This window comes from Cyrtonyx montezumae, unplaced genomic scaffold, assembly GCF_038088225.1.
Source record: "Cyrtonyx montezumae isolate F1298 unplaced genomic scaffold, pur_monq_1.0 scaffold_6, whole genome shotgun sequence".
Taxonomy (NCBI): domain Eukaryota; kingdom Metazoa; phylum Chordata; class Aves; order Galliformes; family Odontophoridae; genus Cyrtonyx; species Cyrtonyx montezumae.
Genome location: NW_027072067.1, coordinates 15,181,409 through 15,253,497, shown reverse-complemented (window position 1 = coordinate 15,253,497; position 72,089 = coordinate 15,181,409). Strand labels below are relative to the sequence as shown.

General features: G+C 40.0%; 1 protein-coding gene across 1 annotated transcript; it reads left to right on the top strand.

Moving 5' to 3' along the window:
* Positions 1-19,742: 19,742 nt before the first annotated feature.
* Positions 19,743-59,238, top strand: MDFIC2 (MyoD family inhibitor domain containing 2). Its single transcript, XM_065749716.1, has 6 exons — positions 19,743-19,821; positions 20,497-20,584; positions 43,309-43,347; positions 50,258-50,326; positions 55,118-55,339; positions 58,979-59,238. Exons 2-6 carry the CDS (start codon positions 20,497-20,499, stop codon positions 59,236-59,238), a joined length of 678 nt encoding a protein of 225 aa, XP_065605788.1. The 5' UTR covers positions 19,743-19,821.
* Positions 59,239-72,089: the final 12,851 nt, after the last annotated feature.

Sequence of the window (72,089 nt, the reverse complement as noted above, 5' to 3'; positions counted from 1 at the left end):
ACCAGAATTTGAGCTTTCACCACGTGCTTGTCACTAACTGACTTTCTGATAGAAGTGGGAAATTTTTATCCTGTTTCTAAGTCCCTATTTGCAAAAATACCTCTTTTCTGCATGCAAACAGCAGAATTTGTTGAGTGAGAAGCCTTATTTCTGCATGTGCTCTCTCTCCCGCCCGCCAAAGTCCCTACATGGCTACTCAGTTTCTTGGCTACAGCAGACACCAGCAAGTTAACAACATGTCCCTCTACATTCTTGGCGAGAATCCACAACATATCTGCTGGCCCATTCTCTTGCTTGAGAAATGCTAAATAGCATCGCTGGCATTTACATGTCTCTCATCACTCGCAATGCCATCGGTCCAAACGTTCCTCTTTCCTTCCCATCGCTTACTGAAGCAGCTGTAGCATCCAAGGATCACTGTGCCCCCTGTCCTCATGGTAGTTCAAGCAGCAGGTTTGAATGGGCACCTCTGTCCACAGCCCTTTTTTAGGGCAGAGAACTGCAGAGTGGCTTTTAGTAAGGGGACCACCAGAGATCCACAGTAAAAAAAAATTGGACACAGCATGATTTGCAGCCTTCCTAATGAGTAATCTACAGCAAGGAGCTGCCTCAGCCTCCAAAACTCAACGCACAATACTAAACATTGTTTGTAGGTACAGTGGAAGCATTAATCCTCTAGCAAGATGCAACACGCTCCAAGACGAGGCAAGAAGCATGGAATCAGATGACCCAGCTGCTCCTATCAGGTGCTGGCTATCACTCTGAGAAGGCCCTTGTAAAGTCTCCAGTTTCTTTCATCTTCCCTCAACCAAAAGGTCTTGCTGAGTTAACCACAACCTATCTTGGATGCACACAACCAAAGCAGTTGGTTATACTTGGCCATAACCAGAGAATAACACAGTCAAAACATCACTACCCACCATCAAGGCTCACGCAATTAGATGACTGCAAGAACATTACAACAGTGGGAAAGAACTGCATAGCTCTTGTACCTGTTCAAACAAATCCTCTGTGGGATTTTTATGAATGGTTTGGCAAAGCAGAGCCCTAAGCATGTACATAGCACCCTTTGGAGTCACTGCTCAACAATGATCTTCATGCTCTGTATTCAGCTGAGGCCGTGAGGTGGCACCAGACATGGGTGGCATTCGGTCCCTCAGAGATGCTAAAAACACTCCAGGGCACCTGACTGGTGCTCCGTGAGCTAAGAGCTTCAAGTGTCACTGGAGGACCAGTGCTTCCTCCTAACAGAGCAAGACCTATGCGATTAACTCTTACAGGAAGGCTGCATTGTGCTGGGAGGTAATTTTGCACTGGCATTGATTTGAGGTGCAATTTGAAATTCATGACAATCTATGTAAATGCGCTTGTGACACTGAAGAGACACACAGTGCGGATTATGCGTGACATCTTAAGAGCACACAGACTTTTTCATAAATACTCATACATCTGCCTTTTAGACATCCTGGACGTACTCCGCTCTCAGGTTACATCCATCACATTCAAAATAACTCCCATGATTATATCAATACAAAAGAATTTAGTTTGGTCTCTAATGCTATCTGCAGATTTAATAAGGTTCTCCATGTAAAAGTAACGGAGGATAAGGAATTTAAGGGTCACAGGTACTGATCATCCATCTTTCATATTAGGAAATATGAGAAGAAACAGCGAGGAGAGGAGAAGAAAGGTTGGAGAAAGAAGGGAGGGAGTGGCAGCCCATCCTCTTTCCAGTACTGCTTTCCTTATTCTTTCTTCTGTATTGTTGATAAGGATGCTTGACCACAAGTGTCATTGATAAGATCGCTCGACCACAGACAAGACAGTGATAATATTCTGGTTTGTTTTGTTTTTTTTTTCCTCAAATTTACATTTATTCCCTAACTCCATAAGGCCGTCTAAGTGCCAAAAAAACATTAAGAGTTATGGATAGATGCTGACATCAGATATCAGACAGTTTGCTGACACCATGGATAACCTTAAAGGGGTTAAATCCTAAGCAAGTTACAGAAAGGCTTTTTAAATATGACTAATGTACTTTTGCTAGAGACTGTTAAAAATAAAACCTTAAAAAGAAGAAAAACACGTATTCATTTTACACGACAGACACTATTATTTCTATATACTTCAGATTCATTTGCAAGTTAAGAAAACTGTGATTGAAAAAAATGTTAGCAATCACATTTACAAGCAGAAATTCTACAGAGTTGAATCATAAACTGCCCTCTTGCCTCAGCTACATTACGCTCCAGAGTTAAATCTATTCTTGAGCTTCTTCTTCACCTCATTTAGCAGTGGGTATATCTTTTGGATTAATTAGAGCAATCCCCTCATTCAATAATAGTCAATTGTTTTCTGTTCAACCATTATGCATAATTGTTTTCTTTGATCCATACAAATGCTGGCTATTTTTCATGCTTAATTAACCGCGCCCCCCCCCTCCCCACCCCCCACGGCCCCCCCGCAGGGTCGGATCCGGATCAGTACCGCTCTGTACCGAGCGGCGGTGCCGGCAGAGGGCAGCCAAGCAAGAGTAATCCCGGCCGGGGAGCGAGATGCTCACCGCAGATATTTGCCTGATCAAACAATTGTCCTCGCAAACTATTTTTTTATTATTCTATATTTCTTCCCTCTTTTCCCTCCTCCCTTCTTCCTGAGGAGCGTCTCCTTGGCAGGCCGGCTCACTACACCTGAACAGGAGGCACTGCGTTTCTGAGATAAGTGATAGGATATTTAAGAGACACGTATGCGAGGAGGAAAAAAAAAGAAGAAAAAAACCCAAAACAAACAGTAAAGACCACAAATCAACGGCAACCCGTGTTTGCACAAGCTTCCAGTCTTACCATGTGATCTAGTTCTAATAAATGGTGGAAATAAGGTCATGCTCTTTATCTCCAAATTATAACTGCAAACAAAGCAAGGGGGAATGTATTTATTGCAGTGGAAGACCTTCTGGTTTAATCCTCATGGGAAGAGGAAGAGCTAAGACCCTTGAAAGCACTCACCCACGAGGACTGATGCTTCTAGGACTAGAACATTATGCATGTTTCCATGTGTATTTATACACACGAACAAATCTGTAAAACTACATACACATGTACAAAGAATCTTTATCCTACTAAACAGAAATTTCCAATTACTTAATCTGTGCATGTTTATATATGCTTGTATTTTTATGTTATTCCAGGGAAATAAACTATCTTAAAATCAGATTTCAGCCATCAGAAGTGAATGCCATATGTACAACAGCAAGACAACACTGAAGTATCATCTTAGAGAATAGAAAACAAAAGAAAAGCAGAAGTTAGAGATCAAACTGCAAAGCTCTCTAAACTGCTGTGGTTGATAAGCAGAGTTCAGGTATGTCTATCATCCAAACTGTTTACTTTGAGGTACTGCCTGCTGTTTAAGTATCTTACTCCTCAATACAGAACTAAGATTATATACACACATACTGGCTTGAGCAACCTTATTCTCTGATTAACACTGCTCAGCTTGACCAAAATGACTGCTTGAGATGTCAGAGCTCACCCCCTCCTCCCACCCCATCACAGTGGGATCTATCTGCTCTACAGGTGTGGGTCCTCCCCTGCTTGAGCACCCAGTGCTGTCCACTCCACTGCTCCCCTCCAGCACCTTCAGAGGCAGAGAAGGATAGCACATTACCACAACCATGGCCTTGCTCTCACAATACCACCAAGTTATTCCGTATTGCATTCAGTTTTGTAGGGGAATTCTGCTGACTCCAAGATTACTTCACAGGTCTGTGCTGCTGACACTAGATCCACCTCTCTATATCAACGCTTAGAGGATGGTTGCTTTCTTTTCTCCTTTCTGCAGAATCCTCTGTGTAGCAGACAAAGCTACTGACTAAAGAATGTTTCTACAGCAGTGGAAATAATCAGTGCAAGGCTAGTTTTTAAAACCTGCTCCTAAAGTGCTTGGAACATTAAACAATTATTTATGAACACTTGAAACATTAGCTGTTCCACTTGAAACCATTGGCAGGGCTTTAATAACAGCTCAAGCAATGCTCTGGAAGCAACACCAAGGTCTCTCACTAGTCACAAACCCTTTATTTCATTTTTAAAGTTGCTGTGCACCAAAATTAAAAGGTTTATCACTGTGATTAAAACAAAATCTCATCACCAATATGAGCATCTATTCCCTTCAATGCTCCACTGAGACATTCCCTCACTCTGACTATTAGGCGTGGCTTTGCTTTCACTCAGCTTCTTTCTAAAATGAGTTATTCCTGCAGAAATCTCAAGTGTGGCGCTGCCTGCCCTCTCTCCCAGGACTTGGGCGGATTTTCACATCAAGGAGGCCAATTGACACCAGGTTAAATAGATTTCCTAATCAGGACTGCAAGTACTTTGATAATGCAAGTACCCTAAACTTGTTTTATTTATTGAAAATAAAAATCTTTTTCATAGGAAAGGGGAATTCAATGACATATTGCTCAATGACAAGGAAGACTGCATTTACTCAAGCTTGTTCTTTTTTTTTCCCAGCAATTCTCCTTTCCCAGGGAGATCCAGAAGGGTTCATTTTTATTGTTACTGACATGAGGACTCCCCCATCCTAAAGAGGAAACCCACCACAAAGGATGCAACAAAAGCATATAGTCCTGTTCCAGGGATGGTATGTTTGAAGAGATGGGAAAGAAAGAGGCTCAACCAATTACAGTGCAGAAAGCATGGTGCAGAGAGGCTGAGAATCAGGTATGAAGATGGGTGTCTGTCTGCTGGAAGGGAAACTGGTTCCTTCCCCAATCTTGCTCTGGTACTTCCATCAAAATGAAATCCTAAATCCAGCCCTTACAATATCCAGCAGCCTAAATTTGCCCTCCACAAAGACCTGAGGAAGGAGAGGTTTCACAGCCCTTGTATCAATCTAACAGGCTTTCAATTACACATCTTTTAACTAGCATATTGAAAAGCTCTCACCCTACTCCTGGTTTAGCAAAGCACACCCAGGCTGCACAGCTACTGAGCAGGGGACATATGCCACTCTTCCCCCTGTGGTTATGTCAGGGTCCATTAGTAGGTTTCCTTTTATACTATTACATTTTTTCTCCTTGAATTAGGACAGAGGAAAGCAGAGCAGAGAAAGATTTCCCACCTTGACTTGCTGGTGGCCCCACAGTGAGAGAGCCAAGCAGTGGTCACTCAGCCACGTGTGCTGCAAACAAGGCTAACAGAAAAGGTCATGTTCAGCTGTGTCTATGGAAAAGCAGGCAGCATGGTGTTCAGAAATAACCGAGGCAGAAAAAGCATAAAGAATCTGAAAGACATGAATGCCTGAGGAAATGCAGATTTTGGGGAATCTGTGAGTAAACAGGCATATGACTGACTGAGCCAAAATATATACAGGATTTCACAATATTGAAATCATGTATCTTTGTGTTCTTAAAAATAAATTAAAACTATACCAAGACTTGCACATGGGGAGCTGACGCACGCTGGGTGCTACTCATCCTGCAGCCCCTTCTCAGGCAGCCCCCAGGAAGCTTACTCACAGCCACCAGCAGGAGCAGAGGTAAGCCAGCTGTGAGCTTCAAGCTCCTGCATGAAGAGCTCTAGGAGCTCTGGGGAAATCACACAACAAAACACGCATTATCTGTCGTGGACCCCATGCCCTCTTTTTAAGATGGCTGTTAACTTGCAAGAGTTACAGTGGCAGAGGAGTGTAAAAATGATTTGATCATACTCGGTGATATTGCTAAGAGCAACAGGGAAAGACACATTTGAAAAAGTGGCTTGCAGTCATTTATATACCTCCTTCCACACGTTAACCATTTTTACTTGCAATAACCACGCATCAGTGCTCTTGCTGCATTATCTTATAACTCCTTTTCTTCTTTATGGTCCTTTGTGGACACATTTTCACCTGCTTAAGTCTCTACATATCTAGTAGAAAAAGAATGTGAGATACATACACTCACTCTGTCCTAAATTATAAATATATTAGGGACATACAAATGTCACCACAACCCTCAAATGTGGCTTCACTGGCTCCTATTACAGAAGGACATAGAGTTTTGATAGAAGCACACCAGACAGAACCTGAGAAGGTTTCTAGGCCTGGTGGTCTTCTTTCAGCCAGGTAATTTGTAATTCCAAATTTGTTGATCTTATTAAAAGAGCAGTTTGTTCATTTATAACTGTTCGTTGCTATGTTAGCTTTCCCTGGAGAGGTATAAAGCCTGCTTTGCTCCCACTGGCAGCTCTGGAGTTGAAACTCTGGACTTACAAGGCTGCCAAAAGCCACGTAAAATGAATCAAACTTCACCAGAATAAAGATTGGTCATGTAGATATACACCCATGTTTTTATGAGCCATGAATCAACAAAGACAAGCAGATGTTTGTGTTTCATCTTCTTTTCTGGTTTAAGTCAATTCACTCTTTTCCTCTGAACTCCTCTATCATCTCTTGAATGTGTTGGTCTCAACTCATTTTGCCCTTGCCTGGCATAATTAAAGAGATAACAGAAGTCATTGCAACACCTCTTAGACTGGAGATGTTGGCCTCAATCCTTGTGAAATTCCTTACTCCAGCTTTTTGGACGGAAAAAGGAAGATTGATAAACCTGAAATAGGCTCAGGCTGAAAAGGCAGCTTACAGCTCTTTTAGGACTCTTCTCAGGTGCCTCTAAGCTACCCAGCACATAGATCTTACACAAGGCACTTCTGAGCTGAAGGATGCTCCTTTCAGGATGGCAAGCAACGTACAGTGACACAGTGGTTTTTCATGAGCTCTCTAGAGTGGTGGTAGTCACATCTACTAACACTGCGTAGAAACACTGATTCAAATTTTAGCAGGATTTTGGGGAAACGTTGCAACAAGAGGCTGAACACTTTTCCTGTATGCTTTCTGATGCAGTTCTTCCAAGTGGATGAAGTAGGGAAATCATTACACCTATCAGCAGTCCACTAAGGACAGAGAGATCTATGCAGATGTGTCAGAAAACGTCACGTAAAGTGCTTGCAGAGCAGTCAGAACTTCCTTCTGCCTATTGTGCATTGCATGTCCATAAGGACTGCCTCCTGCAGGAGGTTTGCCTAAAGGGATGGACTGAAAACGCGTGAGTGGCTGCACAGCAAATTTCATTTGTAGACCAGAAATACCAGAAGGCTTTGCAATTCAAAATGTTAACACAGAAGCACAGAGAACTTATTATCTAGGACTGAAGGTACATAGAAAGTAAGAAGAATAAAACATATTTGGGGTGAGGAAATACAGAACAAATTAAAATTAACCTAACCTAGTTTGGGACACTGAATTCTAGCTATGGTTCTTTCCCAGTGATTGAGTTGTAACTCACAGGTTCATTATGAAGAAGGCAAGATCACCATCTTACTGTGTATGCTGCTGCTATTTTGATTTCTCAAGCATACGAAGTAGCTGGATTTCCAGTTATGAAACACACATTTGACTCTTGAGAATGCTAGAGGCTGAATAAAGGTTAAAAACTCAGGAATAATATTGTTCCTGCAACTTTTGCAGAAATCTTTGAGAGATGAATTTAGCAATATGTGGCTTTTAATGGTGTTACATTAAACAGCAGGATTTCCATATGGCGTGAATCTGCTGAATTGTATTGAAGATGGGGATTTTGTTCCAAATTTCTATGGCATTCTGTGATTGTGTCATTAGATACTTGCAAGCCTTTGCTACAATGAAGAGTACAGAATGTGCCAAGTAAAACAATCTTGAGCATGCCTTCCAAGGGAAAATACTGAGGCTAAGACTTAAAATTTCCTAGCCCCATTTTCTTTGTAAAACAGTGAGTTCAATTTGCTATAAGAGGGTTAAATGGAAATGTGTCATTTTCATAATAATAATGTGTTTTATATTGAAATTTGTTCTTTGCGTCTTCTCTTTTCAGTATAAGTGTTGGTGTGTATGAGTGATATGAGGATAAGTTTGTGAGGGCAATTACCCATTATTGTTGAGTAGCTGAGTAGTCCCCTGAGCAAACTCATGCATAATTTGTTTGTTCATAAGATACTGTAGAGCTGAGGCTGCAGTATCTTCTATGCCCCAGCTTATGGGAAAATGGAAGCTTTTTCCCACTACTCTGCATTTCTTACCCTATTGTTTGAACTCTGATCATCCTTCTTGCCCTTCTATTATGGGCACCTTCACTGAATAGGAATCGCATATCAAGTGGGTGAAGGTCAGAAATACATCATATAAAAGGGGAAACAGTGAATTCATTTTACAAGATTCATTATGATAATAATGTCCAAATACATTATTAGCAGCATTAAAGAAATCCTTTTCTAATTTATTTTTGTGCCTCTTCCTATCTGCATATCCTTGTTATCTAGGAGAAACAGCGTGGTCTGCTAAGTTGGGGTTACATACGTGTGGTGGTCTTGGGAAAGTCAGAACTGTTTTGAGATACAATTTCAGCATTAAATAATTTCCCATTTTTAAAAATCTCTAATCTTTCCCTACATGGTTTCCTCCCCTTACAGCTCTCTTTTCCCTTATCTGTAAGAGGACTTGCCCTTTTCCTCAGGTAGCAGCATCCCTATTACCACTTCCCTCGACCCAACACAAGAGCAATCATTTCTTTCTTTACCAATCAGCTCTTCTGCAGCTTCACCCTGAAGAAGCCCCAAAATTTAAACTGTTGTTGTTTGCAGCCCTTCTCCTCCAAAGACCTGCATGTTTAACACTGTACTAAATGGGCAATGCATTTTGTTATTAAAATTACTGCAATGGGAATGTGAGCAGTTCAACATGATCCAAAAGCACCAAGACAGGTGAATAACTAGATTTTTAACGATTCCCACAGACAACATCTCTTTACTTTCAAGCCAAGATAGGTCTATGTTGTATTGCAAAGAGAGGCAGACTGATACCTGCATCAGGAGATGCTACTGTCTCCATCAAGAAATCACTTTCTTGTATGAATATTACTGTTAGTCAGTAAGCAATTGGTTTTCCCAAAAGTTTCACATATTTTTCATCAACAGTAAGTCAGAAATTAGAGGCACCACCAGAAATAGTAACAGCCACATAATAACATGCCTGCTTGACCTAGCTGCCCAGAGAAGTTGTAGATACTCCATCCCTGGAGCTGTTCAAAGCCAGGCTGGATGTGTCCCTAAGCAGCCTGATTTGGTGGTTATCAACCCTGCCCTTGGAAGAGATGTTAGAACTAGATGATCTTTAAAGTCCCTTCCAAACCAAGACACTCCGCAATTATATGATAAAAGGAGAGAGAGAGAAACCAAAGTGCCTCAACTCTATTATCATCCACTTCCTGTAACTTCTGGAAATACACTAAAAGATCTTCATTCTGGCTCCACAGAAGTTAAATTCTCTAAAAAATTCCAACAAGGCACTTTTGAACTCTCTTTTGTCTGTAAAGTTTCAGAATAAATACATTAGGGTTTCAGGCTGATTCAAATGACAAAGCCAGTTATTAACTTTGGTACAAACTTCAGATGAGCCCTCCAAGATGTTATGACACCTTCCTTCACACGTGGAACTCTGCCACCAGTGCTTTTATCTCCTCTTTCACTCTGGCTGATGTCATTAGTATCAGAAATGCCGTTTGGATAAAAAGAGGAAATGGAGATGTAGCTAATCTCTTAAGAGGTGGGACCATTAATCCTGACAGAGGAATACTTGGATCCGAAGGAAGTAGACACTCTCAAGTGGTAACTGTCTCCAAAACCAACACCATCCCTGCAGTGCACTCAGGTGAGAGGTAAAAGCACCATCTTTGAGGGAAAGAGAAACCCATATCCTGGGAATACATGACACACCTAGTCCTGGTGTAAGAGCAGCCTATGCAGAGGCTTTTGAACACCTTAAACATGGAGGGAACTGGTTAAGAAGAGACTATAAGGTTTAAAAATATGATATATTTTATTTGAAGGGAGAGAAATAATGCAGGCACTGCCCCCTCAGGTGTTGTACTGAGAGACTGATAATGTGTGATTAAGGCAAGGTGGCATGTGTTCCAGAGGGCTCTGGGCAATCCTTATGTTTGGTCCAAAGAGGAACTGAGCTGCTCATGAAGAACTGGCTTCTATTTGAAGTCTGCTTCACCAGCTGAAGACAAGCAGCCAACTTCAAAAGTGAACTTAACCATGGACTGAACAAATATTTGTATGATACGTTTGTTACTCCATTGAGATAACAAGGAAGCAGGAAGGCAGTGGGACAAACAGGTCAAACTGGTAGAAAACAAGCTTTAAATGGATGATAAGGTACTGCAGAGATTGACAGTTTTGCTTAGCATCCCCTTACAGATGAGGACAATAAAGGATTTACCCTGCTCTCTCATTGTGCAAATGGAAGGAGGAGGAGGAAACAACCCTGTATTTTCAGAGGCCCTAGCTGGTCATTGGCACTTGCAGTACCATTTCATAGCACTAAATCACTATTACTTACTATGATATTTTATTGTATTTTCGTGTATTAGTGTATAATTATTACAGCAAATCACAAAGAGTGAAAGGAAGAATGCTCCAAATGGAATGCCAGGAACACTTGCTAATGGGAAAGGGGAAAATAAAAACATTTAAAGAACCATACAATGGTTTTAGTTGGAAAGAACCTTTAAGATTATCTATTTTCAGCCTCACTTCTAAAGGCAATGGAACAAACTGCTCAAAGCTCCATCCAGTCTGAATTACTCCATACCAAGTCATCTGTAAATACCAGAAATTTCTTTGCTACAGATATCTAAGCTAAACAGCAACAGAAACACCTGACATACAGGTACTATATCTGAAAACTTAAAAGTAGTTCTTGATGTTCAAGACAGTTCAGCAAAGAACTCATAAGAGCAGAGACGACACTGGGGAATCACTTGGAAAATATGACTTGCAGTTAAGCCCTTGATCAATCAGTGTAGTGAAAGGAGCGGTATCACTCTTCGGAAGTTAATTAGACACTAAGAGTAATACTCTAGAAAGCTTTGAGAGCAGATTGTGTAAAGACAGCTCCCCATATAAATCATTACTATACCTCAACTCTGAATATCCATTAATTATTAAAGCTTTCTAGGCAAGCTAAGCAGATATTCTAAGATGCATATTTCAGAAATTTCCACATGTTAAAAATTAAGTACTGTCAAACAAGCTGGGCTAGGCAGTGAGAGGGATCCTTCAGAGGCCTCAGTGCAATGTTCTCCTGTCACTCACCACTGCCAGCAGATGCGTCAGGCCCAGGCCCCAACCACGTCACTGTGCGCATCACTGCCCTATCCCACAGGGTGTTTTGGCTTCTTTTCCACGTTTTTAGGGCAGACCTGGAGACACAAACTCTCCTGGCATTCTCTCAAGTCAAGAGAAGTCAGACTTCACTGACCCTTTGCTTTGTTTTGCAGTTTAATTAGAAGCAGAAGTCAACTAAAATGGTCTCGTTTGGGATGACTGCACTAAGCCCCCTCTACGTCCAACTTCCCAATAAACTATTGGGAGCAGAAGTCTTCTTGCTGTCTTTAATTAGATTAATTATTTTCAGTATTTTCAGCTAATACTAAGAAAAAAGTGCAGTTTCAAAGACTGAGAGAGATAGGCATCAAGTGCCAAAGGTAGATATTTCTCATATTCCTGCAGCAGAGCAAAACTAAGAGGAAATCAAGGGACCTCATTTAGACATAGCAAAAAAACACAAGATCATGGTCCTTCTGTTCTGCAGGTCATTTTTTTTAATATTAAATACAGGAGTTATCTTTATTTTTGAATAATACATAGGCATGTTATTTTGCTGGAACAGACAACAGAAAAAAATGTCAGCTATGAAAACGTTCAAAAGAATGGAAGAGAATAGCAGGCTTTAGATTTGCATGCAAAGTTTTTCATGTGTGAAATGTACCCAAATAAAGTGTTTCAATTTTCAATTATTCAAATCAAGATACTGCAATGTTTTTGGACACTCAAGACTTTGAGCTGTTTATTTATTCATTTTCTTTCTTTGCTGCTTTTGTCCCCTGAGAAACCTAACAACTGAAATATAGTAACAGTGAGGAATATTTACTAGAGAAAACAAGCACTTTACAGGATTACAAAATTCCAGGTTCTCAAGAAGAAAAAACAACAGGTATTTAAACAAAAGCTGGTGTACAACTTTCTGGTGCTCCAAATAAAAGAAATTTCTGGTATTAAGAAGAAGACTAAGCATACTCAAGTAAGACTGTGCTTTTCATCTAAACTACACTGCAAAGAGGCCTTTCCAGATGCACACAATGAGGAGGAATAGTACCTCACAATTAAACAAAGGTAAAGATCGAGAGATGACCACTCTCCCAAAAGGGTTGGAGGTGATAAGATAGTTCAAAAAACCCAGGTAGATTAAAAGACTGATGCTTCCAAGTGTGAAACATGCAGAACAAGATGGACACTGCTTGTTAATCAAGGGGAAGGACCAGGATAACATCGTAGAGAAGTCAGAGTTGAGAATTTAAGTAGGACTGGTGCAAAAAATGAGAAGTCTATAGCAGTAGATAGATAGTTATGTGGTCAGAGAAATACTACTCAAGGTGAAAACCACATCAAAATACACCAAAAGGAACACGTATGTGGGGCCATGAGTAAAGGCTGGGCTCCTTAGGCTGCTCTTGCAAGGCAGAGACAGCAGAGGGTGTTGTCCTAACAGGGCAGAGGTTCTCCCTTCCGGGGGGGGGGGTCCCACAGCTAAGCAATTGTCCTCAGTTGAAATTTCATTCTAATTTGGCAGATTTTTCACACTGGCCGGCCACCTTTCCTCCCTCCCCCCCATCCTTCACATTTTCATCAAATATGCACAGTGCCTGGGAAGTTCTGCAAAAACCTTTCCCTATGCTTTCTGTGATAAGAGAAACCATCTTGCACAAATCCTTGCCTAAACCCAAGATACTAAACTGAACTAAAAATTAGTAGCTTCAATTATATGATCACCTAGTATGTTAATGAATGAGGGAGCAGAAATAAGGTTGCCTGAGCAACCTAGTTCTGGCATTACTTAACATGAGAGAACTTGAGTAAGCAATGGGTACAATTTTCTTTTAATATCAAATGGGTTTCTTAACCAGATCTAGAGAGCCCCCTGCCATCACATGCGTTTAGGATACAAGCATATGTATCTCCTCTCCATTACATCAATAGATTTTGAAAGAATCTGATGTTGCCCATGGTGCAAAGCAGCACATCCAAAGCGCTGCTTGATCTTGCACCAGGGCAAGTCATCCCCCAGAGTAATCCTATTGCACAGTTCTCCTCTGGTCTAGCTCTTCTCTGGTTTTTCTCACCAACAAACCTCAATGAGCACTGAAGCAGTCTTGGCCTATGGCATATGAGCTGAAACTCCACAACAAATTTTAGTCACTTTTGTCTCACAGTCTCGTGCTATTAGAATTGATGGCAATTTATTATTTAATGTTCAGGTCTAGGCTGATTGCAGATATAATTTTCCTCTATTCTCAGCTGCATGCTTTCTATATATAGCACTACTAGTTTTTTTTTATTTCCCTTATAGCATCTTTGACAAATGCTTTTCTAGTTCAGGAAAGAGAGAAGTACACTTTTGAAAACAAAACAGGAACACCTGTGACACACCTTCCCCACTCTCCTCAGCTTGTTACTATTGGAAAGAATTTGATGCTTAAATATCAGTGAATACATACAAATATCTTTAATCCTTACAATTGTTTTTGAAGTATCATGCTACATCAAATCAGACAATTCTCCTCTTTCATCTACACTCCAGAGAACTGCACTTTGGTTTCCTGAAATTCTATGGCATTTGAAAAGAAACGTTCCTAGTTTAGAATGATAGCGCTCCAAACTGTTCTTGTTTTTTCCATTACTATTTGGTTGTATTGGTATTCTGTTCCAATTAGCCTCTGTTAATGCTTCAAAGCCCTCTCTTATCTGTAGATAACATCAAAGATGAGAGCATCCAGTTTTAAATTTGGTTTGTAGTTATTTTAAAGATACAAAGGCATCATTTGTGAATAGCTGATCAAATACAAAAAAATACTTTTTTGTTTTGGTTCCAAAAGGGTTAGAAAACTACTTTTCATTTTGAAGCTCGATTTCATTTAGACATCAGGCCTCATTTTCAGGGTGCTGCACTCCCAGAGTGCGTGTTGACTTCACTTATGGTTGTATGTGCTCAGACAGAGAGCAGATTTCCTCTTCCACAAGGCTTTGAGCCTCCTCAGTTTTTCTCATTCCACTTGTTTAAATCACAGGCAATACAAAGCATCTTACAGACATGATAGCAAAAAAGATTCCAAATAACTCCCATAACCACCGAGCTACCACTTCCATTAGACAGTGAGTTTTCCTTTAGACAGCGAAACATCTCTCCTTCTGGGACTGTTTACCCTAGATAGAAATGAATATAATCATTCGAAAGGAGCTTGAACTGAGGTTTCTTCTACCCCAGAAAGACCCTTACTATTCACAACATTGTTGTTTTCTCTCTACTGCTGTCTTCTCTCTGGCCTAACGAAGATTTAAACAAACAAACAGAACAGAAAAAACTAATTGCATCAGCTGAAGAAGTTCCCCTGATGTCTTTCAGAAGTAAGCTAGCTGTTTAATTTAGCCTTTCTGATAAGAGTAATTTTAACAAAAAAAAAAGTCCTTCCCATCTGTACTCGGTAGCTCCGAGAAGCTGACCACATTTCGATACTGTTGGGAAGAGGCTTACATAAAGCCTGAAAGGAAAACACTCAAGTCAGTTTTCTGTCTGAGAAGCACAGTGCTTTCACTGACATCTCATCTGGGATAGTACTGTTTAGGGAGGCGCTCTCAAGCTTTGCTTGTCAGCTGTAAGTGCTTGGATTCCTCCTCATTACAAATATTTGCCACTGACTTTTTGCATATGATGGTTCACTCACCAAATCGCTGTGGTGCCTAACTGGCTTATGATAAGGTTGGTGTGAGCTCACTGTCAGCAATCCCATTAAGCACTGCAATTGCCACCAAAAAGTATAACCCAAGGTGGTCACATTCTAGTCTCCCTTACACCAGTGTACACTAAGACAAGGCAGTAATTACAATATTCCATTTATTTTCTATGTTATCTGATCCAGTCTTTCCTAATTTTTGCTGTAGTGCTCAAAACGTAAGGCCCAGAAAGGCCTGCTGCAACATACCTCCCTTCTCCCGTAGGAGCTAAGGGACCAGTATTACCACCTTTCTTACAAAAAATATTAAAACCAAGCCACTGTCCACTCAGACACGGCCATTTAAGTGCACACCAGTGCAGAGCCATCTGTAAAGCCAGCATGCACACAGGTAATAGGGAATCAAAAAATCAAACAGCACAGGAGAATTTTGTGCTTGCAGACAGGGTTCACACAGGTTCACAAAGGTTCACATACCTCACATTAGAATTAACAGCATAAAACCTAGGCCTTCAGTTTAACTGCAGAGTTTACATCTGTTAGGAGGTAAAGCACCCAAAGCACATTGGAGCATCCATAGCTCCTTTTCAGCTTGGATGGGATTTCTTGGCTCTGAGGTTATAATCTGGACCTTCTCTACGCCTCTTCTACCCTAGCACCCCAAAGTTCTCTCCACTTAATTTCACACCTGACCTCCGTCTGCTTCATCACATCTTAAAGCTCAGTCCCTCCTGACCTCTAGAAAGAAAAAAACTATAAGCAGGCTGCCTTCACACTTTGCATGCCCACTTCAGGGCATGAAGTGATTTTGTTGATATGCAGTACCTCCTTTTCTTTCCTGCTCAGTCCGAAGTGTTTCTAATCCTACTGGCTTATGCTTCCTCTACATTACTAACTATACTAACCTGTTCACTAACTTGTCTTTGCCATCCTTTTCACAGTTTTATTTCTTCCTTCCATCTAAACACACTTCCATTCACCAGTTTAGAAAGGTATAGAGCGGCAAAGTGAAATAATGCCCCATGTCTCCCTCTTGCAGGGCACTGAGTTATTGAAAAATTATCCAGTGTCTATTAGACAGAGAGATAGGGACTAAAGTCTGTCTTTGTACTGCTCGGCGCCTCTGCAGCATGTAGATCATTTGTCAGGGCCAGTATGAGGTAATCTATATAAACAGGCTGCTTTGCATTTGAAGTACTCACAGGACGTGATGGTTCGGCTAAAAAACCATGCATTTTACATGTAACCACCAGGATAATTTGGCTGTAAACCATGTTCCCACAACTTAATATTCTACCTACAGATGCATGATCAAGAAGAGATTCCTTAACTTTGACAGGGCACATCACATTATACTTACTTTATTATTGGAAATGATCACCCCAGGGTGTAGAAGGGAGCAAAGGCTGTTTCATCACACGTTTTTTTCCCCCACATTTACTACGGGATAGGGTATTCCAAAGCTACAGAGCGCCACTTGCCAGTGGACAAGTGCTTACATATTACCTGGGCTACACAAAAGAGAAGTAACTGCTTAATTTTCTATTAGGAGGTAAAAATTTCATGTGATTCTATCTCCTGGAAACAAAACTTCAAGGCACACAGTTAAAGTTCCCACCTAAAAAGCCCCATTTGTTAGTGAAAGATAACTTTGGTCTCATGGATATAACCAAAGTCTCTCCCAGCTATAGGTACACATACTCCTTTAGACTCAAACAGTATCTTATTCTGGACTCCTGCCTAACACTGTGCACACAAGAAAACCTTGTAGGTTCTGATCACATCTAGGATCAACAGTGACATTTATCCCTCTGTTTTGATGGTTATTACAAGCTATTAAAGTTTCCTGTTTTCCATCTCTACAAAGACTTGAATGCACACCTAGTTGAGCAGACCAGAAAAATATTCAGTCCAGTCTCAATGAGCACTTGATACAGTACATTTATCTAGCAATTGATTGATATTTTATCTATTTTTGCATTATGCTTCAACAAAAAATAGAAAACAAAACCTCCATGTAAATGCCTTATTTCAAAATATAAAAGGAAAAGGTTCTAGTGATGGCCCATAGCTATTTAATGGCTATAAAGTAAAACCTATAAAATAAAAGTGAAATGAATAATCAAACCATAAACTCCATAAACTAAAGTTTGGCACTAGAATGGGTTGTGGTTTTAAAAGTTCAATTATGGCTTTAATAGAAACAAGTTTACTGAATATTTTAATGACCTGCTTGCATAACATTTATTTCATTCCTCCTTTTCAAAGTCCAGCACTACTCAGAACGCAAACATAATGGTATAATGGCAACGGGACCAGCACGATGAGAAGATGTTAAAGAAAGAAAAAAATTGAAGGCTCACCTGTCTCTGAAGATCAAAGCTCACAAGAAGAAACTCCACAAAAGAGGGACCTCTAACGAAAGACCCTTCCTCAGTGGCAGTCAGCCCTTAAATGAGGTCTAAGGGGGGGCTCCAACCCTTCCAGTCACACAGGTGAATTGCCTTCACCTGTGCTCCCAGGGCTGACTTCATCTTTTCTCCAAGTGCTTAATCAGTGGTTCAGGCTCTGACTCAGCAATTGCCACACAGCAAGGCAAGCCCTCCTTTCTTCTAAATGCTTTAAGATTGATTAGGAAATAGAAATATTGATATGTTTATCTGAAATAATTAAATGAGTCCAAAAAATAAATAAATAGTACACAGGAACATGCCTCAGTAGAAAAATAGAGTTGATTGAGATTAAGAAATAATGCATTACATCTTTCTGGAGTAGAAACTCTAAGACCCGTAGTTGAATGTCAGTGGTGGATAATACTCCAAGGTTCAGGTCAGGTAACTTCTGAAGGTTTTCATGTTACCAGCAGATAAAGGGATCCTACAGGCACCACGTTTGGGAATGGCAGATGGATAGGTCATTTTAGAACAGGGACCTGCGTTATCCTTGCCGAAGAGCAAATTTAAAGCCAGGTTTGCATTTGGTAGATTTTGTCATATCAGTATTGTTGTGTTTTCTGAAAGATGTTTAGCAGTTGACCATCAGCAGCTTCCAGCAGTGCTGGTTTATTGGACTCCTGGAGGCTGGCTGGACTCAGTTCTAGTTCCTGCTGGTTTCAAGGAGACCTCAAATCAGCAAAAAGCCTCAAAGCTGAGACTCTAGGAGTTGTGATTTCAAAGAACAGCGGCCCTCATGGCTGTGGTTTTGGAGGTGATTTTCTTGTCTCTTTCACTTTGTTTGGGAGACATCAGGATACTGACAAACCTCTAGAAAAACACGATGATGTTGAGAGAATGCACAAAGTGAATTTTCTCTCGTTTGCTTTCAAAACTATCTACATCTTCATTTTAAACGATGTTTCTTAAGTGGCTGTTAACATCAGGTCCGAGTTGCAATCAGATAGGTCTTGGCTGTACCACATGGAGACCAGTTGATTTTATTAGGGCTGAACAAGAGCTCTGTAGCCTGTCCTACCAAATCCAGCTGAAGAATCAGCACCACTGATTAATTTGAAGTATTACAGGTGCAACAACTTTGAAAAAATAAGTAAGTGTTTCTGTGAGAAACAGAGGAACAGCAATTGAAAGTAGATGACTCTCAAAGCTGCATCCAAAGGGAATGGAACAAAGATCTTAAAATATTACCCCTAGATGCTTTCCCCCTGTGCTTGCAATTATTCCCAAAGTATCCTGCTTAAAATAGGTTTTCAAACCATGCAAGACTAATCATTGCAATTTGGAGATGTAAGTAGGCACTTACCATGCAATTCACAATTAGCTAAAGATGGTAGAAGAATCTCAGGCACATTGGCACAGGAGATTTAAAGAAAAAGAAAAAAAAAACCACCATTTTTTCTTGCAAGAATGACATGTGATGGGAGAGTAGAGGAAAATAATTGTCATAACAAAGGAAATATGTTATTATTTATTGGCCACACTTAAGCACTGAGATCTTGGATTACAGTATCTGGTGACAAACACTACTTGAAATTTTATAAATATTGCCTAAAAGGTAAAATAACTGGGTAATTCTGCATGTACTCTGCAACTAACACTAAAAAAAATCAGTTTGGGGAAGCAGAGTGCCATTTGCTTTTTGTCCTATACAAAAAGTAGGGAGAGACCTCTGAGCACCCTGAAGTCTTCTTCTCTTTGCTCTCACCAACATCTGAGAAGTATTGCTGGCAAAGATGGCCAGGGCATTTTAGAAGCCAACAAACAACCTTCAAGTTTTAGTGCCTCAAAGGTAGAGGGCAGCCCCATCTACCATGTTGACACCCTACCTTTTGTTGCCCATCAGCACAAAGACTGCCCCCACTTGAGCTCTCTCATTCCTGCCCAATGCTCGCCATGCCCACTGCTCTTTGGGGTCCCACAGCACCCAGCTCCCCACAGGATTATACCTTCTCATTGCCAAATGACAGCTGTAAATAAACACTTGGGGACTAATTCCTACAGCTTTCATTGTTGCAACTTACATTTAGACAAAACATTGACTCATTTGTCTGATTTGTCTCTATTAATCTCCTGGTTGTCTTTTTCTTCCTCCTCTTGCAGATCCACTGGGTTACAAACTGCAGTAATAACCTTTACAAACCAATTTTTCTTTCACAAAGCTGTTGATTTTCCACCACTCCAATAGTGCTGGGATGCTGATCATCCCCTGCTTCCATACCCTGACTGGCTCTAGAAGTGCATACAAACAAAAAGGGAAAAAAAAAAAAAAGAGAAAAAAAAGAAAAGGGAAAAAAAACCCTCAGCAATAAGTTGGCTGATTCTGGCAGCAAGACAAATCTAGCACCACACAGCAGGCAGGAAGAGAGTGCACTGCTCATCCTTTCAGTTTTGTCAGTGTATGGGAATGCTGGACATCAACACACAGCGAGGGATTCGGCCGAAAGCACACCTCCTCGGCTTCTGAGCCCTGCTGCCTTCACCCCCGTTTGGAAGACACAGGTAAAAATAGAGTAATGCTTTTGCTAAATGGATTCAGTGAAAATAGAAAGCAGAAGAAGCCCGGACAGACTAATCTTATTGCTAGCAGGCGATGGAAGTAAACCACAGTGCACGGGCTGATAGCTCCTGTATATGTAATACCCCCAGGTACTGTAACTTGCATGTGATTCTTCTCGTTACAGTAAATAAATAGTCGCAAGTGGCACTAAAGGATTTTTTAGATACAATTTGTTTGAGTTGCCTTTATAAATATTTATCATTATTTACATAATTATACCTCTCTGACAGCAGGCTTTACAGCTACTTTGAACCATGATAAGCAGGCTGGATGCTCCTCTGCAGCCAGACCATTCCTGTTCCGTGTGTTGTATGTACCTCTTTTAGCAGCCTGCTATGAGCGTCTCACTCATTCATTTCATCATGTAATTTATAGTAACATTACAAAAGAAACCATCTATATTCAGCAACTACCTAATATTGATAAAGCATTAAGGAACAGAACATAAATTTAATGACAGATATAATATAGTAACAATAATCTGCAGAGAGAAAGTATGTCTGTGTAAGTGAACAATTCCTTAGAACAGAAACCTAAACAGAGAACATATTTATCTGACAGAAATATTAAGAGAATTCCTGATGTCCCAAAATTCCTTTTTGTTTTTTTTCCTCTAGATGTCAGAAGCCAAGACAGACAAGGCAAAAGTCAAACCAGCAGAAAGTTTTGAAAATGACAAGCAAAATGTTTCTTGGCTGAAAAAAGGTAAGCTGCATTGCTGAGTTATTAGTTACCTGGTTATGTTCAGAAAAGAAAACACATGAGAAATCTTACAGCTCTGAATAGGGCCAAGAATTTCCACCACAACATCCATAAATTGACACCTATGGAATATACACGTTCATTTTATTTTGGTGCACAAATGGCCCAAATTGACAAAATTCTGAGTAACCTGAAAGTTTGTTTCCCAGCATGCTTGCATTCCCTTGGGAAGCTTTGATTAACTTCAACTACAACACAAAGAAGGATGGAACATCCTCTTAATTCCCAAGGAAAAGATTTTATTAACTCAAACTTTTACTGAAATGGATTTACGTGTGTTGGGTTTCCTCAAACGTGTGAAAAAAACAACCCAAATCTTCAGACTTGTCAGTGTGTTATCTCAGAATAAAGTAGTACCTGTTGTCAGCAGTTCATGAAGTATAGACTCCCAGAATTGACAGCTATCTGGTAGATCTTTTGCTGCAAACAATTGACAAATGTGGGTATTTCAAGTAATATGCTAAACTATTTTAGAAAACAAATACACGATTATAAAAGTTTTCTTATCCCTATACCCATAAAAAGGATGGCCTTGCTGGAAAAAAAATATTTTTAAGTTAACACAGCTTATTCTAAGGCCTTCTTTGTGTAGGTTAGTTCATCATATCAGAGTAACTTCACTGTATTTCACAGACACGCATGTAAAAGAAGTATATGAGTTAAAGTGAGTCTTAGGGCAAAGGCTTCCAAGATAAGCCTTGATGCAAACTACATTAGGTGCAAATTAGGGCTTTTAAATGAGAACGGATATATTCTAATCCTGACAAATATCTTGGGAAGACTCAACAAGTGACTTCATATTTTGAGAACATTAGCTAGGCGGGTCCTGAGGAAAAGGTAGTTCATGGCAATTATTATTATGTCATCTGTAAAATGCGTCTCGCTATTTTAAGCTCATCTAGATAATCCTGTTAGATTTTTAAGTTGCCATAGAGGTTGCACTAAAGTAAACCTAAATTAAAGTCTCTGCCCTCTGTTTTTGGTTGTTTCACTGGCTAAGATGCAGGACTTGTTTGTCTGGACAGCAAAAATCCTCTGCTTCCAAAGGTACCAGCTACATCAATGGGAACTCTGCAGATTTGCAAGTCAAGCATCACAAAGAACAGTATAGATGAGTGAGATCTGGGCCCGGTTCTACACGATAGCATTGCACTTTAGCTCATAAACAGCAAGCACACTGGTGAAATATATATTTATCCCATCAGAATACAGTATAGCACAAGAGATTGCAACTTTACAAAAAGGAGTACAGGGGACTTTAACTGGTCCTTGGTAAGAAAGAGACTCTGAGCAGGGTTAGACCACTGGCACGAGTCCTCAGAGCCCCACATAGTTATCTGTCCTCTGGCCTACGCGTACTCCAGGAGCCAAATCTTATTGCTCCCACCAGTATATTACTGAGCCTCAATATTTTAGTAGTTGTCACTCTCCTAAGGAGACCCACAGTCCTGAGTTTCCAGGTCATTAGCAATGTTTTAATTGTTTTGTTCTCGGAGGCAGCGATCTCCTTCAGAAAGAGAGATAAATGCTGTTTGTTTGCACCTCTTCTATAAAATGCAGTGCAGGAGAAGTGGGCCTTGAAGACCTTGTGCTGCAGCTGAGTCAATAAATAGATGAAGTGTCTCAGAAGAGACGGACATTTTCCTTGAGATATTGATATGGACATTATTTAATATTACACTGAAATTTGCTTATTAAGAAACAGTTACCGTTTCTTTGCTTAAAGCAAACATCGCATTTTTAGAGTATGCTAAAACAAACTGTCTGGAGCAGAAGCTCAACTTCTATGTTTAAATGCTTTAAAAATACATTACATATAGATTTCAGGCATTCTAATAAGCAATGAATTGTGGAAAACAGACTTGTACTGCTTCCGTCAAGCACAGTAATAAGACTATATGTTCTTCTAACATCACGCTTTAAAGAAAAGTTATTTTTATTCATGGTTTTGTATTGATTATTTGTTCCTTCTAAAAGAAACAATCATGAACCACATAGTATCAGAAATAAACATAAAATACAGACTAGGCTGTGGCTTTAGTATCTCCTGTAGACGTTTGTTTCTTCATAATGCTTTGCGAACTAACAGCCCACAGACTAGTAGTGCAGCAGGTCAACACTGAAATAAAGTATTTATTATTTGTTTGTTGGCTGTCAGCATTAGGAGCTGCTTAATCTGGGCTGGAAGACAACGTTTTAATATGGCAACTACTTATTTTGCTTCTATTTTTTTTTTTTTTTTGGAACAAGATATTTTGTTTCTCTCTCTCAGCCTCTAAAAGCTGAAATCAACGCCTCATTTTCAAGAAAATTTTCCACAACAAAAACCAGAAACCAAATAAGTCAAATAAAAAGTATTATAGAAAAACATTAAGTTTTGCTTATTGACATGTATCTTTAGGCAGGAAGACCCAAAAGATTCCTACTTACCCTTCTACCTTGAGACCATTCGTACCCACTGCTACATTCATTTATCCCTGCCACAAGCACACCAGAAGTTTGTTGGAAGTTAAAGATGATACAGGAAAAAAATAATATGTTGCACTAGCCAGCACAGCATTGGAGAGGAATGTCTATAAAACTGCTGCCCTAGAATGTGTTTTTAAGAGGAACAGCAATATATTTGCTCCCTCCTTTAGTTTCTTCCTTATCCATAAAAGTCATTATTTGATGAAGGGCCTGAGGTCCTCCACGTGGAACTGTAGAGAAATAATAAAAATGTGTCCACTGAATCAGACTGGCAGATGTGCTGTCTGGTTTTGCTAGACTATCCAGAAGTCTTCAGCTCTGTACCTCCTGAGTCATCCAGCCCCAAAGCCTGGCTCTGAACATCAGCAGGAAAAGGGTTCTGGTTTGAGGGACACAGTGAAGATGGAGAAGTGGTCCAATCCCAAGAAGTCTTGAGATCAAGCATTTGTATCAGTTACCTTTTTACAAAAAATATCTAATGTTCCTTAGGGCAATTATTTCTGAGGATCACGCAAAAATTGAGAAAATTAATATGGAGAGTACGAAGTGGGCTATCAACGCAGTTCTTAGAGAGTCTTCTGCAATCTGGAAGCCACACAAGACACTGCTTCAGAAACGCAGCACTTGCGGAGTAACATTTGCAGGGTCTGTGAGAGGGATGCTCCCACCTTGAGCAACGCCCTTGTGGCCAGAGGTGCCTCCTCCATGTGGACCAGGGCTCTTTTCACCACGGCAGTGATACAGGGTCTGAATAGCAAGCATCTGGAAAGGGAGGTCAAAGCAGAGCTAAATTCACACCCAACTTCAGCATGTGGATTTACAAACATGTAATCTCTTGGTATCACCTGATGATTACAGCCATATGGATACATGGGAGCAAGCAGGAGCTTATCTGACTGACACCGGGCTTTAAAAGGTGACACTGATCTTGCACAGAGGGAGAAGGGGTTTCTTCACTCTTTCTGCATCCATTGCAAAAGACAGAATAGGAGCGAAAACGTGTGAGGGCTTAACACTGCCCTCCTATGGTTTCATCCCAAACTGGCCCTGGCAGCCCAGGAATGCAAATCCAAGTTGCACAGAAACAAAATTTCGTTTCAGGATATTCTCACACAAAGCCCTCCTGTTTTATGCTGCCCAGCTGTGTACACAAATGCCCTCCATATATAACTTCCAGGGAAAAGTTAATGAAATGGCTTCCTTGCCATTCTCCTGCCAAAAATATAGCTGAAAGGCTAATTCCAAGACTTTCTCCAGAAGAGCCCCTTTCTGCACTAAAATTTCCATAGGTCAGAAACATTTTGTCAAAAATAAGCCTGGTTTCATTGTCTTGCAGAGAGTAAGAAGTTGAGCCCTGATTTCTTTAATCGGCTGCTCTAGCCACCAGATTTTCACTGTAGGCTAAAATTCAGCCTTGTACTGAGGGTCAGTGCAAGGTCAGCACTTAAACCATAAAACAGGGCTTAAGTGGTAAAAGGACCCTCTGTTCAGGATTGTATTTCACCCCTCCAAGGACCACGGTTCATATGAAAAGGGGGATTTACTCATATCATAGACCCGGCTGTAGCGACATTATTCATGTTATTGAAATAATACCTCAGTTCAGGAGTTATCCCATTGGGTGAGATTGTGCCACACTTCTTAGTGGTACACTGCAGAACTCTGATGTGCGAGCTAGGCTACTCCCAATGGCACCTCCCCATAATATCCCACAGCCCAAGCTGGGAAATGCCCCTGCAGGAATAGCAAAAACCTAATTTTTGCAGCACTTAAACACCTTTTCCCCAGCATACCTCTCTCCCTGAATACTCAAAGTTTTTAGGAGATTTTTTTTTATTTTGGAAAAGTATTGAAGCAGGAAGGATGTACTGCCCTGAGATTTTCTTCTTATGCTCAGAAGTCAGTAAATATAAGAGTAAATAAGTACAAACAATTGCATGCACAGTTGCACACTTGTTTCCTACAGTTTGCTGACTTGGGCCCAGCAGCTTTTTCCCTTCTCTTCTTCCAGCCTGAATTAAATCATCGGATTGAAAAGCTTTATAGAATACTGATAGCAAAGAAAAACCTCTCAGTTTCATGTAACAGAAAATGCCAAATGCTTCTAAGATGAATGCTGTAATCTAAGCAGACTGCTTCCAGATAAGAACCACACATGCAAAAAAAGCACATTTAAAAACTGATGACAAGGATCCCAGAGGGCTCAAATTCCTGGAAGATGCCTTGTCAGCTTCAGGACTATGACCACATGAATTAATTGAGACAACCCTTCCTTTAAAGTTGTAAAACAGTAGATTTAAGGACTCTCTTCCAATGGGGAGGGAGTATATGAAACCTGCAATGGTCCCAGCTCACCACTCCTAATTATAGTTTTATAAACTGAGTGGTCCTTGATCTTTGAACCAGAGGATCCTTGGAGATGTAAGGCTTCAAGTACTGACACAAAGGTGGAATGAATGTACAGTGGCGTTTCTCTGGATGAGAGGGTTATCTTAAAGTCACGCTCCAGTGCTGAACAGGGTTTATTTAGGTTTGTCTGAAATCTTAAGTGAATGTTCCTCAGATGAAATAAATACACTGTGTTCAACTGCCAACCCTAGGCAAGACCTGAAGATGTTGTTTTGTATCATTAACCCCTGGAAATTTTCCAGAGCAATTCTGTTCATTGTACTGGTGGAAAATTTTCCCTTTAGTTGCACGAGTGGAGACAAAAAATAAAAAGTAAAGTTAAAATCTAACTTCATGTAATAACACAAGCAGCCATTAGCTGTTGATTATTATTATTATTTTACAGTACACATGGTAGAGCAGAATCCTCGTTACCAAGGACCTCCATAACACTTCCTACCTAAGATAGGCTGTGTCAACATGATCAGCAATGCCACTAAAGTAGTGGAGTTACACTGATTTGCAAAAATTTAATTGAACCAGCATGTTTAAAGCATACCTGTAATCATCTTAGGGCATAAATGAGGGAGGAGGGATTAAACAACATTCATATATGTCTTGTTTTTACCATTTCAATTAGTAGAAGGAAGGGTCAAATACAAAACTGGTTTCCCAGTTCTAAGGCAGTACAAACAAGAAAGATGCCTGTAGTAAGCAGAATAAGTAGCTTGGCTGATAAAAGAAAATTCTGTGTTGATAGGAACAGTATATATTTTAGAAACTTCCTAATTCTTAATGCTTTTGACTGAATACCTACTCCAAATTAGGGATGCTGCTAGTGTTAGTCTCCAATACATACATCACTGTATTGTAAAATGGTTTGTTTCTTCTCAGCAATAGTCCAATCTGTTTCTTTAATCAACTTCAGCAATCCCCCAAAATATATTATTTTTATTTCTCCTTGTCTGAAATATTGGAAATGTCATTGGTGTTATTCTCAGTTTCTTCTGAAGGGTGATTGAAGGATCTTGGAATCTAAATGTGCATGAAATGTCTGAAAACTCAGAAAATATTATTATTAGTGGGATTCTAGATTATTGCACAGAAGCGAAATCTTAATTACCCTAAGCTTAAAGGCAGGTAACTGTGGATGTAAAACAACTCAGTGCCAGTTGTCAGAAGGCGCTTCGTAGGCCTAAAAGTTTATACACAGATACGTAGAGCCAGACTGTCACACAGAGATACAGCAAAATCCTTACTACTGGGGGAAGGGGAGGGAAACAATCTGATGTTTAAGGTAAAGATAATTACATCATTAAAAAAAAAAAATGAGCTTTTCCTCCTTGCAGATTTGCAATACTTTACCAAAATACAGCTGCTTCTAAATACTCAAACCCAATTGCAATAAGTGGGCTAAATCCTGGGCATGCTGTTTTTCTATTTGCCTCTGGTGTTATATCTATTGCTTCTGAAATACGTTGCATGAGAACTTTAAAAAAATATATTTTTCCATCCATTTAAAATAATTATTTAGAACTAAATCCAAATGGAAAGACACTTAAGACAGTAAGTGTCTGCTCTAAATGTCTAATAATAAAATATTGGACATAATAAAACCATATAAAACCATATAACCAAATAAATAATAAACGTTATCAGAAGAGCTTAGTGATAAGTGACTTCTTCTGGGACACTTCAGATCTGAGCTGAGAGTACGTGATTGTGTGAAAGGACTTAGATTCATATCTTCCAGAGGAAGAAAACAGCTAACAGATGCTCTAATAGCATGGTGAAAAAGTTCCCAAGTACGTATGTTTGGGTGGGCTGCTTAAAGCTCATTGCTCCAGAGAGCGCAGGAAAGACAATAAAGCCCACCAGACAGGACACCTCCATGGAGGGCAATAGATGGGCTCTAGTCTCACTGAGAGTGTATTTACCTATCCATCTAGAAGTGGAAAGCTATTAACAAGTTGTCTCAACACATCACTAAGATGTACATGTGCTTTAAGGAGGGATGAATCTAGGAAAAGCGTACGCAAAGAGCTGAAGCCCCCAGTTCAGACGAGTTTCCTTATGGCATGTATCATAACTCAGATTTGTCTCTTAGAAGTGAATTGCACAAAGCTTCTTTATCTCCTAAGGTATACTTAAGTGGCAGAGATCTTTGCCTTTCCCCTAAACTAGATTAATTTTTATTTTATAGGATTGAAACAGTCTCTTAGGGTCTCCTGATTATATATAGTCTCATTTTAATTTCAGTCTTCAATCTGAATAAACACGTTAGTAAAACACAGACACAATTAACTTAATCATAAATTCAGATGGATTGTTTATTATCTGTCTTCTTAATGTGCTTATGATTGCAGCAGTTAAAGACGATAATGTTTTCTCTCACACATAAATGAATATACACAGAGTAGAAATATGTGCAGGAATAAAAAACTTATCCCTGAATATGTCAGTAGGCTTCAGAGATAAAGTAGATGCACTGCTCACTGTTGTGCTCTGCAGAAAAACACAAACATTGCCTTGATAGTGTTGAGACATCTGAGAACTGATTACTGACAAATTACATTCTTGCATATCTCTGCTTAAATATGCCTCTGTGTAGTCTCAAAAGAAAGTGTTACTGCAGTATTGAAGATGCAGATAGCAACACTTTTCTACAATGCTACTGCACCTGTGTTTAAAAAGCAGAGACGTAGATTTGGGTAAGTAAAGTCATGTGAGTTCTTCAGAGAAGAGCATAAGTTAAAGCAATATCTTCCTAGCAAAGCAAGCATCAGACATCAGATTGAAAGACGATGGTTATCTTATATGATCACCTCCTCAATTACTCAGATGCCAAAATTATAGTTGGAATTTGATTCACCTCCCTGTTCCCACAGAATATTGAAAGTAAACAGTTATTGCAAGTATGACTTCAGTTAAATTAGTGATTATTACCTAGGCTATTCTGTCATTAGGATAATTTTTTTAAACAGACTTACAGTATAACAAGATGAAATTAAATTTGGCTTTGAAACAGTCACTTCAATTCTTTTGCCCAAGAATAATTCATCTTCATTGTCTCTTGATTTTCAGATAGAACTGCACTAACTTATATTATATACATATATATACACGCACACGTATTTCAATCACCAAAGCCAAATTCAGACTGGTATGTCCTGAGCCTAACAACCCTAGGGTTTCTGACCTTCATTCTGTACTGGCAGTTGGGAAAAATTCATTCATAGAATCATTAAGGTTGGAAAAGACCACTAAAATCATCTAGCCCAAATGTCAGTCCAGCACCACCATGCTCACTAAGCCATGTCCTATATTCAGGTTAACTCTCACCCATGTTTTGCACTGGCTATTTGCACAATGTTCACTTAAATCACACAAAACTTAAAATTAAGTTCAGAGGAATCTTGGAAAAAATAGAGCACATCCTCGGGTATTTGCAATTTTGTAGTACTGCTTTGTGTAACATACTTTTATCAAGTGCACTTCTTTTAGCTATAAGCTTCACAGAGATAGTCACTTTTGGGGTAAAAAGTTTAAATATCTAATTTCCAGCAGAACAACCTGAGCTGTAATGACTTTGGGTTTTACTTACTGCCACTCTACCTAGAAACATAATCTCTCAGGCTCCCTATGAGAGTCAGGGACTTTGCAAAGAACCCAGAAACTCTGCAGAAACCCTACAAACTGTAGGAAGCCAGGCAGCTTTGGATCAGTGTTTAGCTGTACCAAAAATAGTCAGTCCAGCATAGCATGTAGAACAAAGGCTAAGGAAGCAGCAAGGCAGGTGCTGTGAATAATATTCCAATTTTGAAGATATACTGTTATTTTAAAGAATGTTCTAACCTTGCATAAATACTCTGATTCTGTCTTCACCCAAGGTTCTCTGGAAGCTCCTTTGACAAATGACATCCTGAATTCAGGATGATTTTCCTCGACTCGCCCTCTGTCCCTAACTTTAGGATCAGCACTGTCCCAGAAGAGATGGTAAACTCTATGTAGAGAAAATCTAAACTGCAGTGGAAGCTCCCCCAGCCCTCTCTTGGAGGGAATCACCAACAGTCATAGAAGGGTAGTATAGTCTCCATGTCTTAAAGAAAAATCATGAAAAATAAATAAAATATAAAACTAAGCAGTGGTTTTTACAGTATGACACAGCAGTATTACTTGCATTAGGCCAATTTACCACTTATGATAGCAGTAATAGCACTAAAAGCCAATAAAAGCGGTCTGTTCGTTCAGAGATTGGCTTTTATGGCTTATTCTAAATATTATCAAGTGAATCAAAAGCTGTCATTATAGTGTCTAAAAAGCCTTCGTACCTTGTAAGCAAACAGTGTGACTTTGACAAATAATCATTTGTATGCCTGTGTGAGACCAGGGCTAAAAGAGAAAGAAAAAGGAAAACCCAATATTTCACTTTACAGAAGTCATTAAGATCATTTCAGTTAAATTTCATACAAAACAGAACAGTTTTATATGTAAAACACCATTGTTTCTTTAATAAAGCAAACTTGTCAGATAACTGAGCAAAGAGCAGTTGAAATGCAATATATCACAATCAACTTTGGGAAAACAGATGATGTGCATGTCTAGATAACAACTTTGGGCCACCAGACAGGTGTATAACCCCTCTAAACCTGCCTGCCAAAAGCCCTGATGAGCACAGCACTCTTCTTCTTGCCACAAAAGAAAAGAGATATTCCCATCCCTCTGGCAGCATATAAGTCATGTCTTGTCTCATACCTGGCCAGGTACTCTCTTGAATCTCTTGAAGACCATCCATGGCAAGGGACGAACTGATTGCCTTGGGCATGACCCATCAAGGCTCATGCATCAAGCGCAAGTCTTGGGGAGCTAGCTCAAAAATTCAAGTTCAAATGTTGTATTTCAGGGAGTTTTCTTGCCCATTGCTATTTACAGTTTTAGAGGCCCTTCTAGAATGGCAAGACAGCATTCTTGCTGTTGATGCATATGCACTGCAGCTGCACTGAGCTACCAGAAACACAGGCTACCAGAAACACACGGTGCTGCCCTGCCCGGGGAATTGTTCCTCCTAACACAGTCTTTAAGGGCCACACACGTTTTGCAGAGAATTTACATGAGCAGAAAACCAACGGACCTCCCTTTCCAAGCGTCCAATTTTGTTAATTTATTTCTCCTGCAGATTAGGGATCTCTCCAGAAACACCACATTAACAGTATGGTGCAGAGATTCCTGGTGGAATCTGATGCATCAGATTTTGCCTACAGTGTACTAAGAACAGTAGGAAACCATAAAGATCCTCAACGTAATTGCATTTATTCAAAGCAAAATAAATGCAACTCCATAGATCTATGACAAATAGCATTTCTTCCCTTAAAATAAACATGACTAGTTACATATTTTATAATTTCGGCCAAAAGAACAGGTAAAAGCAGTTTATTAATAACTTAAGAATTAGGCTTTGGTCCTTTTGGACCACTTTCTAGCAGCATCCCGTCACTCTCAAGCTCCCTTTCAGACCCATTGCACAAACTGGGCATCTCACCCATAAACCAGTACAACAGACCTACAGAGCAGAAGCTGTTCATAGAAATAATACTAAAGTCACTCTCCTGCCACCAAGAGCATTTGGCAATAACGATATCAGTTTCAAGCATTTATATAAAATGGTAAGAAAAGATTTTATACACACTAAATTAGCATGAGTGGTTTGGCCTGTGTGTTTTTCAAGTTGTGGTTCTGGAACGTAGGTATTCATCACGTACAATTCTCCTGCGTTACTTTCCCCCAGGGTTCAATCCCCCCCCATATTTGAACCCCACTTTCAGCTCTGTCACATACAAGTTCTGCATTACTAATAAAGAAAATCAGGGCAGAGGACTCCACATGTTGCTGTGCAACCTGAAACAACCTGTGCAGTACTGCCACAGGGTAAAACAAACACTGGATACAATTCTTTTATCCAGGATATTAGGAGCAAAGTCACCAAAATTACTTCTATGATAGGAGTTAGGTTTGTGCTCTGGCATTATGCTTAACCTACGTCTTATAGCAGAGGAAGATGAGCATGCCTTGTCTAGGTAAGAGGTCACTTCTTGGGTATGCATTGGCCTGTTTCTAACTGCTAGCCTAGCCAAGAAACTCTATCCCTCCTTCCACTCCAGAGACCACCTGCAGAAATATCCCCTCAGACTCTGCTCAAGAGCCCCAAACTTGGCTTTAATGCAATACATATTTTCCATTTTTTTCTCCCTCTAATGAGACACATTGATATTTTTATCTGCCTGTACTGTGTTTTGTTAATGGGAAATTTTTCAAGCACTATGTGGTAATGGACTGTGGGATATGGGATTATGCATTTATTATTCTCAGGAGCACTATGTACACTATACCAGTAAGTTACAGGCAGGCTGGCAGAATGGGGTTTGAATTCTGGCAGAAGACCTCTTCCAAGTTTGCTGCAATTTGCCTGTTAGGCTGCATTTGGCTCTGCTTTAAAACCATACATTGATAGAGCTACGGTTACTTTGGCCAAACAGGCTGCACTGAGCTCTTGGTTCTGGATTGCTCATGTTCAAACTAGGTGGCCAAGGACAGCAAAAGAATGAATGTTGCAAGTAACTGTCAGTTCTGGGTTGCTGCATAATAGAGCACAAGATGTCAAGTCCAGAGATAAGAATTGTGATAATGTCTAAATGCATCTGGGTTTACATAAGCATTTGTCAGTGACATACACCCTCACTTTCTCACTGCCACAATAGGGCAGCCAAGGTTTTTTACAGAAGTGAAATGTATTTTCATGAAACAGATAAAAAGCCTGCTTCCCCCCCCCCCCCCCCCCCCCCGAGGAAATTTTGAGAAAATTTTTCATGGATTTGCCCTTTATAATATTCCAGTTTGTCTGGAGAAAGAAGAGGAAATAAAAACTAATAGAAAGAGACATTTCTTCTTGGATCTAAACTGAATACTTGGAAGAACACATTCTCAGACTGCTCATAAATGTTTAGAAGGAAAATAAGCCTTTTAGGTCAAATGATTCATAAGGTCCAGCTTTACTAAGACACTTTATATTTACACTTCCTAGTGAGGCAAAGGTGAAAAAAACTACTGCAGATTTTTCCTTTTGGTTTGAGAAAGTTAAATCCTTTTTGCATCGGTGTCCTACGGAAACACATTTGCATGAAAACCAAGAAGTAAACATTAGAAATAGATTCTGTGAGTACCTTAAAATTCCTTCAAATTCATGCTGCTAAGAAATCAGCAGCAGTTGCCATGAGCCAGGTACAGCATTGCAGATGAACCATAACTTGCCTTGTAATACACATATACGTACCCTACTGAAGTTACTTAGCCAGATTTCAAGTACTGTATGTATACTGTCCATAATGTACACCATAAAAATCATTATTTGCTGTATGGTGAAGACTACCTAAACTTCAGCTAGATAAGAAGCCTATTTTCTTTGTCTAAACAGAGCAAGCTCTTCCATATCCCATGTCTACCGGTAACATTAGTGTGATCTTTTAGCTTCTAATACATATTAATTTGTAATATACAAAACCATTCAAATAAATAATTGTGCAGACTGAATAAAAAAGCAATTTAAACTTTTTTTTCCCTAGCTGGAGACACTTTTTACAAATAGTTCTTTTAAGTAGTCTTAATAGTATCTCTTTAATACTGCCATTAAAATTCACCAGAGTTCAAGAGCAGAGCAAATTTACATCTGTTAAAATAATGGAATTGACACTGATATTACATCATTGCTATTTTAAATAATCATTCTTCATAATTCTAACGTACTTGCTTTAAGTTGCAAATAAAGAGCTTGTTCCCCTCCTTTCAAAGTCAATGGCAAACCTCCCTTTGGCTTTCAGGGAGCAGCACCTAGCTTTGAAGAAAGGGGCCTTTCGTTACACGGGGTGGGAATCTCACTGTGTTCATTTACATGCAGAAGAATAATTCACTCTAAAGTAAAAATTACTGGGAAAAGTTCTACAAGCTCTATTCAGCCTCGGTGAGATGAGATATTGTGTAGCCTGTTCCCAAAAACTCGTGAAACTATAGAACACTCTGAGTTTCAAGGGAGGTACAGTTCTGTTTAGTTTCACAAGAAAGTAATGTTTTATACAGGTGGGGTTTTCTTGTTTGTTTTTTGTTATTTTAGTGCAACTTTGTGGTTTTCCATCCTTAATACTGTAGGAGAGCTTGTTTTAAGAGAAGCATAACGGGAACCCTCACAAAATCAGCCTCTCCTGGGAGAACATTAGTAGTTTCACTAAAATTACATAAACGTTCTTCCACAAATGTTTCAAACCGAACCTAAAGGAATTAAAACAATGTACCATACAGACATGGAAAGCTACCTAGAAAACGAATCCATGTAGTCCTTTCCCTGATTACAGAACAAAGCTATGTAAGTCCTTTAAATAGGGTAAAGTTTATGACCGATTTGAAGAGTATTTAAAACTGGAGAAAAAAAATAATGCTTTCTTGCTACCCACCTAACACTCAAAAGAAAGCTTTGTGCCTGGATATTCCTAGGCTACCTGTGTGATCTTCAGGGAAAAATAGCCCATCCTACATCCTATTATCTGTAAAATCATCACAGCTCACTTGCCCAATGTGGATCTCAAGTTTTCAGGAACAGGAGCTTCCAACTGCACCTGATCCAAGCCCCTGGTTTGACAGAATTTGGCCATGGCAGAAATCATCAGTTACTACAGTTAGCTTTTGAGTGCCATGCTGCTGAAATGCCTTTGATGTTGACTGGAAAATCACCACATGCTGAGCCTTAGCCTTAACGTTGTACTGCAGTATACAGCCTGTTGGCTGTTTTCTGGGAGCCAGAGAACTGTATTAGCACCATCATAAAAACTGAAATGGGATCAATTGCTTGTTTTATTTATAATAGGCAGTGCCAGTGACAATAAAATATCTCTCCAACATCAGTAAATTTAGGGTTGAAATAACAATTGTCTTCATGTCCTTAAGAGCTATGTGTTTTAAAAAGTGACATACGACCAAAAAAAAAAGTGTGACCCTTTAAAGTGAAAAGCATGAACAAGCAGCACCACCAGAAACAGGGAAGAAACAAGAAATTATTGAAAACAGAAAAAAAAAAATCAAGTTGAAGAACCTGCAATGCTAAGGTTCTTATTCCAAGTTATTTACCATGTTAGATTTTCTTTCCATTTCCACAGCAGGATACATTTAGGAACAGAGAAAATAGTTGGGATGGTTGGAAAATGTCTGACAAATAGGGAAGATTTTGCAAAGTTCTGCCTCAGGAGGTGTTTCAGGCATTGTCACTTCACAGTGTCTGAGAAGAAAAGGGGAAGAAAACACCTCAGGGGTTATTCTACAGAGATTTTCATGCCATGCGGGCCAGGGCTAGCCAAGCCAGGAAGACCTTCTCAGGTCCATCACCTGTGATACTTTTTGGCATCATTCCTTGCCTTTAAACTACAGCTTCTTCCCCTTTGCCTTTGGCAGTAATACAACAGTGTCCAGCACAACCCAGCCTTAAAGAATAACCCTGAATTCTACAGTAAACGAGGGCTGTTGCCAAAAAAACAATGGCCATTTACTTCTCTGTAGCTTCCCAGCTACAGTGCTGAATGCTGAAAGAGGAAGAGATGTACACCTGATGTGGGTAGGTTGTCAGCAGAACCCTCATCACTGGGGAAAGGAGGAATGTACAGACAAAACATTCTATCCTTATGTACTCAAATGTATGCAGAATACACAGACTATTTTTGTATTACTCTCTAGGTTCCTCATTCTAAAACTATATTTTTTTTAATCACCAAAACCTGCTAATCTGAAGATTTCACATAACTTCATGGCAAGAAAGATGTTCATGTCATCTATTTTTGGCTTCCCATGCCATGACAGTGAAGGCTGGCCTGGGGTTGCTATATATGCACGCTGCTCAGGTAGCAGAACAGCTACAGCAGATTGCCTGGCACCTGCTCGAGGATGAGGTGAACAGAAAGTATTTTTGTTCCATTGAGAACATCCTGGCCAAACCAAATTTGTAGCACAGAAACTGGAAAAGTATAAACTGATGGGGAATGGAATCTTTTAATATTTTGGGATCATGAAAGGGTGAGATCAGAGATCTGAACCTGAACAAGTTTAAAATGGAGGAATGGAATTAAAATGGAAGGTGTTGGGGGAGATATATCCTTCTTGGAAGAAGTATTCGCAAAACCTGGTAGTCACATTTTGTTAGTTCTAATCTGCTTTTAATGAAACAACTTCTGAAAAGAAGATAAAAAAAACTTGGAGCCTGAATGCCAATAAAAACATATTGTAAGTATGATATGTTATCAACAGTTCTACTGCTGCTGGGTTAAGAAAAAAAAGCTAATGCACTTAAAATCATCCTCTTTTGCTTTCTAATATATTTTTAGAAATATCTGATTTTTTTATAATTTATTTTTAAGTAGAGCAGCTATTAAGAGAGAAATTAATTACAGTTTGATTTTTAAGGGTCTGGATTTCCTCCTGCATGTATCAGTCCAACTCAGGAATAAGCCCATTCAAGCAAATAAGATGAGGTTGGTGTGAACGAATTTAAATGTGATCTGAAGCAGGCCCTAAGATATTTATGGACAGAGTGAGTCATTCTTCTTCTGGTTGGATGATTACATCAGTGGAGAATTAGTCTATCATCATGCGAGGTCTGAGTCGCCTTTCTCTTATATCACCATACTTCAGAAACATTGTGTGAACTTCAACGATATTTCACTCCTAAAACCAACAAGATGAAAGAGCTGAGCCACAGCTCCAGTCTCCTATGCTAGATGTACACTGACTGCAAAGAAGCTGCCCCCAGTTAAATCAGTGGATCATCTGATCCTTCTTCTCTGGTCTCTTTACCTACTAAAACTTCTATATAAATCATTTTAAGACCTTTTTCTCATTTAAAATATCAAGTATTTTGGTTATAAAACAGTATATATCCTTTGCTCAGTATCACACTCAGTAAGTAACTTTGCTTCCAGCTGTATTCCGTGACATGGCTACGCAGATATCAGGGAGAAACTGAAACAGCACTATGAACTTGAATACTCCAACTTCCTCCTCACCAAGCCCAGATCTGTGATGAATCTTCAGCAGTTCAAACCCCTGAGTGTTTTATGACAATTTGAGTCAAGATAAAAACAACTCCATGCCAGACCTGACAGTCTCATTCCCTTCTTCTAGACATATACCAGGTTTGGTGGTGCTAGCACCACGTGTGATCCTCCCACGTTGCCTCTGAGAATAGGCAATAGCAGCTATTCAAGAAGCCACCTTAGGAAATGTTTTGATGCACTGCTGTTAGTATCTGAACTAGATTATGGGGGAAGAAAACAGCTAGAAAATCTCCAGTCATCACTGGAGTCCCTGAAAAGTTTCTCCCTCATGGCAATGACTTCATAGCTAACTAGAGGCAGAAAACGTGGCAGCGCACAAACTCCCCAGATACCAAGTGTTTACCAAGGAATCTGTTCCCCAGCCTCATCCCATCCCTACCTCTCTACAATTTTCGTGGTCCTATCCCCCCACCAGGAGCCAGACAGGCTGCCTTCCAGACATCTGTGCTCTTCTCACTTTTGGAAAATGGGGAGGACTAAAACCACCTTCCAAGTGAAGAAGGCTGAGAACAGTTAATTCTTGGATGCACCTCAGCAACTCCAGAAATAGTCTTAGAAGCACGACAGTGTTTTATATCAGCTTTTTCATAGAGAAACTCCAGGAGCATCCTATCTCTCTGCCATCCCTTCACTGGCCATTCAGTGGTCCAGCAGGTATACAGTGCTAGAGAACAACTGATTTAAGATGCTTCCACTGAACAGATTTTACCTGCTACCATTACACCTTCTCAAGATACTCGAGCACCAAACATTGTGGGAATGGAACTTGATGATCCTTGGGATCTCTGCCAACCCAAACCATTCTATGATTGTAGGCCTCAAGTTTTCATATTCATGTTACACTTTGTTAATACTTCCTAGAATTTCTCTGCATTAAGTGGTATATTTTATCTTCTCCAGCAATGAAGATTTCTGTACCATTATGTATCCTATAGTCAACTCTTTTAATATCTAAACCCAAGGATGTTTTGGGAAAAAAAAGATTATATTTAGTCAGAAATTGAATGAGATTAATACTTTTAAAAGTAATGTACAAATAGCAATCAGCCTCTGCTATGAAGGTCAAAAGAAAAAGGACACATTAGCAATTGAATATCTTCTGTCTCTTTAAAGTTTTAATACCTTGTACCTGTTAATAATAGGAAATATCCTTCTTCAAGAGTAGCATTTTCAAAAATTGGTAGAATCCTTTTGCTAATTCTAATCTTCTTTTAATAAAATAATTTACTAAAAAGGATTATAAAAAAGCATGAAAATGGAAGGCCAATAGAAATGTACGGCCTATACAATAAATAGTTAATGTATTTTCTAAATGAATGATTTAAAATAGCTATTAAAGTAAAGAGAATGAGCTTATGTTTCTAGTAATGACTTCTCTGCCTCAGAATGAAATCTGTAAATCCCCGATTGCAATTTCACATTCCAAAAGAACAAGCAGTCCTGGGACTGATGCTTATTGCCTTCATCATTAATACTAGCATAGTACACGGGACTTCTGTATCACCAGTTTGAATATTCAGACTTATGTATGCTTTTTATTTTAAATCTCATACAGTTATTTTCTGTCACAAAAATAAAGCCCTCCTTCAACCAGGCTTTTCTGTATGTACATGCATACATGTATACACAGACATTCAGTATAAGTACAATTTTATTCATAAGAGTGCATAATGATTCAGGCTGTGATTGTTAATAAAAATGCATTTCTAACCATCAAATTTGAGTCTATTATTCTAAGTTAATTGCATTTGCCCTAAAGAGACTTGCGACTGGCTGTCAGCCTATTTGTGTCAGTTCCATTTTATTCATCAGTCAATCTTGTCTCCTCTTTTTTCACATCCCATATATTGATCAAATAGATTTGTTAGCATGCCTCTGCAGCTTTAAAAAAGTTTTTGTTATTCGTCAGGTTTATTTGATTACTATATTAGTTTGTCTGTTATCTTAATTGTTATTTCAATGGAAAATAAATGCCCTTTGATAGTCCCACAAGATTCCCATTAAATATAATCCATATAACAAGTTAGTGGATGGAGTGAGTGTGGTACGAAAATAAACACATTAAACCCATTTTAGAAGGTGGCATTTATCTGCAGCTATGCCACACTTGATCCAAAAGACAGGAATAGAAATAACTACAGTGTGAAACAATTTTGATAAACATCAGTGCCGTATCATTGCATATTATGCTATGTATAAAATACTTAAAGAAAAAGACGTGATATAAAATAAACTGAGGTCATATCTGGAAGAGTGGCTTTTGTGGTTAAGTGTGAAATGGAACAATGTTATATATGGCTTTAGGTACTAGAAATTGGGCTGGAAAGGCTGTAAGCAAATGCAGGTGGAAATACTGTGCTACATGGTAAATATTTTTGACTGGGAGAAATAGCAGCTTTATAGGAAAAAGTTTAATAGAGTAGAAGAAGGAAAAAGCTTTATACATTGTGTAAAGAAATGAGTTTAGCTATATTAAAAATAAATAAATCAGCAAAACAGCCCTTAGCACACCCAGTCAGCGATGGCTTTCATAGTGACATCCCAAACACTTCTTGTGGCCTTTTCCAAGAAGATGGAGATGCAACTGTTTCTCAGAAACCTGCATCTCGTACCCTCACTATCAGCAGAGCATAACACAGCCCTGGCTCCCTGCTTAGCACTGAGTCCCCACCTGGTACGTGAGCTTACACAGTGTCCGAAATAAGCACCGTGTTAAGATCAGCAATAACAAGCACATACTGTTTCATTTAAGAAAGGTTCAAGAGTCCACGTGTGTTAAGACAGTTGTGCAACATGTAGAAATGCTGTTTTCATAAAAAAAAAAAATCAGGAAGCAGTCTTTTGCTTTACCTACAAACTTAAAGAACGCTGACAAAGCCTACAGCTTTCTGAAAGTGAAATAAACCAAATTTTCCAATCTTCTCACTGAAAGCTGAAGAAATTCCTTTTTTTTTTTTTTGAACAAGATTAGTCTTTTCATTATATAACTTCAGTCATATAAATTTGGTTTCTAGTCTAAGTTATTATTTTTACTGTTATTTATAGCCAAACACTATGGGGCAGAAGGGTGAGGAATGTGGACAAAATATTTCTTCCTAAGAGTAACTCATTCCTGGCTTAAACTCTCCTACCAAGAGGGGCTGCCATGCCAGCAGGACACTCATCTCTCCCTTTGATTATCACAGGAGTTTAGGCCAGACAGCTGTTGCTATGAACACCACCCTGAGGGGGCCAACCCTATTATAGCAGGAGAGGTTTTAATGCCTGTACCTACCTGAGGATGCTCAAAATGCCCAGCTCTGAGATTATTTTTCATCTGGAACGTTTTTTAAACAGTATTTCATAGCAAACAACTATGCTAAAGCTTCAGATGACTGAAAATAACACATTTGCAACTGTCACAGACCAGTTAGCAATACCGTGTGATTCAGAAGCACACAGCATGATGATAGTTTCAAGCCAAACTGTTGTGACCAGATAGTATGGCATATAAACAGGAACAGAGAAGAATACAGCCTCAACATTTGAGACAACAAAGAGAGAGTGAAATGATTGCTACATAAAAGACATTTCAAAGACCTCCCAGAAAAGCAGGCATAAAAATCCCCAATAAAAAGGCTCAGCAAGAAAACTGTCACACCCCCTAATCCTCAGCAGACTTTAACAAGATGTTTGTATGAGCCAGAGATTGTCTCCTTCCCCAGAAGACAAAAGACACAGAAAACAATACCGTCTAGCATAGGATTAGGAGGCAAGAGATAGATAAAAAGGATTCCTTAACCTTACAATTAGAAACCTCAACTCTACAGCCAAAGGATAATCAGAAACAGACTGCAAACCTGTGTTACAATGATTGCTGCAACTATTTTTACCCTTTGAAAGTTGATATATTTTCTGATTTTTATTGTTATTTTATTTATTGCCACCTCAAGAAGGGTTTTGATGGCCACTTAACTACAAGACAACTGCTGCTAACAAACCACAATTCAGCACACATGGCAATAACATTTTATTTCCCATTCCTTGAATTCCCACCACCACCAACCAGGCAAAAATTAGATTACCAGTGCTCACAGAAGCTTTCCAATAAATGTGTAAGTAAAATCAAAACTACATGCACTGCACTGGTCTTCTAACAAATGGTTGGCTGGCTTACTGTGCCCTAAACCAGAAGCACGCACAGGTTCCTCATGGCATAAGCATTTACTCTGGTGGAAAAAGAAACAACTTGGTTGTTATAATGAGCATCTTCAGCTTTATTTGGTATTAGGAATGCCTTTCAACAGAATGCGGAGTACTGGCAAGTGTAGAAAACAGACTTGGAGGAGGAGGAATTCTGTAGTCTGGAAAGAAACTAGAGTCTGCAAAATTCAACTCTCCTGCAGTAGTTAACTGGTGACCATAAATTGTAACAGCCACAGAAGTTAACTGCGTAAAAGTTTAAGACTCTCTCTGAAGCTGAACAAGGCAACCACAAGACATTGACAACCAAGTTTATGGGGCGTATATTAACTTACAGCCATGAATTAAGTGCCAAAACAATCATGTATGATCAGGAAGTGTACATGTTCCCTCTTTATAGGGGATGATTTGAGGCACACAGGAATTAAGTGCTTTGTTCAAGCACTTGGTGAGGGACACTCAGGATTTAAGCAGTCACCAACTCCAGTGGGCAGCTCATATTGCTGAAATTTTCCAGTCTTCCTGGTGCCCTCAGGAAAGGACAGGTACAGCACACCTGTAGACTCCCACTGTGCTCTTTCGATTCTGTCTGTCTGCCTATGGGACCTGAAATTTCTTGTCTTTAGTTCAGTGAACCTGTTTCATGCAAGCTAGACATCAACATATTCTAAAGAAGATGAAAGCAAGATACTTGAAAGCATGTAGAGCTTGGCAGGGATGCCACCTTAAACACTGTCATTTGCTACACAAACATGTAAACAGATCATACTTCCTAGAAGAGTCATGAAATGAATGCATGGAATGCATATGTTTCCAGTTTATTTATTTTTTAAGAATTTTAGAGCAAGTAATGCTTGGCTTGCATGTAATTCTTAGAAGAAAAACAAGTAACATCACCTATAGTCTTCTAAGTAAGATTTATGGACCACAAACTAAACAAAAGCAATTAACCATATACATCCCCAAGACAGCTAGTACCAGCATACGAGGCAAAGCAACAGAGAATGTCAATCAGCCTAGGGAGCAGCAGAGGGTAGTAGCATGGTTTGTGTGGTGGCTGGAGTAAATTAACTTCCTCAGCAGCAGAGCATCCCAGGGATTCCAGGTCTTGTCTGTGGGACGGTGCAAGTGGCCCACAAAACTTGACCCACAGTGCACATTCCCACACCATCAGGACCTTCACTGCTGTCCTGCAGAGAGGCCAGCTATGCTCTCATTAGGAGTCTGGGAACAGGGCTATGGCACCCTGTCTATTGTCACAAAATCATTTCTAGCTCAAGTTTTCCTCAGTTTACAAGCAAGCTTCTGGTTGCCCCTATTACAAGCCCTACCTTGGATTTTACAAGTTAGGTTTTTCCTAGTTCACACATGCAGCTCCAGGTCTACCAAATAAAGATCTGAAATTTTTATGAGTGACACCTGCACAGCACAAAATCCCATATACTACACTGCAGCAATGCCACCCAAGTATACAGTCCTTCACTCAGGCAGGGCCTACATTTTCCCCTCCAAGAGAAGATATATATATTGCTCCAGACACCATTACATTTCTGCTTTGTCATCATTACTGATTTTATGGTACTCAGATACTTTGGTGATGAAGACAGTGCAAAGCTCTAATATAGCTAAAAACCTGAAGAACTTCATCATATTGAAGCAGAAAAATAAAGATGTGTTCTTAATTTGAACTCCCCACTGTATCACAAAACCTCAGTTCAGAAAACGGAAGGGTATGAATTGAAATGTTTAAATAATGACTTACTCTGCTTACTTCAATAACTGAAAGCCCAGCATCTACATATTTACCACTGATAAAGGATTGTGATGATGCACACAGTGATGAGGTCTATATTCAGGTTCATTACTACCATTTTCTTCAGTAGAAATTATTTTAATGAAGATTTTGCCTAATTAAGATTTTCATGATTTGGCGTAGGAAACAGATACAACACCTGATACAGTACGCCCTGAAGCTAAACACTTCCCATCAGCTTTGATGGGCATTTGCCTTCACACAGCCTACACTTTACACGTCCTTCACACAGCAAGGCAGAGCCTGATCAAATGAAAACAACTCAGACATCAGCCAACAAAAAGACATAGCAAAGACGGTAAGGTTTACTCACTCATTTTCAGGGATGAGCACTGCACCAATGAGCTAGGGTCCTCAGGGAGTTGCTGCTCCTCTGACTGAGTTGTCCGTGTGGAAACTGACTGTGTCCCCTGGGGAAAACACTAAATTTCAGTCTGAGAGGCCAGAGGACACTGGGTCCTTGAGGGACTGAGTTATCTCCCAGTTTCTATCTAGAGAGCTTTTTATCCTTTATTGTGAAGTCAATCAGGGAACTAAGCCTCCAGCCCCACCAGCTTGACTTCTCACTTTCCTCTGATAACAATACAGCTTCATTTACACGAGACAGCAACCCCACCTCACGAGCTGAATTTTCCCGCTTAGTAAAATCTTCCTTTCCCATTCTTGTTTTCCAGAACTGGACAAGCCCATCCTCCAGCCCCATGGAGATTCAGGTAAAACCCCCACCTCCTCATCTCCATTTTGTCACAGTACCACGTAATTATAACTACCAAAACAGCCTCTTTCCTGTAAGAAAAGAGGATGAGCAATTCTAACTCCATGCAAATAGAAGCAAATTATTGTTTCCTTATTATTGACTCATTGTATTTTAGCTTATCTTTAATGGAAAGAATATTTTTATTTAATGAAATATTTCAAGGGTCACTCTAAAATAGCAAAACAAAGAAAGAGATGATGTGCAGTTAACTTAGCCTATATGCTCTGGAATAGAAGGCGTTTTCTTCTGAAAACTGAGAAAGAACCTCAAAGGGCCAGCCTATATGCCACATCTGCTTGCTCCAATTTGCTAAATCTCAGACAAAACATACACTGACGCTGAGTTCCTGAAAGCTGCTGACCATGCACCTTACCTGGAGAATAGCCACAACCTTACTATGCCTTCATCCTACCTTTATTTATCTGCTGAAGAAACAACAGCCACAGCCTCCTTCCTTCCCAGCTGATAACATTTTCCTTACTGATAGGGGTGTAACCCATCACAACCACCTCAAAACCTTCAGAGCAAGGGAATATTGATCATTTTAACCCCTTCCACCACAGCAGAGTTCATATGTCTGCCTGTTCTCTTCTACTGATGACCTTAACAAGTCCCAGTCAGAGCCAGCCTGAGCTTCTCAGATTTTGGAAGTGGCTCTCAACAGTCCTTTACTCCAATTGTTAATTGGGCTGTTGCTAATCAGAGCATAAACATACCAGGCCGGGCCCTACGAGTAACAGTGAATTGGCTGTATTAAAGTCCACATCATCCAAAAATGTTCAAAAAGCACCTTGCCTCCATAAGGGTAATTCTGAATGCAGTGTCATTCAATGATGCAAGCAAGCAGCCCATGCCCAGCAGCTCTATGACTATTTGTACTGCACACACACAGGATGCAAAGTTTCTCTGGTAGTTAGAGGACACTTCTGGGGTTTGGTGGGCAAGGTCAAGACAATGTTAGTCTGCTCTGATAAAGCATGAGGAGGTATATCATTCTGTGCAACTCAGAAGTCACTCAGATGGTACTTTTGGCATTTCCCCCCCACCCCCCCCCGCTTTTGTTCTGTCAGTCTGAAGAGAACAGCTCGTGTGATGTAATTTAGAATGGAGCTTTTTTAAAGCTTTCACTCAGGAAAAGCTTCAGGAGCTCTGGGGGTATAGCTTAGCTCTGAGAAACAGAAAGAAAGCAAGTTTGCATTGACAGCTTGATCCCAGAGAGAGGTGGCTGCCTGCTTGTCTAACAGGTCCTCTGGGTCTGGATGAGGCAGAGACAGAGGAGCAGTCATATTAAGTGAACGTGCGCTGCCAATGTTAAAGGAACAATTACCATTATTCTGCATAGTTCACTGTTTGCTACTGCGATTTCCTTCAATAAAACCTCTTTTCACTTGCCAATTGGAGCTTGTCATGTAACAATATTTCTTATGCACAATACACATACCAAAATGCCCCTGTGTTTTTAATACATTTATAGTTGTTAACAATAGCGGTATAGTGACAGAAAAAATGTACTTGCTTTGAATACGGAATAGACTGAAAAAAAGAACAAACCAGAGACCCTGTTCTCAAGGATTAATGGGGTTACGTTTTGCCTAAACTGAGTGTTAGAGCAGTTCCTCTTCCATTTCATTCACATGCAGCACCTGGGCTGTGACCTCCTTGCTTAAAAGGGGGTGTCCACCTGTGCCTTCCTGAAACTTTTGACTTGAGGAAGCACTGAGTATGGGGATGAGCACCTCCAATGGTTGTTCTCACCTGTCCTCACATCCATGCAACCCCCCAAGGGTGCTGCTCCTAGGGTTTTGGCAAGCTTGCTGTTCAGTCCCCAACCAGTCCCCTATCCCTGTGCATGGCCCTCACCAGGCACCAGCAAATCTCCTCGGGAGTACAGTTACACAGGACAAACAGCTGGTGTTAGGGAGAGTGGTGTTTCACTGAGATCTCAGGACATCTGCAGCTCTGCTCTGAAAGCCTGTATGCACAATGAAGATGTGCTTGTACTACACATGCTGATGCTACAAACCAAGGCAGAAACAACCACAGTGAAGGTGCCACTGTGAGAAGAAATCAAGTATCTGCGGGTGGACAGGGTAAACCTAATATTTTATGTCCTCAAATGATCAAGCAGCTGTTTGGAAACATTTGGAACGTAGTCATGAAGGCAGCTTTGTTCTGCCATAAGCTTCATGGTTTCATGGAATATAGTTGTTCCAAACAATGTACACAGGGAGGGACATCTTGAGTTTCACTGGTCTCTGCTACACCATCCAGGAATAGCGAGCAGTAGGCTGCATTTTTCAGTATACTTTAAGAAATCATGCTGGTTTAATGGTGTTTTCCCCCACCAAATTCAGTGCTGACAGCCTCAGAGCTCCTCTGGCATTAATACTGTGTGAGGATATCTCTGTGATCGTAACTGCCAGAGACCATGAGATGCAAAAAGAAAACACTGTACTATCTTCTCAAGCTCACAAATTCTGACTGAAGCTGCTTTAAAATTTTCACTTCTCAAGAGATAGAGATTACCAAATACAAAACCTTTCAAAAGTTAATGACTTGAGTTTTCGGTGGAAAAAAACCATACACCTTTGTAATAAATTCAGTAGTGGTTCATCTATATATTTACCAAACTAAAGAGTAAACAACTATACAGGCATGTCCATCAGTGAGACTTACCTTTAATTACTGTTCCAACACATTAAAGAAACCCCTGTCAACTTCTTGGATCTCTATTCTGGTTGGGTTTGGTTTTTGAAACTTGATCACATTGACAGATAGTCTTAACCTCACTAATGGGGTGAGCTATTAACCCTGAGAAGGAAGAGAGACTGAATTAATGCAAAGCAAGGATACGACAGTAATAAGGTTTGGGTTTTCTTTCACATATCTTCATATCACTTCATGTTAAAGTGAGGAATAAAGAGATTTTAGGAGTTTAGAGATATCTCTGAAAGAGAAAGAAAATAAAAGAGCCTATGGAAAGACTTCATTTCTCTTTACCGCAGCTTTCTAGTGCTGCTTTAGGTGATATAGTTGTCACATGATCTATGTGACCCAAAAGTCCAAATTAGCATCAGAAACTGCTGCTCATTCAGTGCATGAGGGAGTATATGAAGCATCATGAGGCCTGCTGCTCTGTCCACCAGCCTCTGTTACTATCATGGATGCATTCCATACCGTCACAACAGCCAGGACACAAATAGAGACACGAAAGAGAACTTGGCAGGAAAGGAAACAGGGCCTGAGGCAGAATGTGGAAGACTAAATCTGGAAACAAACCCTGGGGGCTCTGGCACATCTCTCCCAAAGGACACACAACTGTGTCCTGCACCCAAACCCACAGGTTTCTTTGACCTGCTGACCAGCTGAGGTTACTTCTCTGCCACAGTTTCTTACTTAATACCAAAGCTGTGAAGTTGCTGTGAAAACCCAGTGATTTATCCGGGGTGCATCAGCTGGGGGCCCCGGGGACCTGGTGCCAAGCTGTGGCACGGAGCAGCAGCAGTGCACGGCCCTGGGCACACCTGCAAACCATCCTGGGAATGTGCCACAAAAGCAGTTGTGAATTTTGCTATTGTGTTCCTTGAGAGTATGAATTATGTCTGGTGTCTAATGCAGATGATGATGTCTGATGCAATAGGCACTTTTGAATTAGCACATAAAAACCTTTACATAAAGTGTTTGGTCTCCTTTTTTTCAAAGTCCTTTGCGACTGTAAAGTATAAGCAAACAACATAAAGTTCATACTGATCCTTTCAATTCTTTTTTAAGCATCCTTAAATCCAGCCTTTTTTTTTCCTTTTTTTTTTTTTTTCCTGGCTGTACGTCCTTATTTTTTATAGTTAAAAGTAATTTTAAAGCAAAAAAAGAACATAAACAGTATACACTGACTCTTGACACTCCATTGCTTTTTTAAACTAGAATAATAAAAATTTGCAAATGAACAAAAGAGTGGGAGGAAGATATCTGATTTACAATGTTTTTGAGATAAAGAACACTATAAAAAAAGATCAATGTGAATAATAAAGCATTGTTAACTGAGTCATGACATTTCTATTCTCAGTGAAGATTTGAACAGTAGAGCTCTGCAAATGAGCACCTTGTGCCATTTTCAAAGTGGGAGGAAGATATATAATTATAATTTTTAAAGTGAAGAGAATTTTTTTTAAATCTGTTAAAAAGTTTATTGAAAAACATATCGACATATCAATATGACATAAATTACTTTAATTTTATTAAACTAGGAGAGGGGAAAACCTCTTTTTGAAGACTGGCTGCAGAAAGCAATCCTTGAAAAGAATTTTCTTTATTAAAAACTCTTTTCCTAAGATGAAACAGCACTGAATGTCAGCACTACCGTATATTTATTCTGTAACTCTTCCAGCAGCTGAGATCTATAAAAGAAACATATTTTCAAAACAGTTTTAACCTCCATTGTCTTGATCGTTCGTATTAACGTTTTTCATGTCACCTATTGAAATCCCTTAAAGGAACATTTTATTCAGTCAAAATTAATGAAGCTGTTTTCTTAAACAGCCCCCAGAAAGTAAAAAGGATGTAACGTTATGCCTTTTATTTGACACACATTCTCTGCCATTTCACTTATGTGTGTGACGAGAGCAAAGCATCATATATGTGTTATCAATTCTGCAGAGAAAAGTGATTTTGAAAGAGAAGAAAACTAACTCTGCTCTTGCTGTGCGTGCAATTTAAATTCAGAGCAAAAATACAGCATTGATCAGATTACCCCAATTGAGTCATTTAGTGTTTTAGCATTCCTCAAGTTAAGGCCCAGCTGTGAAATCATAGTTGGAGCCAAACTTTGCTGCTAGGTGTGTGCACATGGCTCCCATTTTCTTCAAAGGGAATGGCACACATGGCCAATATTTAACTTTCACCTCTTCCATTTTTCAGCTAGAAGAGCCAGAACCAATGCAGGCAATTTAATAGAATTAAGAATATAGTCAAGATTTCCAGGACTTACAAGTGATTTGGGCTATATAATTCAATACACCTCAAAGCACAGATGCTGAGCATATTCTAAAAATCAGGCCATCTCAAATGTCCAATTTTAAGCAAGTAAAATCGTAAATCACTCAGAGTATTTTGGCCATCAGCAGCCAACAGGGTGCTGGATACATCTTCAAAATTGTGAGTTCCAATTTCTGGGTTGGCTGGGATGCCTGGGTGACTTACCACTTCCTATCCCATTTTGGGCACTGTGCTTGCTCTTATTTCACCCCTCTGCCATTACCAACAGGGCTTGAACACAGCACAGATGCCCATCTGCAGCATCTGCCTCCTCAAGAAAATGTAGGGTACAGTGCAGTGAATCCTTTGGGATGAACCACACGACTTCAAGGTGCAAGTGCCTCAAAAGTACAAAACTACACATTCCAAAGCAACGTCTAGACTCCCCAAAGTATACGCAGATCTTCATTTCAGCTCAAGATCAGGTGAAAAACTTTCCTACCATCCTTCCTGACTCTTCCCTTCATTTTCCCCCAACTCCATCTGTTCCTCACCCATCTCCTTCCCTCCACACTCGCCTCCCTCTTCTTCCTGTGTCCATCTGTTCCCTCCTTCCTCAATGCGGGCTGGGGAAGGGAAGTGAATTCAGTCATTCACTGAACAGATTTCAAGACGAACACCCTCCCTTTCCCGTTCTAACTTCATTCATCATGGTAAAAATTATAATGAACAGAAATGCTGAAGGTGAAAATTTATTAGGGATTGTGTTGCCTTCTTATATCAAAAGCAGTTAAAGCTACACATAAACATTGGCTTCATTCATTTCTTTAATATATGGTATAATTAGTGAGAAATATTAGTGGAAGTGCTTGGTATGCAGTCCATCAACACATGCCTGTCAGAGTTTAGGATCTGGGCCAAAATTTTTTGCTAGTCCTCTGATAGATTTATAATAAGCCTATAGAAGGTTTTACAGTCAGCTGGGTCACTAATTCATAAAGTTAAAATGTATGCAATGAGGTCAAAAATTCACTATTGATAAAATACCCCCTCCAGGGATTGCACCATTAACTTTGTTACTGCAACAGCAAAAAAAAAGTAAACCCAAAGCTTCTGTGAATTACCAGTCCATCATCATAAATCAGATGAGAAGCACTTGCACAAGTTCATGATGTCATACAAATATTTATAGCCTTGTGTACTATTTCCTGTTGCCCTGTTACAAAAATAAACAATCTCTAGATCCCTTGTATCTTCATGCCTGAGCTAAGCAAAATGCAATGGGCATGAGACCATGAGAGCGTCCACTATATACTACTCTGGATCTGCCTGGGTTTGTTGTAAGGGACAGGCCCCCATCCTGCTTCGCCCCTCTGACTCTGGATGAAGAAGGGAGACTGAATACGCCAAGCACTGAATGGGGAAGCAGCAGACGGATGGGCAAATGCAAGAGAGGTGGAGGAACTCATTACTCACATGAGGACCTTGGGCCTCTTGCTCACCAGGAGGACTAAGCTATAGAGGCTGGGTCTTGGAGTCTTCCTCTTTCCTCCTTTACTGATCTTTTGGGCACCTCATCTATGGTCTCTTGGGTGTCTGGGAATGAATGATAACCCACAATTCATTACAAATATCCCACTCTCAGAACTTTCTGTAACAAATCAAAATAAGAACTATTGTGCCAGTGTTGATGCCTTTGTACTGGCACCTCAGACAAAACTTCCTCCCAAGGAACAAGATGACCTTTAAGGTCTCTTCTAACCCAAGTCATTCTGTGTCTCTACGGAGGAAGAATGCTTGACTACCCTAAATGACTGGTGGTTGGAGCAATTTCTGTGCTGAGCCACAGCTATTTACAGTGTTTCTCTGTAACTTTGTGTTGTTTTTCCACCAAGACAGCTGCACCAGCTCCCTGCCTCTCCCAGTTCTCCAGGGGGTGACGCTGAGCAGTGAGGACCACCCAGGTAAGCTGCTGGCCCTATGCACGTGTCTCAGAACACCATGCACCTGCACATCCAGCCACCCCTCACAATGCTGCCAATAATTATTTTAAGAACAAATTATTGTGTTCTTTAAGCTATTGACTAAAGGTCTTCTTCTTACTTCCTTTTCTATCTCTTATTTATTTATTTATTTATTTTAAATACAGACACCCAAACCTGGGGTTTGGGCTTCATTTTTCTGTGAGTTTTTTCAAACCAACTGAGTTCAAGTCTTTAAACTTACAAGTTATCCTCCATCAGGTCTGATGTCGCTCTGCTGGCTCCAGCTCAGGACTGAATGGACATGGCACTCAGTTCCTCGAGTGATGAGCACGTGCTACATTAAATAGACAGGCCGTGACAGCAGTACATTGGATAGGGAATGGCAGGGAGATCAGCGAGGCATTCCTTCTGTGTTTTTTCTGCGCTGATATACAAAGATGCCTCACGGTGAAATTAAGAAGTTACACATCCTACTGCCAGAGTTTTCCACAGAATTCACTGTTAACCCTTGGGACTCCTTGCCCCAGGAACGTGAGGCCAGGGGCTGCAGCCAGAGTGGGTTGGGAACAAGTATTGTTGGTGAGCAGAGCCACACACCCACTTGTCCCTTGTTGTAAGATGTGCATGAGCCCTGCATGGTGCTGCAGCATTGCCCGTATTGCTTCATCTCTGTCCAGCACAGCACAGCCATCTTATTCCCACAGTCCCTTGCGAAAAGAAAAAAAGAAAGAGAAAAAAAGAAAAGAAAAGAAAAGAAAAGAAAAGAAAAGAAAAGAAAAGAAAAGAAAAGAAAAGAAAAGAAAAGAAAAGAAAAGAAAAGAAAAGAAAAGAAAAGAAAAGAAAAAGAAAAAAGAAACAACCAGACTTAAAAGCCCTCATATGCCATTGTATAAAAACTAATTTCCAGAGTGTGCTAAGAAATTCTACCTCCTGTTCTCCAGGGCTGCAAGACCCTGGTTTGTGCTTGAGCCAATGAAGAGAAATAGGGGTCAGGTGACCTGCTGTAAATACCAGTCTCAAACAGCACCACAGCTCCTTGCTATTAACAAGAGGGATCTGTTGCTGGCACTGGTAGGAAGCAGGTGATTTAGTTCGTGCCTTCATGAATTCAGACGCTGTAGTCAGCAGCCTGAATCACCCAGCTTAATAAACTTCTCAATGCTCACATTAAATTTCTACTATTTTTCTTTAGTACAAACATGGGTAAGCAATCCCAGTCCCCTGCTAGAACAGTGCAAGCAAGCCCCAGCTTCCCTGGTTAAGGAATAAATTGGCTACTCCAGGATACTCTTTAAAAACAGTACATTAAGGGAATTTGCTCCTGACTATCTCTAACAGTCAAACCAAAACAAAATAGCCTGAGATTTTTTTATCACAATGAGCCTATTTTTCCCCTCTAATCCAGTTCCATGGATGATTTCTATCTGTTAAAGATGTGCTTTTGTGGACTCATGGAACTGAGGACACAGGCTCTGAGAAGACTAACAAAGTTTCACTTCCTGCCCACCTCCAATTGCAATTTTTTTTACATTTTCATTTAAAAATAATCATAAATACTATCAGTTGTACATAATATATATTTAAAATCTTGTTTAGCTCCACTTTTTTTTTTCTCATCTCTCAGCCTGTTACTGTTTCATGCGGAAACAAACTATAAAAGAAAAGAAAAAAAAAGCTAACTACTTTTTTATGCTGGTCTAGCAAAATCTTTATTTCTTTAAACACTTTGTGCAAACATTAAATTGATAAAAGACATAATGTAGAAGGACCCACAGCTGAAATGAAGGTAATTGCATAAAAATGAAATGGAGACCTATAATTGTACACTGCTTTAGCCTCTACCACACTGTTTTCTGGAAGCACGGATCTTGCTTGTCATAGCAAGTTGCTTGTTACAGTGATTGCATGAAGACTTGATCTAGCTGTACAAGACAAGTATAACATTACTTAAAGGGAGCTTTTCAAACTAAGAGTCTGACACTAAAATGTACTGTATTTTCAAAGATGTAGTATGCTTTAACAAACAGAAGAGTCCTTGAATGACAGCTTTTGTTACCCTTTTGTTTGATGGTACTGTATTGAAAAATTCAGGTTATGTCTACGCCTTTCTATTTCTGGTTTTGATTTCTCTTCAACAGCACTTCAAGAATAAAAATTAACTTGAAGCATGAATAGTAGAAGTCGGTGGATACAGTAAATGTTAGTCTGGCATTTACTGATTACTTCCGTCTGATTTTTTTCAGTCTCATTTGTTGAATGCTTAAATGCATTCTGTGAGCCATTGTGTTGTGGCAAAAATGGGGAGCTGAACAGGTACATTGCAATTTAAAATATACCCAACTTAGACATAATTTTGAAAGGGGGAAATGATACAAAATGGTATTCTTGCATAGACCTTTCGATCTGGCCCACATGTATACATCTGCTCAGCCCACATCCAGCTCTCAGCCTGGACAAACAAGATCCATTTGAAAGACTGGCACCTGAGTATCAGGTGGGGCTTGCGACTCTTAGACCCACAAATCAGTTATTACCTAATAATATCAATGCATGACCAGGAGGACATTGCTTCCTCCAGATCTCTGCTACTTCCATTAACATTGCCTTACTAGGAAATAGAATATTATTGGAAGAAAGCACAGGGGAAATTGTGATATGTCATTGATTTATAAACACTGGAAAATGGTGGTTACTGTACATATAAGTACTCCCAAATTGCACGAGTTTTCACATTTTAGATTCAAGAGGTTAATCAAAAAGTTGGAGAGGAAAAAACTATACTTATTGCTCTGGAAAAAAAAAGGCTATCAACAAATTATTAAAGCCAAAAAAGCACAGACATTTGTCCAGGACTCTCATTTCCTGCAATCAATTGTGCAGCCTACAGGCTTTGCTCTGCTGCATTGTGCCCAGAGGAGATGCTGCCTCTTCTGCCCTTCTCAAGTCTCACCTGTGGCTTTCTGTCACCGTAACACTCACAAAACCTGACAGCTATAGGTTTCCAGCCCCCCTTTCTGTGCCACTGCTGCCTTACTGCCTCCTTTCTTCCACTTCTCTCTATCCTACCAGTCACTCCTTGCCTAAGGCCAACCTATAGTCTCTCTGGGACAGGGGAAACCCACAGTTCCTTTTACAGCAGACCTTGTCATTACTACAAGTTCACAATCAAGAGTAAAATTACCTGCCAACAGACATTTTATAAGCATGATTTAAAATGAAAACATTAGCTTAGCATTTCCTCTTATCCTCTTCCATGCTATTATTCTGATAACCTGTGCCCAGCTTTCTCACTCTTAGAAACATCACTGCATGAAGGTGACAGTGGGATGAAATCTGACCATGGGTAAAATCTTACATGAACTTTTCACTCATTCCATAAGTGGACAAAACAGAATGGACCTGGGGTTTTTCTTCTCCATCTCCCTGTAGTAGAAAACAGCTTCTAAAAAGGTCTTTGCCTTTTCTTCTCCAGGACAAACAAATCCAGCTCCTTCCACCTCTCTTACATCAGGCTCCATTTGCTGGCTTCCATGAGACCTTCCAGAGACAGTTAAACCTTAAACCTTTGCTTTCTCCCACTTCAAGCCCAATGGTTCCAATGTTTTTATCTACTCATCCTACCCAAATTTCCTCTTTTCTGCTACAAGGATACTTGTAGGAGCACAACTGCAAGGTTTCAGTCTATTAATTTTTCCTTGTCTTTTCTTTAATAAACAGCAGGCATCAAAGGTACCTGAAAAAATAGAGATAAGCAAGATCTCTCCTCTGTCTCCTTGCAGCAGAAAGCAGACTAACTGCCTTAGAGTATTTACAGATCCTCTTTGAAAACAATGTTTGAAAAACTGTGGTATTTGTAAAGATTGATTCTCTGTATATAGCATAAGAGGAAGCATACCACAAGATCCAAGCAAGATAAGAAGTGAGGCTGTGCTTGATATGAGGTGCAGGAGTTAATCAGTGGAGATAAGAACTGATAAGGTTTTATCAACACACCAGTAGAGAAAATGATTGTGTTTCTTGGACTCTTGATCACTCTGGAAAACAAGTAGAACAGTATATCAGCCCATGTTTATCTGTTCCTAAGAAGTTCTTCAGGAATATATTGTGCGCAGAACTCTTCTCCCCTAATTGGGACTTAGAAGTAAGCTCTGACTCTGGTTTTTGAGATGATCTCTGGCACAATGACAGCATACAAAGTATCCCATCTTCTAGTTGAGTTTCATGTCAACAATACAAGTGTGTATTAAGTTATGAAATAACAAAACTCGGTATTACACAGAGATAATATGATGTTCTTTGCAACTAGACTATGTTCCATGGTGAGTTGGCACAACTCCATCTAGGTACCACCTACACACACTGTTGGCTGTAAATATAGGGAAACAAGAGCTGCTTGTTGAAAAAATAATTATTGTTTTGCATTCTTGCAAATCACAAATTGAAGTTAGGAGAACATACTCCAAATAGATTTCAGCTGTGGCAATAGTTTTGTTCTCTCTTCTCACCTGATCCCACCCATTGGAAGGGATTTATCAGATAATAAATCCTCTGGGTTTAAGAGAAAACTTTCAAGTGCAAGTTTACAATTGCTTGTTCAGTGAATAAACTTTGCATGCAATAAAGAAATTGAAATTGTCAAGTAAGGTTAGTGCTTGAAAGTAAATATCTATAGGCTTGGAAATTCTGTATATGTTATTCCTTCAGATCTATACTTCAGTATCACAAACAAGTCTTTTTTCCTTTTCTTTTATTTTTTCCTAATCCCACCAGATAACCAGCTTACAAGTGAAAAACATACAGATGAAAAGACTGTGAAAGGTATTGTTATGAGTTCTGTCACAGAATTTAGCATGGCAGACACTTCATCAAAAGAAACCAAAAATGTGAAGAAATTGTCAGAAGCAAGCAGATCATCCATTGCTTCCCTGGAGAAATGCAGAGAATTCACCTACATCGAAGATGATGCATCTGTTCATCAGAGAGACAGTGATGGTATGTTTGGTAAAACAAATTGCATTAAAGCACATTTCTAAATAACAACCACTTCAGAACACGATGCATATCTAACTTGAAATAAATGCTTACATGCTTAATGGGAAGTTCGAGAACATAGCCAGAAGCAGTAAGGAGTTGCTCTATAGACATTTTATCATTTGAGTGATGAGAATCTGTAGAAGAGAATCTTAAATTTTCAATGACGTTGAAGTCATAGAAGAGAAGCTTAGAGCCTACAGAGCTGCTGTACTCCCCTACATGTGAATATTACATGTTGCTAAAGCATAACTTGCTCTTGGACTATCGACCAGAGCTGTGTCACCTTGTCAAAAAAAAAAAAAAAAGGAGCTGATCTTTTTAATAAAAGCCTGAGTTAAGGAGGAAAATATATATAATGTTGTTTGTTATTTTTAAAGAAGGGTTGTTAGAGAAGGAACTAAGAAAGAAGGGAGAGAAATGGCTGTGCCCATTACAGGTCATGGGCTATGACTCCTAGTAATGTAAATACTACAACCTTGATTTTAGTGAATAACCAGCACCTGAGGAGGTATTTCTGGTTATTAGCATAGATGTGAAAAAGTACTTATGTGAATCATTTTTTAAAGTTTCTAATATGTGCCTTATGCAATAATGGATAAGTGTTTCATATCTAGCAGTGTTGAGATCTATCATGAATATGATGAAAATGATCCCTGAATTAAGGACTTCTGAATACAGGTCGACACAATAAATCACAATGCTCTCGTGGAAAAACTATCATCTCTATTGCAACAGTGATCCTGTAACAAAAGTGGTTTTTCTGTCACTTCTGTTAGAATGTATTTAATTTCAATGAAGGACAGTTAGTGTTTATTTAATTTAAGGGACTCATCCTCCAGCCCAGACACCTACTGTTTTCTGAGTTTATTGACTATCAGATCATGCCCCTCCGTCATTACTGGCACACAGATGTGTACATGTGATGCAAATAACAGAGTTCATAATCCTTAAAAAGAAAAGGAAATAAAAAAAATAATAATAATTGAAGGGGAAAAAAAGCCATGATCAATTAATAATGTTACATACTGGATGGAGGCCAAGAGAACCAAAGGAAGACAGATTTGTGCCTGTCATTGCGTACTCTCTACTCACCCCTACTCTGACAAGTTACTGCTTACTTCACATACATACAAGGCTAAATCCTACTAACTGTTGCATGGAGGATCTCTGAAAGCAGAGCAATCGGAGATTTGCTGCGAGAAGAGCAAATCCAAACCTCAGAGGCCTCACCATGCTAGTCCTGGTGGCATGTGTAGGCTTTAGTCCAGGTTTGTGATGAACAGAAGACAAACTGGCAGCCACCAGATAGGAACAGGAAAAATTAGAGATGAGGCAGGCTGGCAAAATTATTATAAGTTCTTTTTTTGTGGTAATTAATCTACTAATGTAGAGAAAGAGAGCTGAGGTCATTGTTCTCACTGAGATAAATGCAATAATGTCTTCTTGCAAACAGCAGGGAAAACAGAAGAGAAAACAGGAGATTGCATCTCCTTTTATGCAGTTTGTGGCTAATTTATTTTCAAATATATAAATGAATGCATAGGAATGGATGCTTAATTGCTAATATCTATTATTTATATACATTACCCCACTTAAAACAGAACAAAAAAAGCCTCACACATGCAGATTTTTTGAAATGTGTTACATCCATTATCACAGTTCATGGTGTGTGCTCTGATGGGAATTTAAAAGCATCTTTACTGCACATCACAGACTCTGCGCTGAGACATTACTAAAATCTTGTGCTTTTTGTGTGCTCCTTTTCCTGGATGGAGCCCTAAGGATGGTACCTTTTCTCTGAAGATTACAGAAGCACCAATATTGTGAGCACATTAGGAAAAAAAATTGTTATTAGAAAACAGCTCTTTGGAGAGGAAAAAAACTAAAAGAAAATATATTTAAAATCATGTATCAATTTATGATGATCTCTTGTATCTAGGTATAGGAAGGAAATTTCATAAACACATTAAGAAAAATAGTCTTAATTGCACCGTAAGCTACTGGATAAAATGATTACATTTTCTACACTGTAAATTTCATACAATTAAATGCAGCAGTGTCACCTTATAAAATGTTTCAATTTTATAATTATTTCAGTTCATTTCCTTAGAAAAAAAAATTAAGCATGAATTTACTCAGTATCACCAAAATCTAGTCATTCTTATTCAACAGAACTGACTTAGAAGTTAGTTGTGCTTGTCTGAACCTAAATAGATCTTGACATATTTAAATAAGTATTAAAATTGATAGCATTGATGATGATATGCTAGTTAGAAAAGAGTTCAATCACACACTATTTATTCTTGCTACCTGCTATAACTGCCTTTTTTTTATATATACATAAAGACATTGGAACGATTTTTAATTTTGTTTTTCATCAAGAAATCTTTCATAAAAAAGAAAAAATAAAAGAAGCATAATTCTGGAAACAACTTCCTGGCAGTGAACTTTGTGTTACGTGAGATAAAAAATGCCACAACAGAACCAGTGCAGTTGAATGAGTTCACAGTTAGTCATCCCAGGGCAAGAAACGTGGATGTAACCATATGCTTTCCTGAAAGAACCAATGAAAAGACATTCATGTTGTTGAAAGCATTTTTCTTTTCCAAAAACAAGGAGGGGAAAAAAATGGAAACGTTTGGTTTGTTGCAATCCAAGAGGATTCACACCATCAGAATCTTGCACCTGCTCAGAGCCTTGCTGCACTCTGGCAGCTTCCCCAGATGCCGTAGTTTGAACTTGGGGTGCTAATTGTTGTTTTTTTTATTTTTTTTATTTTTTATTTTTGAGGGGAGTGAATAGAACAGGAAATCTTTTGTCACAGACAGACGGTTTTTTGAGAATGCCCATCCTTCTTGATATTGTTTTCTGAGTTTTTGTCTCATTTTGGAAGCTGACAAGGCTGTAAATAAAAAGACAGTAAAATTTGGGAGTGAAAATAGAAGGACTTTGAGCTGAGAATCCATCACGCTGCCCTCTGTAAATGTGGTTCTCTGTACTTGCTATTATCCCTTCTCTTTGGTTAGGGCACCTAGCTGTCATTAAGCAGTTCAGTGGAATCAGATCTGTAATACAAGCCAGACTATAAGTAGATGAGAATCTGTAATCTTTTCTGATTTTGGCACTGTGTTTGCAGCTCTCATAAGATCATCTCGATCCCTATCCAGGTACCACATTTAATTCACGGGGTATGACCAGGTACAACAGTAAGAACCAGACCCAGAGAGTCTGTGGACCTGCTTCACCCTTCACAAAAGCTTTTAGTGTTTGCACATTGACTCCCAGCAAGGGCTGAATCAGAGCACAGCAGCGAGCAGCCCAGAAAGGATTTTCCCCCCAGAAAAAATTCAGTACTAAGTTATTTTTTTGCAAAAAATTACACTTTGAAAGATTTTATTTTTTTTTCAGGGAATACTTTTGTTGATATTTTTAACCTTCAAAGAAATAGCAGGAGCAGTCTGATTGTTTTTATCTTTCCATATTTCCATAGTGTCAAATTAAAGGAATTATCTCAATTTTGCATAATCACAGCAGTACAATCTTGGGTATTCAAGCATGCCCTTCTTCTCATGTCTCCCTGCTTTTCCTTTTTCTTAGATGAATGTGCAACACTTATCCTGGCCTGCTTGTTCTGCCAATTTTGGGACTTTCTTATAATGCTGCCTGATACCTGTGAACATTGGCTGACAGATACCTGTTGTCCATCCAATAGATACTACCAGACATCCGATGAAGACCACTCCAACAATGACTGCAACTGTGACTGTGACATTGATTGCAGCCTCTTTGAGTCCTGCCATGAGACTGGTGAATGCCTGGAACTTGCCATGGAGATTTCTGAAGTCTGCTATCGCTAATAGGAAAACAGTTGATAAAAATCCTGAAAACTGCCTGAAAGGGATTGGACAGAGTACAAGGAGATTATTATTATTTATTTTTTTTTAAAGAAAAGATAATCGGAATGTTTTCCAGCCAGGACTGTGTCATCATGCTGCTCCCACCCTGGAGGTCTGTATATCTGTAATATACTCGCTCTATGATAATAAAGGGCAAAAAAAAAATCTCCTCCTTTGCCATAGACAACAACAGAATTCCTAAGTGCCAAGTGTGCTCAATGCGTTACCCGCTGCCAATGCAATGCTTTTATAAACCCCTAATTGCTTTAAACATGGATTTCCCCCATTCACAAACACAGGACAAATTAGGACGTTCTTTTAGGACTGATATATATTAGTTCATCTTCCTAATGGATTCATACATAAACATGTATTACACATTGTTGGTTATTATTAATAATGTATGATACAGCATCATTTTATAATTAAAAATTTATTTATTCAATCTCTTAAAACACACTTATATGCTCAGTTTAGGTAGAAAAGAAAATTAAATGAATTAGAAACCATGCTAGCTGTAATTACAGCAAATGCCTCTAAAAATCTCCAGTGAATTTCATGGAGGAAGCACTTTAACAGGGTAGCGCAACTCGACAGTGTATTAATGTGCGTGCCTATGGTTATGTAATAACAGGTTATGCCTATTGTTCATTAGTTGTAGAAAAGGGCTCCTTAAGTGTAATTAGCCTAAATGGGAATTGACTGCACACTTCCAGAGGAGAATTACCCCGTGGATAGCCAGTAACTGCTTTGCCTGATTTTCATTTGTAAGATTCCTGCAAGCAGCAGAATATTGCCATCTATTCTAGTGGAAACAGGCATCTCCACCTGTGCACAAAAGATTACAAAATGACAGTATCTATCCTGGTTGTGCTTTCAGACTCCCTCTATCTCTTTCTGATGGCAGGTCTGATTAATAAAAAGGAAATACATATTGTGCATTACACATATGACAACAAAAGCATGTAAATTCAGCCGCCTCAGGGTGCAGAACGACCGTATTAAGCACAGAGGAAAACACAGAGTTGCTTGCTCACATTAGATATTTATAGACTAACACCAAAGACCATATTTGCTTTGTATAGTCAAAAAACTTCTCCCACAACCCCACTGATCTCAGCATAGAAGTGCCTGGGGAATCCCTAACAAGAGTTCTGGACAAGATTACAGGACACTCAGCTTTGAAATCATTGAAGCCACTTGTTTAATAATGTGAGTCTCAAATCTCCAGTCTTGACACACAAATATTTAATGTATGGAAACATAGACAAGTGTGAATTTCCATTGTTTTCCACTTCTGCATATTCATGCTTTCGATAAATCAGAAAGTAAGGAATAGGTAAAATGCTAACAATCTTTGTCAAATATCTTTCAAAGCTTCGTGACCTCATAGCAAATGAAACTCTTTTACCATAACAAATAAAAAAATGATATGGCTCTGAGGACAATGAACTTAGAAATGCAGCCTGTAGCAATACCTTGCTCCCATGCTCTTTCCAGGACATCAGTGGGGAAACAATAGAGTTTCTTCTAATTACAATGGCCTTTTGTGAGCTGTAGCCACCTGAAGGAAGAAAGTCATTAGTTCTTAATTGTCACACCTGTGCCAGCCTGCCAGATGCAATGGGACCCAAACATGGGAAGCACTAAGCACTGCCATCTGCAAGGCACTGTATTTGCACAACTAGGGCTGAGAAATGCTGAATTTTAATGCTCCAGTTTGCACTCTTCTGCAGGTTTTTGATCTTAGCCCTGACCATACTGACCACCGAGACTATACTGTCAGGGCAACATTTTAGGTGTTGGTAAAAGAGGCCTATATCATTCCACAACTGCCATAGGTCATCTTCAACAAATTGACAAGTAGGCGCAGTGAATAAAGAGATAGATCCACCCCATTTAAAAGTTGTAAGAGAAGAAATCTTCCCACACATGATTTCTGAGAGGAATACCAATAGCGATGCAGATTGGCAATACTTGCTCTTGATATTGCCGTACAAAAAAGGGCGTTTCACTTTTGCAGTGCCTGGAAGGAGACCAAGAGGAATCCAAAGGGTGATGTACACCGAAGCACAGCCAATGAGGAGTATAGAGGTGGGGTGTTTGCTTGTCTTTCTCCAGCTCTGAGCTCACGATACTTTACAGTTTTGCCAAACTGGGATAACCTGTGATAGATGTCTTCATGTATCAGTTATGAAACCAAACTGAATTAAGGATTACTGGTATAAAATATTTTAAACAATTTTACTATTCAAAAAAACCAAACACATAAAACCCCCTTTCTTCCTGTTGTAGTGTGTAGGCTGACATATTGAAGTCATGTCTACTATAGGGCATGGGTGAGGTCAAAGACAGACTTTAAATGGACATGGCCACAGCCATGGCTAGACAGGATGCCTCAACAATATGAACTGAATCATACTGGAAAATATAAAGAACTGCTGACACTGGTGTTTTAAACAGGGCAGCAATCTCTTCTTGCCTAAAGTGTACAGTGACACATTGCTCAGTTTCCTGTTTTAGGAAGTAGACTTCTAGGATAATTCTGTACAAGCAATTGAGGAATGTGTTAATAGTCTTCCATATTTAATGGTTTACATACTTTATTTCATGCAGCATAGTAGAGCCAGCAGCTTGTGACAACTTTGTTTTCTGCTATAAAAGTGCTAATTGTAGCGTTATACTTTCATGATGTTGGGACAGTTTAATATGTTGACACCAGAAAAACAAAGATTTTATTTCCATTCAGCATTCCAGAAAGTGGATTTCCTGTTTGGGGAGCCACCCTATTCCTACATAAAACCAACTTCCTCAGCCAGAGAAATACCTGTTTATCAGATAAGTACATGGATATAGACATTCCAGTCAAGCAGAACTACCAGGAACAATTTGAGGCTCTCTCTGTATTTTTCCTTTACTGTGGAGAAAGTCCTGAGTGTGTGAGTAGGAGGCATTTGGGTGGATAGCTGTTCTGAACATGTTGGACTCAGCTGTGCTCCCAGAGAGATGTCAGCTCTGCAGCGTGTGAAACCGGCTCCTCAGAACAACAAATAAACGTTACCATTTTGCAAACGGGAACATCGCTCCGACACGACGCCTCTCCTCAGCACCATAAATGAGCTGACAGATTGGTTGGGGGAAGAGAGAGACAAGAGATAATAACGAAGAGCTATATTGCTGCCTTCTACAGGAACGGACCATGGGATGCTCTCTAAGGACCTCCTCTTGGAAATGACTCGCCAATCTCATCCTTAAAAAAATGAATAAAGACGTCCTTTTATCTCCTTTCAGAGTACTGATTTGGATGCAAATTCTTTGCAGCTGAAATTGTCATTTGCTAAATATTGTACTGCACCCAGCACTATCAGAGGACCCAATCTAAAGGCCTCGGGGTGCTTCTGAAAATTTAAGCTTTTGTCTCAAAGGAAATGCAATTCTCCTCCTGAGCCTTGAGTGGGTCTGTCCATTTGTAGTTCTGGTGCCTTATATTGCATGTACAGAAGACCCTTTAGATAGGGGCAAGCAAAAACTACCCCACGTACTTTTCTGAATTTAGGAATGGAGCATATTATATTATTGCCTGTGATTTTCCTCTACTTCCTAGAGCATTTCAATCCTTCATACTCTCTTAAGCAATCACAACCAAAATAAACAAGCTCTTCCAAATGTCAAGACGACTCTTGCCTTAACTCCAGAGCTGCTTAGGGATTCAGACTGCATGCTACAGCTGAGCTCTAGAAGACATTGTTTCTCAGGAAGAAAGCAAAATATAGGAGCATAAGATGCTTGTCATCCTATTGTTCTGCCTGTATATATGGAAAAATTTTAATTACTGTTTGACTAAGAATGTATTTATCTATAAAATGTATCTTTTAATTATATGAAATAAGTGCTTCTAATCTGTATTTTGCATTGCTGTCTCTGTCATCCATGCCAAGTTGTATCTAAGGTCTCTTAAATGAAAGTTTCCTGTTATGCAAGAACATAAGGTTACAGCACAGACTGAGATCACTAGGCACTTCTCTACCATAACTCACAGTAAGTGAGTATTAATCATGATTAATAATCTATCATTCCTGTGGCTTAAAAAAAAAGAAAAGTTTCCTGAGAAACCACTTTTTTTTTGCAAAACAATTATATGGAATTCATTATCCTGCTTGTAACAATCTAGATTTTCTTAACATTGCACATGAACAGGAATTGTTGCCATCTGATGTGTGTTCCATGGCGTGTGCAAAATGAGTTGGTGGGTATAAGCCAGCTCCTAATGGATGTGTGCCCATAGCACAAAAAAAAAAAACCACATTATTATAATTTGTACCCTGAGGAGAAATGCTACGGCCTGAGAGTAAATGGAGCACTTTCTGTCCCAAGTGCTATCTCTTCCATGGTCAGAGGAGAAAGAGTAATGCTGAACTGCATCTGCTGCCTCTGTAACAGGCCTCACTCCTCTGAGATATTCCCTGGCATCTCATATCCCCTTAAAAACAAGGAGAAAAACAGCTCTGAAGGGGCATACTCAGCATGCCTCTTCCCCCTCCCTCAGTAATGTCATCAAGGAGGTTGTGTGAGCAGAAAATGAAACAGGGGCAGTCACTGTCAGTATATAATCTGTCCTCTTTTTAGGCGCATCCAGAAAGGAGCTGAGAAAAATCTATTGTCACTGAATATGAAGTATTCATCAATTCCCACCTGAAATGTGAGAAATTTACAAGCCAGAAAATGTTGGATGTCACTGAGTTGTCTTCTCTCAGAGCCTTGCAGGAGTGAGTCACCACTCTCATATTGAGGGACTTCAGAAGGTTGTGGACTTCAAAAGAATGTAGACTTCCAACCAAGAAGTTCACAGGTGCTAGAGCATCCGCTTGTAAAATATCGAGAAGAAGAAAATAATTTCTCATAGACACTGTGTTGATGGCCTGTCCAAGAAGAGCAGTCCATATGACAAAGTAATCTGACATTAGGGAACCTTGCTACTGAAACAGACCCTTACATCCTCATGCCACAATATGAAGAGAAAGAGGAATACCCCACACCTTATACAAGAGCACAGGAAAATCACCGTCAATATCATTAAGATGCAGACTCAATTTATGTGGCCAGTTTTGCCATGATTTCTATGAAGTAGAAAATAATATCTAAGAACGGTGAAGAAAATATTATTAGATCAACTGTATAAAAAGCATGAGTGATTCCATTAGCAAGCACAGCTGAGAAAAAGCAAGATTTAAATCAAATCCAAATATGATAAGATTATACAACCAAAGTGACATGTCCATTTCAGAAAGCACACAGGGTGAGGTGAAGATGCAGAACAAAACTAGAGTTTTGGTTTTATGCCATAACATGTGTTCCACCTTATAAAACACTCAGAAAGCTAATGGGAGCATCCTGCTAGCTCCTCAATTTTTTTCATCTTTATTTCAGTGTGTTTGTTTCATCTCCTCTAAGTATCAGTCTGCCTTATCACTCATTGCAGTCACTGTACACACAGGCTTGCTGCTTGGGAAACAGCACAGCTACTCACAGACCCACTGTTTCAGACCCTAAAAATTTCTGGGGTGTTGTACTGTCTTTGCTCCACACGGAGGGAAGAGAAAAATTTACTGTAAGTTGGCATTAATTAGGAGAGTCAGTCATTCAAAATGAAAGAACTGGGTTTTCTGATCTGCTGCCTTTTGGAATAGGAGAGCTCAACCTGGATCTTCTGTTCAAAATCAGGAGTGGAGAAGGACACACAGTAACATTTCCTGCTCAAAGATGTAAGCAAATATTAATCAATTTTCTAAGCCTTGATTTTACTACACATTTCAGAGTTCCACATAAACTATAACCCATACACACTATAAAGTCATTACTGAGAGGGGAGTCAGGAAAGATCCAGCTACCTTTCCAAATGGAAATCAGAATGTATATTTTCAGCTACATTAAGCCAACTGCATGCAGCTCTGCACACTTATGTAATTCCAGTGCAAAAATAATCCATAATATTCCAGAGGAACAAATCCAATTCTTAGTCATATAAATTTTCATAAAAGTCCATCAAAACCTATTCCAAAAATGTCTCAGTCTCTCTGAGCACCGGAGTTGGAACAAAAGAGTGAGCCCTTTAAATGCCTGTGGAGCTTCTAGTGATGTTAAATCTAATTGCCCTTAGCATAGCACTGATTCCACAAGGGTTTAAGTCATGGAAAATGTATTTTACCTTTATACAAGGTATACAACCCAAAGTTTATCGTGGTGCAGTAAAGTCAGAGTTAACTCACTTGGTGAGAATTTCAGAGAGAGGGAAATTAACCTTAGATGCTTCACTTTGACTAACCAGGCCAGAAAAAATGTCTCTTCTCTTTGCATAGATGCAATACTGTATTAAGTTATATGACGCAGTGTGGTACGATATGATAAAATATCAATTTGTGCACTTGGGTGTATATGTGTATGTAGAAATCCATATTTATATTCAAGGATATTTATAGCAATGCCTCTGTGTTCCAAGAAGCAAGAAATGATGGAGAGTGGGCAAAGATTAATTGTGATAGAAAGCTTCATAAGACAAAGCCAGATCAGCATTATTTGTTAATACCTTTAGAAGCTGTATAATTATCGGAGCTAAAGTAGAGCAGAAATTTTCCAGTAAAATGGTTGCTCATGACAGAACGATCGTTTGTTCAAACTGACCTTGCAGCATCACGGGCAACAAAGTATTGGGAACTGCTGGTTTCCCTGGAGGGCTCCGCGGGGCTTTGGCAGCCCACAGCAGCAAGGATGACCCAGGCACGTTCCTGGGAGCCTGGAAGTCCTTGAGATTCAGGTCAACCATCTGTTCCATTTCATTAAAATATAAAATAAGAACTAGAACAGAAACCTTCCTTTTCATCCCAAATGAATTTTCTCTGACCATCCTTCTACACAGGTCCTTCCATTTTTCTAATGTCAAAAAACATTTTGTTTTTCCCTAAACTTCAGAATTCCTGGTGGAGTAAAACCCCCTGACTCGTGTGTAACATCTGTGCTGTGGCCAGTGGTTAGTAGGGAAAGGAAGAGACTCTGTCTGACCCAGAGAGCACTGAATTTTCAAGCCAGACAGGGAGAAGTGCAAGACCACACACAATGTGAGCAGGAAATCAGGACAAAGGGACCAAGGGTGGATATTTTTTCCTCTGAGAATGTTATTTCCTTGACTAAAAATCTGAGCTGCAGTTGAAGAGCCCAGGAACGAGCAGTGTTTGTAATGTGACCAAGGGCACTGCTCCCTCAGTCGCATCCTTCAGTGCACTCAGTACTCCTAAAGCTGTGTCTACTACATGAAGGCCCAGAAAACTTCAGCAGCCTCAAAAAAATAAAATTAAATTAAAAACAAATCGTAATGGCACATTTTCTCAACCAACATAACGGAAAAGTCTGCTGCTCTGTATATAGCCTTCAGGATTGTGTCTGCAACACTTGAAATCCTGCCCAAGTCTGGCTTTGATCACATTAACAGGTACTCTGTGTGCTTCTGCATCTTTTCCTACAAGCAAATGTTGCAACTTTCCTATTGCGACAGCTGTAATAGGCACACACTTTACTCTGTTTTTCCTTAACACTCCTGAATCCTTTTATATCTAGTTGGGAATACGCTCAAGCGCTAATGGCACTTGTTCAGCCCTCCAGAGAAGGCACAACGTCTCCTTTCTATTTCTTCATCTTGGAAATCTGAACTTTGCTGAGATCGAAATGCCTGATATTTAGATTCATCCCTCTTAAGGTCAGAAGGCACCATTAAAATTATCTGGCAACAAAGATCAGCATCTACTGGGAGAGAGGAGGTTTTTAATCAGTCATTGCTTCCTCTTGTTTCTGTCTGGGCAACGAGAGGAGCCCAAGGTGCCAGGTAATTAAGTCACTGCTGACAGATGAGACAGGTGATAGACCTGCATCCATATGCTATCACTTCCAGTTTGGTAACCTCAAAGTATGCAGTTCATTCTGCAAATAGTGATCTGTAGCTGCTGGTGCCTGCTGGTCAGGCAACACAGACTCCTCCTGCCACCACTGATGGAGGCAGAGAGGCTGAACAGAAATTGAGCTATCAGGGCTCTAATTCATCTCTAATACATCAGTTCAAATTAAAGGAACCGCTTCATGTCAGTGCCTCTTGCCTGCCCTGGTGTTACAGACTGCAGCATGGGTTAGTGTTCGTGGTAGTGATTAGTTGATGGTTGGACTTCATGTTCTTAGTGGTCTTTTCCAACCTTAATGATTTTGTAAGATCTTTCTGCTGTCAGCCCTAGAGGGAGGTTCAGGACACAGATGATCTGAGCTCAGCCACGGGCTGCTTCCCAACCTTTAAATCCATGCTTGAAAAACATCATGAACAGTATAAGAAGAACTGACATTAATAAGTGCTATGAAACTCATTGCTAAGGCAAAGCAAGGAGAGCTCAGGAAGCATGGTGACAGCCAAGGAATTCCGAAACTCCTTCACAAACAGAGAGAGACAAATCACCACCCAGGCAGGTCTGACACAAGGGTTTGAACAAGAGCCTTCAAACTTTTATTACCAGGCTCCTTTTTGTAAGGCAGGGCACAGCAAATACTCCATTTAAGGCTTCTGTGGAGTAGAACCAGAAATATCCAGCTTTGCAAATATCCTCAGCAGCCAAGTGCAGAGCCGAGACATGCAAAATGAGCGCCCATCAGCTCGCTGCCAGCACAACAGAAGGCAGAAGTGCTTCAAGGAACTTGTGACAGGTTCTCTGGATGCACCAATTCAAGATGGGCCAATCCCTGCTCGAAATGTGCAAACTCTCACACTCTTTGGCATGACCATGCAGCCAAAATGCACTTTTTTTAAAGGATTCAGAGAAAACACGACCAAAGGACAAGAATGCAAAAGAGTTCAGCAATGGGGAGCAGATGCTTCCCAGGGAGGAGATGGGACTCAGTTCGAGAAAGGTTTGAGGGAAACTTTATATATAGAAAAGAAGTTACCGGAGTGTGTTTGGCTGCAGAAAATCTAACTGACTGGGAGGACTGCGTGCTAAACTGTCACACCAAAAAAATCATCTTTTAAATGGTCCAAATATCAGAGATCTGAGTAACCAGTGCTGGCAGACACTGAAGACATCCATCCCAACCTAGGTCCCCAGGTTTGAATGTACTGCTCCTAGAGAACCCCATGAAGCCCTATGGATGAGATACAGGAGATGGCTATAGCCAAGGTGTGAGCTGCTGGGTTGGGCTGGAGGGGAAGAGAGGAAGAGAGGGGATGAGAACACATGTAAGATGCACAGTAAGTAGAGCCCAACACTGCTGGTGAGGAGAAATGTGACCACAGTTTTTGAGGAGGGCAGTGGTACAGCTCAGGCTTGTTCCTGGCTCCTGGGGCTCTGTTTCCAGTCAAACTTTGACTTTGTAATGGTGCTAAGTATTGAAACTGAAAGAAAAAGAGGAAGTAGGCTGATCTGTGAGGGATAGAGCACCCTACCTAAATGAGAGAAATGGCAGATTTTAGAGGAAAGGATCCAGGACAGTTCTAAGAGAGAAGAAGGAATTTCCAGTTCTCCTTTATTGCACTAAGGGCTTGCCTCCACCCAGAGGGATCTTAGTTTTCTTTTTTCTCTTAGGCAAGTATGAAATACATTATTCAAAGTGGACTTCAGTTACATCCCAAGTGCAGCCTATGCGTCCCTCAGTAAAATAGAATGAGACGACTGTAGTTCCCTGGGCTTCAGTCCTTTTCATACTGGTGTTAATTTTCTTTTTCAGGCTGAACCAAATCATTCCTCATTCACATTTTAGGACCTCCTTGTAAAATTAGCCTGGGAAAGCAAGGCAATTGGACTGAACTCTTTTTAGACTTGGGAAGACTATTAAAAACCTTATGTTTCCTTGGAAAACCTCTCCCTCTGACCAAACTAAACCAGCTCTATTTCCACCAAGCGTCACAAGATCTTTCCTCCCTCCAGCAAGTCGAGAGAGTTTCCTTCCTATAAAGCAGAGCATAGAGGCCAGCTGCACTCCTGAGGCTTCAGCAACAGCCTGCCGTCTCCAGCACACTGCATGCCAGGAACCAGCTTCTACATGGGCTCACAAAGGCTGTAAAACATCTTGTGCAGAATGGAAAAAAAAAATCAAGAAAAAACAAAAACAGAAAAAGCTGGGGAGCTTTGCCAAACAATTTCTGCCCATTTGTGCTGATGCCAAATGCTTTGCAACCTTTTTCCTGGGGCATCTGAAAGTTCTCCTACAGCAGCCCCATGAAGTGGGCATCCTTGGAAAAGGGCTGGGGTGGAGCTTGTGCTTCAGGAGGAGCTGTGGCAATTTGGAGATATCTGCAAAGAGATGAGGCTGATACACACCCCTGGGAGGAAAGCTTTCATCTGAGGTGCAATTTAATTCCAGTCCTGCTCCAAAATCCTTGCGCAGCCCTGCTGCCTTGCACAAGTATTTTGCCTTTTTCTGATATGAAAAAAAATCAGTATGTCATAGGAGATGAGTATAGATTCATCTCTCTTGGACACTAAAGGGACATCCACTTCCAAATATCATCATTTGGAAACTGAGAAGCAGAGAAACAGGAAAACATGGGACTTGAGCTCTCCTCCTTTTGGAGTTGCCTTGAAGCTTCTACAGTGGTTTTCCATTGCAATTCTGCAGGGACATTTGGGACAAGCCCTTCCCTAGACTTAGGTCATTGGCTTCAAGTGTTTTTTCCCAGTCTGGAATGGAGAAGGAGGGCCTTACAGGTGTGAGGGAGAACCTTTTAAGTATTTTTCTTTCTCATCCAGAAGGAGCAAAGTCTGGTGAGCAAATGTACCGAAGGGTCAGCTGGCTGAAGCCTTTTGCTTCTCTGAACGGAGGTGAGAGGAGCACAGCTTCTTGCATGAAGAGGCAACTTTAGGCCAGCATCTGTTGCAAGTGTCCTAGAAGCATCCTGCAGTAGGTAAGCCAAGGGACAGCCTCGGTTGCCTATGCCTGGCAGTGGGGAAGAAACAGGTCCTGCACTGCTGGAAGGTGCGAGAGACTTCCCATCGTGCAAGAGCTCACTGCACAGAAAACACCCAAATGAGAAGAAAAAAAAACAGGAGGAGAAAGCATTGACGGATGGACAGATAGGAAGGATACTGCATGTTCTGGGATTCAAACAGTCATTAAATTCCTTACCTCATTGTGGTTTTATTTCTCTGTACGACCATTTGCTTAAATAACTCCAAACTTCAGTCTGTGAGCAGTCCTTCAGACACAACTGAAATAGTCACTTGTGAAGGGGAAAGGTGGAACAAAGCTGTACCTGTGTAAAAGAGCAACCTTCTCCCACCCACATACTGAAGGACGCCCTGTGCCCCTGCCCTGGTTCCTCACCACCGCCCCATTGGTGCTGACATGGGCCTGGATTTGTCGAAGCCCACCACCGGGACTTGGTTTCCCCCTGCTTTGAACCTTCTCACACACAACACTGAAGCCTCAGATTTGTCAAAACACACGGAGGTGCTGCCAGATTCTGAGCAACTCATTTGAGTCCCTTCACAAAGCCATCTTATGGAAAGAAACAACATGTCAGGGCGATGCCAACAACTGACTGCACCAGCACGGAGAGATTTGACGTACTTCTCTATGCCACAGTGACTGTTATAATAAAAGACAGCAGTGCATTAGTGAGAGATTTATGCTGGTATTTCAGCAATGGAAAACATGAGCTTTGCTGCGTTCTCATTCACACCGAGACAGGCAGCGAGGGCACGTCACGTCGCACCACTTCCAGGAATGATGTTACAATAGAAGAAATGCTGATGTGCCGCTGCAGGAGAATCGTTCCTGGAAGCAGAGACCCTTGTGTTATTAGTGGATTGCACTGCAGGAGCTCTGATCGCAGGCTGGGTGGGGGATGCAGAGGTGAGCAGCCAGCCTGGGGAGCTGTGCATGGCACCAGCCTCCCTGGCACCGCCAGGGCCCTCCATGCCAGCCCGTGCTGGTGCCAGCTGATTGAATTTGCTAATGATCCACTCTCTCGAAACCCTCTCATGCTGCACCCACCGTTTTGCGCCTGCAATTAAATCGCAAGCGAAAAATGCCATGTGGTGTCATTTGACATTTAGATGTCAAAGGAACTGATTGACAGGGAGGGGAAAAAAAATCAACAGGAAAAGGCCTGCTCCTGCCAAAGGCAGCAGGGAGGGTGCCAGCAGCAGGAAGAGCAGGATCGGGGACACAGCCAGAGGACGCAGCTCCAGGGAGGGAGGAGAACTCTTGCACTATGCAGAGCCTGGGAAGAGAGAGTTCTCCTGCCTTGCATGAGGCTTAGACCTTTCTGTAGCTCTAAGTGTCTCTGCTCAGGTTTAAAAAAGGAGGAATTTATTTTTAAAAATATAATTTCTGAGCAGAGTTAAAGCAAATTACACATCTTTACCATTTTGAAGCACTGCCTTCAATCATAAAATCATTGAGGCTGGAAAAGACCTGTAAGGTCATCAAGTCCAATCATCAGTCTGTCAACTCCACGTCTACTAAACCGTGTCCCTAGTTGTTTAGCTCACAGAATTTTTGTTTTTAGCCTCGAGAATAAAAGCACAAGAATTCTGAGGAAAAATAAAAAAAATGAATCAAAGTCAAAACCTGGACAGTTTTCATTAAAAGAGTGTTACGTTGGTTTTATTTTAAAACTCAAGCTCTTTTCAAACTGGAGTGATCCACCACAACAGGCCTCTTCCCACACAAAGCCTCAGCAATGGTAAATATGACATTTTTTTCCAACAGGATTAAAAGAAGGCTTATGCCCAGACTGCTTATGAGCCTGAAGCAGGGAGACATGTCCTGGGGTCAGGGAGAGG

What these genes read in the sequence shown, in the direction of transcription:
- MDFIC2 (XM_065749716.1), top strand. Translation starts at nt 20,497, where the DNA reads ATGTCAGAAGCCAAGACAGACAAGGCAAAAGTCAAACCAGCAGAAAGT. An exon ending in TGTTTCTTGGCTGAAAAAAG is followed by an intron (nt 20,585 to 43,308) that starts GTAAGCTGCATT and finishes CTTGTTTTCCAG; the next exon opens with AACTGGACAAGCCCATCCTC. An exon ending in GAGCAGTGAGGACCACCCAG is followed by an intron (nt 50,327 to 55,117) that starts GTAAGCTGCTGG and finishes TAATCCCACCAG; the next exon opens with ATAACCAGCTTACAAGTGAA.